The sequence below is a fragment of the Vitis riparia genome, chromosome 10 (assembly GCF_004353265.1).
Source record: "Vitis riparia cultivar Riparia Gloire de Montpellier isolate 1030 chromosome 10, EGFV_Vit.rip_1.0, whole genome shotgun sequence".
NCBI lineage: Eukaryota > Viridiplantae > Streptophyta > Magnoliopsida > Vitales > Vitaceae > Vitis > Vitis riparia.
In genome coordinates, this window is record NC_048440.1 from 14,824,791 (window position 1) to 14,885,738 (window position 60,948).

Sequence of the window (60,948 nt, forward strand, 5' to 3'; positions counted from 1 at the left end):
AGTTTCCAAAACCAAATTCACCACTTCAGAAGAAGAAACTTCTGGCTTGACTGAATCAACAACAGAAGCAGTCTCTACAACTGAATTATAAACCTCATCTACTGGTGCACTCTTGGTATCACAAGATACCCCTTCAGACAAAGTAAAATCTGGCTTAACCAAATCATCAACAGGGGCAGTTTCTGAAACCGAATTATATGTTTCCACCTTGAAGTTCCCTGACCCCACAGCTTCAGAACTCTTCTTAGTGACTTGAGACTCATCATCTGAACTACTGCTGCTAGAACTCCCACTGTCCCCAGAAGAGCCTCCATCACCTGACACCTTAGTAGATTCAACATACTCAATACTGACCTTTTGGCTCTCAGAAACCTCTTCAGATTTTAATTCTCTCACAATTTCAACAACACCCTCTCCTTCTGCTTCCTGGGTAGCCTTCCCATCATCAGGGGTTTGCTCGGCGGATTTGCTCTCATCATCGCATGATTGAACAGATTGAGCATCCCTCTTTTCCTCCTCCACCTCCTCCTCTCTGTCAACGAATGGATTTTGGTCCTGAGATGTCGGAGAACTAACTTCCGCCCCATCACTGTCCTTGTCATCTTGATTTTTCAAATCACCATTCCCTGACATAGTTCGATTCGATCACAAGATTTCAGCAAAACTAGAAACACTAATACATACCCATCAAGCAAATTTCACAAATATAATTAAACAGGGAAACTTCAAAAATATAAAATCTAAAAGCATAACAGAGTGACAGATGGGTAAGTGTGGATTGGCTATCATGAACCAAAATCAAGCAAAGCAACAGAAATCAACAAAAACCCATTAACCAAAACGGGCAAAGGAACCAAAACAACAACCGTTGGGCACAAATCAGTGGCAGATGGGTGTCGATAGATGATTGGCCTGACGGGTTCCCCCCCACAAAAAGAAAAGGAAAGTAAGGAGGACGCAAAGTACCTTGTGCGTTACTACCAGAGTTTTTATGGGTATCCTTTTCCCTCTTTTTCTTAGCAGCTTTTCTCTTCTTTGCACCTGATGGCATGATTGGCTGGTGTGGATGAGAAAGCGTGAGAAAATAGCAGATCGTGGGGATGTCCCCCTCTTGTCTGCCCCAAATCTTAACCCGGAGGCTCCCCCTCTCAAACTATCCGCGTTTGTAATTCAAAAAATTAGCACAGAGACCTGCCCTGGACCCTGGTAGGGAGATGAGGGTGTCGTTTTGTGACTGTCGACCTCTCCGCGTATGCAATATAATTTCCCTTCCATTTTTAATTCATTCAACCTAAATAATAGTAGACGTGGAGGTGGGGTTGGGGTCTATTTCAGAGGGGTCCCATGTTGTGAACGTGAGTGGATTTTCATGGGGAGGGGGCCAAATGGAGAGAGATGAGGGGCATGTGTGGAGATAGTAGCTGGTCCTGATGGGGCAGATGGGAATGGGGAGTGGGTGAGTGGTGCAGATTTTGCCAGCCCATCTTGCCATTGGATTAGTGTAGTTTGTGATCGGATTAATGCCCTCTTTTGGATTGATGGGGTTGGATTTTCTCATCCCACCTGTCTCACTTCTAGTATCAGTTGTTTCTGGTACAAGCTTCTATGGGATCCACCCATGTCGGCATTATCGGATTCCGTGGCCGTTGAGATAACCTTTCCAAAAGTTGATTTCAGGTTCTACTTAGGAAGGCAATTCTTTGATCCCATGCCGACTTCATTCTCATTACTCTAATAAAGAACATAGTTCCCATGCCGGCTTCATTCTCATTACTCTAATAAAGAACATAGTTCCTAATTGTATTTAATTTACTATTGGTTCGTGAAAAAGAATTGCATCTCTCAACGTGTCGATAAGTCTATTAAGGTACATAGTGATCTATGTATACTAAGTTAAGTATAAATACTAAAATACAAGTTTCAAGAAATAGCGATCGTCAGATAAATTTGTATATTTAATCATTCGAAATTAATGGACTATAACTTCACGGTATTTGACTCACAATTTTTCACATAAATCACATATCTCGTCGTGTGATTGTAATTCTTGATACACCTATTAATTGTTGAATTAATTTAAGAATTCATAATATAACAAAAATTTGGAATCTTTGAGCTAGTCGAACAAAAGACTAGGTATTCACCTCCATTTGATAGTTCCATATACAAAATCATAAACTTTTAAAACTGATTTCTCTCCTTATTTAAATTTATTCTCATTTAATCTCCAAAAGTAATTTACATTATTTAAACTTATTCTCATCTAGTCCCCAAAAATAATTTAAATGGGGCAGAATAGGATATATGACTTGTATGAGAATTTCCCACCCCACTCCAACTCTTTTTTACTTTTTTTTTTAAAAAAAAAAATCAATACATTAAAAATAAATATAATTTAAATAATTCAATTTAATTTGGATGAGCTTGATTTAAGGTCAAGCCCTTATGATGATACACCCATTGTCCATTTTTTGTTGAAGATTAAGTAGACTTTTTACTTGAAATTTAATGAAGTGGGGCACATTGGGGCCTTTTGATGTCGGCCATAGTCCTAATGCTTTGCCGTGGACCGTTGGTTAGATATGAAAGACTATAGGTTCTAACGACCCAAGTAGTGTACTCACATGGGATTCTGACACTATTTTTTTTATTTTTATTTAATGCTAACACTCTAAGACCAATAATTAACCTTTGCTGCAATAATTCATCATAATTTATAAATATATGTGACTTTGATAGATGAGAAACCATAATAATAAATGGCACAAGACAAGGGAGAAAAATAATGTTCTACGTGAAAATTACTTACAATTTTACAAGTAGAATTATTTGGGTAGGACTCAAGTGATCATAATTATGGTAAAAGTCTATCATTAGGAGGTATTTGTAATTTAGAATCTATCATTTAAAGGCTAGATTTTTCTTAAAATGTTATAAAGTTTGGTTTCAAAGATTATTACGATTTTTCTTTCAATCTAATATGTAAATACGCTACTTTGTAGATTATGGTAAAAGTGATTTTATTGTGTATTATTTTTTTATCGTATTATTTTTACTAATAATGTTTTTATAGAAAGTTAGTTGGTATTTAAATATAAATTAAAAAAAAAAAAACTTTTTAATACATTTCAATATGATATAAAAGAATTACCTTTGAAAAAAACAACTTTCTTTGTAATGGTAATGTATCCTTATATGGAATGAAAAATTTTCCAAATATTATTTTCAATTGTTCTTTAAAATACTTTTCAAAAACACATTTGAAAATATCTTGAATTTATTCTAAAAATAACATATTTCCAAAATAAATTCCTAAAAAATGATTTTCTATAAAAGAAATTGTAAAATATGTTTTTGAAATGAAAAAAAAAAACTATTATTAAGAACTTTTTCACATGAGAAAAGTTTTTATTGAATTTTTAGATCAACATAATCTAGAAAGTTTATTATATTACTTTAAAAGTTCTCGTTATAATACAAATTTCTACTTTTTTAGTACCTATCGAGAATGCATCATCATCAAGTGGTACTATGTATGTATTTTTAGGTGTTATTATTTGTACCTTAATTTTATTTATTTATTTTTTTGTGCATTAATCTCATTTATTTGTACCCTTATTCATTGGCTTCGATCTCATTATATATATTGAGTATTCTGAATTTTTTGTTGGCAGGTATTACTACTACAATACCTTAGTGTTATTTTACTTTAAATCAGTAACACTATGACATTTGTACTACTTATTTATTACCTTTAGGAGGTACTGGGTTTGAGTTGAAGAAGGAAAAATATATATATAAAAAAAATAAGTATATTTTTCTATTTAGATGCAATTGAAAAAGGTAAGAAAAAAATATTATGAAAGAAAAGGGAAAATGTTACAAATGATTTTGGTCCTTATTTCTTTTATTTTATTTTTTCTTTCTTATCTTATGCTTTTTGCTTATAAAAATAGTATTAAAGGAAAATAATTAAAATTTTAGATATTCTGGTCTCATGGTTTCTCCCTATTTCATTAGGAAAAAAGACAAAAATAAAAATAAAAAAATGAACATGTTCCTAACAAATTTTAGGCTCTGAACGCTTTTTTAAAACAATTGTAAAAAGAAAGAAAAAAAAATAATTTGAAAATATTTTTCAAAAATATTTTTATAATACTTTATAAAACAATATTCCATTTGAAAATGTGAAATGTTTTTAATTTATTTTTCATATTTTTAAAAATAAATTTTACATATAATCAATTGGTCTTCGTATTTGTCCCATTATTTTTCAAAATGGATCTTTGAAAACAACTAAAATATATTCTCAAAAAATATTTATTTTTAGTTTATGTAATGCTTCACATCCAATTGGAGAAATTTTTTTTGGACTATCTATATATGAATTTCTCTTAACCTCGTAGACTCATTTTTTAAGTTGTACCTATGCTTTACGTTCAAAGTGAAGAATAAGTCGTTTCAAATGGTATCAAAACTAATACAGATGGTATCAAAGCTAATATAAAACTTTGTGTAACCGTTTAGTCTCGTAAGAGGTGTCTTAAAACTTTTGTACCATGATATGAGTTATGACAACTCGTGGGTTGGTTTATTTATGGTAAATTGGTAATAGACCTAATAAGCAACCATCTAAATCTTCTTAATTTAATATTAAAAATCATGGAAAAAAAAATTATAACACAAAGATCAAAATTGCATATTAGGAAAAGAGAAGAAATTACTTGGTCTCACCCAAGCATAATCTCATAATAAATAGGGAGTGATCAATGAAGACCTCTCATGAAAGATGATAAAAAGAAGAGAATATTTGATTCAAATTATAAGATGAGCAATTAACACAATATATTTGAAGTAAAAAGATGAACAAAATTAATAATACAATTGAAATAAAAAGATAATGGGCTGATTGTGTATATATCAATTTGAAAAACATATAGCTTTATAGTATCAATGGTCTTAATATTTTTCTAAAAAAAGAAAAGCTAGGAAGATAATTGTGATGAAGAGTTATTTATGTATTTTATACATTTATATAATATTTTGATAAAAGATAAAATTTTGCAAATATTTTGTCCATTTAAAATAACAAATTTAATTTTTCATAATCATTAATTATCTTTTGAAACATTATCTATTCCAACCATGAAATTTTTAAAATTGGAATTTAACGAAGGGTTATCATACCATAATTATTAATTATTAACAATTAATAAGTAAAATTAATTTTTAAATATTTAATTATTTATGTATCTCTCCTATCCAAATCATTATTACTTATTGAAAATAAAAAAATATTTTTCAAATAGTAAATTGTTAATATTGTACATCTCTCAATTTACTTTAATAATTAAAAAATTTATTCAAATTAGTTAGCAGAAAACTAAAAGGTAACTTTAAAAATAAGATAGTAATAAGACCAATACAATTCAAAGTTAATTATAAAAACTATAAAATAATTAAAAAATTGTGAAGAATAATCTTATATTAATATTATAATGTATTTCAATATATTTGATATTGATGGATTAATACCGTAATCTTAGCTAAATTGTGGGTATATTATATTATTTTATATACTATTTTAATTAATTTAAAATTATTTAAAAGAAATAATTTATCATCAAACTATTTCTTAATAACAAATATATTTATAAAACGTATTTTCATTCTCTCACCATTATACTTATTATTATGTTGTGTTGACTTGTCTCTAAACGTAAGAGTATTTTACACTTTTTTCTTTCCTAAAATACCCATACTTGTGATCAATTTTTTTTTATATCTTATTCCACTGTTTTATTTATAACTTGTCATCAAATTATTCTAAATTGTCATTACATATATTATTAAAAAATTTGTAAGATTAAGTATCGTTACTCACTATTCTAAGTAGTGTATGTATAACATTTATATAAATATAAGTTCTAAGTAGTATTTAATTAGAACATATGTCATTAAAAAAATTCTTTATTTCTTTCCTATATATATCATTAAAAAAAATTTGTTCTACATGAATGATATAAGAATATATGTGTGGACCCCGCATTTTGGCTCATGCGCTTTCACTCGATGACGAGCTCGATTTTTATTTCGAAAAATGATTTTTATTGATTAAGAAAATGACTTGGAGTCGCCACTTATTTTTGTTTATTTTTAAAAGAGTAAATAAAATAAGAAAGAAAACCCTAAGTGCGACTCCTTATTTTGGAAAATGTGATATACGAAAAACCGGTTCGGACTTGGGGGTCAGGTTACTTATCGGGAAGGTACGGTAAAGACCATAGCACCCCTCTAAGTCCCTAAGGTCGGGTCTCTACTAATAAAATAAAGCTGACGTGGCAATTGATGAGTAGATCAATGAATATCCTGAATGATCATGCACATATAAGAATCGAGACATGCATAGACAACGATTAGAGGGAAAATGGGTATATACCTGGGTAACGAGCCACCATGCGCTATCAATAGAGGGGTTAGTGCACAATTTAGGAGTAATTTCTAGCATGCATGTCAGAGAGCAGGATAAATCAATCATATATCATAATCAAATTGATCTATCAGTCAATCAATCTATCAGTCACATATGTGGGGCCCCCACCAAAGCCCGTTTATTTTACATGAATTAATCCCATAAATTCCATTATTCGGAATTACGGAAAATTCGTTCATGCTTATTAAAATCAAGAGGAGCAGAAGATTGTTTGAAGACCAGAATGGAATTAAAGTTATTTGAGAGAAAATCGGATTTTTGAAATTCATTTGAAAAATTGGAGTCTGGAAGGTTATTTAAAGAAAATTGGGATTTTAGAGTTTATTTGAAGATCGGACTTTCAGGAATTAAATGCGAGAATGAGAATTTTTAGAAATTAAATTTGAACAAGGTTGGAAACTTGAAAATGATTTGAGAGTTCGGGATTTTAAATGAGAGGATAAGTGGATGAGTGAATAAATAAATGAATGAAATAACGATGGTGAAATAATAAAGTTTAGGTAAATAATTGCGAAAGATGGAATTTTAGAGATTTGAAGATGTGAATTTAGAGATTGAAAACTTAAGAATTTATTTAGAGATGAGATATTTGGTATATGAATAACTGAATAAGTAAGTGGATGGGATAACATTAATAACGAGAATAATAATTAAATGACGATATATGGATGGTGGAGTTTTTGAGATTGGAAATTAGATTTGGAAGTCGGATTCTGATGAATTAAACTTTAACGATTAGAATAAACAGATAATATGGAATAATAATGCTACTTAACGAAAACAATATTTTAAACGAATAGAAAAAGAGCAGTGGAATTTTAAAATTGAAAATTAAGTTAGGACGTTGAATTTTTGAAGAGTTGGACCTTAAATGAATAAAAAGATAGGGGATAAGAATTCTAGTTAATGAAAATAACATTTAGGCGAATAATATAATTTCTAAGGTTGAAAGTTAAATTGAAATTTTTGAAAGATTGGACTTTAAATAAATATGAGATAATGATTTTAATGGATGAAAATGAAATTTAAACGAATTGTAGAATTTTTTTAGGATTGAAAAATTAAATTAAAATATGGAATTTTTGAAGGATTAGACTTTAAATAACTAAATAGATACGGAATTATAATTCTAATTAATAAAAATAAGATTTAGATGAATTGTAGAATTTTTAGGATTGAAAAATTAAATTAAAACATGGAATTTTTGAAGGATTAGACTTTAAATAACTAAATAAATACGAGATTATAATTCTAAGTGATGAAAATAAGATTTAAATGAATTGTAAAATTTTTAGGACTGAAAATTTGAATTAAAATATGGAATGTTCGAAGGATTAGACTTTAAATAACTAGATAAATGTGGGATTACAATTAATAAAAATAAGATTGAGTTGAATTGTAGAGTTTTTAGGATTTGAAAGATTAAATTAAAATATGGAAGAAGGATTAAACTTTAAATAACTAGATAAATACGAGATTATAATTCTAATTGATGAAAATAAGATTTAAATGAATTACAAAATTTTTAGGATTGAAAAATTAAATTAAAACATGAAATTTTTGAAGGATTAAACTTTAAATAACTAGATAAATACGGGATTATAATTCTAATTAATGAAAATAAGATTTAGTTGAATTGTAGAGTTTTTAGGATTTGAAAGATTAAATTAAAACATGGAATTTTTGAAGGATTAAACTTTAAATAACTAGATAAATACGAGATTATAATTCTAATTGATGAAAATAAGATTTAAATGAATTGCATAATTTTTAGGATTGAAAAATTAAATTAAAACATGGAATTTTTGAAGGATCAAACTTTAAATAACTAGATAAATACAGGATTATAATTCTAATTAATGAAAATAAGATTGAGTTGAATTGTAGAGTTTTTAAGATTTGAAAGATTAAATTAAAACATGGAATTTTTGAAGGATTAAACTTTAAATAACTAGATAAATATGAGATTATAATTCTAATTGATGAAAATAAGGTTTAAATGAATTGTAGAATTTTTAGGATTGGAAAATTAGATTAAAACATGGAATTTTTGAAGGATTAGACTTTAAATAACTAGATAAATACGGGATTAAAATTCTAATTGATGAAAATAAGATTTAAATGAATATTTGAAGAATTAAATTAAGACATGAGACTTTTGAAAAATTACTTAAAGACCTAAGTTTTGAAAATGGGATTTAAAGTTTAGAATGTAGAAAATTCTTTGAGTCCAATATAAATTAATTTATACAAAAGTTTTTCATATATGGTGATTTAGAGATAATTTAAAGATGGGAAGGTGAAATATAAATTATCTTGTGTTTTGAAAGGATATCCAACCTTAATAATTTGTCCTTTAATCGTCTTCAAGTTGAGTTAAATAAATTGGTAGAAATAGAATAAGATAACAAATAAAAGTGAATGATTGAATTAATTAATTATGGATATTAGAGATTTTTAAGAGAATTACTTAGGATTTGGGCAACCTAATGGGCTAAATTGATGTGGGCATGGGCCAATGAGGGTGGCTAGCATAGGGGGCATGGGGCCCTTCATCAACATGCTTGGGTTGGGCTCCAACTCAAGCCCAAACCCGTCACCAAGAGTTTAGGTCTGGGCTCCAACTTAAGCCCAAGGCACCATCACCATCAAAGCTTGGGCCTAGGCTCCAATTTAAGCCCAAGTTCAAGGCCAATATGGGCAAGCCCAAAATGCATTTCTATCACAAACCTAGGCTTGGGCTCAAACCTCCACCTATGGGCAAGCCTAAAAGGCTCCAAACTTCCTCACAGCCCACCACTCCAACTGGGCATCATCAGCTCCACTAGTAGCCTCCTTGGCAGCAACCTTCAAGCCCATTTCTCTTCATTCTTCCACGGCGGCCGCTTCAAAGGGGACTCATGAGGGAGAAATCACCATGCTTCCGGGAGTCCATCTTCACCAAGAATGGTTTTGTGAGTTTGACAGGGACGAAAAGAAGGTGAGTGAGAGATGTCCGCGGGTATGGGAAAGTCGGGTATGCAATGGAGGTGGCGTGATGGAGGTGGCTACATGCATGATGATGAAAGCAAGGATCTTTAGTGGTGAGATAATTGCATGGGAAGAAATATAGGAATCATGGGTGATGAGGTGGGTGTTAGAAAATGGAAACGTGGTGTAGAGAGAGAAAATGTGGCAACATTCATGGATATTGTGAAAAGTGAGTAAGGAGAAAAAGATGGGCATAAAGATGATAGATAAATGGGTGAAGAATAGGTGGTGAGTGAATTAAGGAGAGGAAGTGAGTCTAATGGTGGTGGGATGAGTACATACATGCATGTGGTGTGCATGGAATGGGTTCAATGTGGTCGTGCATGGCCATGCCAAGATGGAAAGAGATGGGTATGAAAGGTGGCTATGCATGGTGAAAATGTGGGGGGTATGGTGGTGTTAAAAAGAAGTGATACGCATGGAGGCATGAAAGATGGATATGAGGGTGGGTGTAAAGATATGTGGGTTTGATAGAGGACGTAGAGAGAGAAAAAGTGGTGGCGGATTCATGGGGTTTGTTGGGTATAGGATGCGTGCATGGAATTAATGGAATGGGTAGTGGGCTGGTTTGATGGGTATTAAAGGTGGCAACATGCATGGCTATCATATAATTCATATGGGAACCAAAACAGGGACCAAGCAATACATGAAATGAGGAGCAAATTTAACGCGTTAAATAATCCGAAAACATCTAAATATTAGGAAGAAGTGAGATATGGCTGAAAATAGAACAAAATGAATTAAAAAAATGGAGAACCTAAGGTGCAAAAATGATCTAACCTGAGCGGTCTTCCTTCCCCTTCTCTTGCGTGTTTTCCTCTTCCTTCTCCAGGCTCCTTTTCACTTCCAGAAAACCCGCCCCCCCAAAAAAACCTCTACCCCCTTGCTATCATTTTCCCCCTAAAAAAAATATCTCATTCCAACCCACTCTCTTATTCCCTCATCAGCAAGTATGGGAGCTCCCAACCACCCTCATGGGTAGCCTTGCCTATGGCCAGTTGCATGTGCAGCTTCTCTCGTGCATGGAGGTCCCCCTTTCTTCTACAAATGTCATGAAAAGGAGAAAAAAGTTCTCCCCGGGCCCCCTTCACTTCAAAAGGGGTCTATAAATATGCCCTTCTTCGGTAGAGTTTACAAGTGTAAGGAGCAAGGAACACTAGAGTGAAAAGAAAGTGTGAATGATGAGTGGAACGGAGTAAACTCTACCGAAGAAAAAGAAGACCCCAAAGGAACACTAGAAAAACACGGACTTACTCAGGTCAATAGACGATCACAAAGGCTATAATCCTAAAAGAAAACGATGTCTCAAAATGACTCTGAAGTCACACTAAGGACTCAGACTCTCTCTAAGACGTCTCCAAAAGTGACTCGGAGGTGAACAAGACTCGACTCAATCCGACAAATAATGACCGATCGATATAGGTACGATCCCGACTCAAACTGAAACGACGAATGACCGATCGATATAGGTGCGGTCCCAACTCGAAAACTCAAACTCAAACTAACACGATGAATGAAAATGACCGATCGATATAGGTGCAGTCCTGACTCGAAACTGAACATAAACTGACAGAAAGATGGCCGATCGATATAGGTGCGGTCCCAACTCGAAAACTCAAACTAAACTCAAACTGACAAGATGATGACCGATCGATATAAGTGCGGTCTCGACTCAGACTCAAACTGATAGGAAGATGACCGATCGATATAGGTGCAGTCCCAACTCGAAAACTCAAACTGATAGGAAGATGGCCGATCGATATAGGTGCGGCCCTGAAAACTTAAACTAAACTCAAACTGACAAGATGATGACCGATCGATATAGGTGCGATCCCGACTCGGAAACTTAAACTAATAGGAAGATGGTTGATCGATATAGGCGCGGTCTCGAAAACTCAAACTGTACACAAAATGATAGGAAGATGGTCGATCGATATAGGTACGGCCCCAACTAAAATTGACAAGAAGAATGACCGATCGATATAGGTGTGGTCCCGACTCAGAAACTCAAACTGATAGGAAGATGACAGATCGATTTAGGTGCGGCCCCGAAAACTCAAACTAAACTCAAACTGACAAGATGATGACCGATCGATATAGGTGCGGTCCCGACTCAGACTCAAACTAATAGAAAGATGACTGATCGATATAGGTACGACCCCGAAACTCTAACTAAAGTGACAAGATGATGAATGACCTGATCGATATAGGTGCAGCCCCGAAACTGAACTGACATGGAAAATGACCGATCGATATAGGTGCGGCCTGGACTCAAACTGAAACGACGAATGGCCGATCGATATAGGTGCGATCCCAACTCGAAAACTCAAACTCAAACTGATAGGAAGATGGTCGATCGATATAGGTGCGGCCTCGACTCGAACTGAATTGAAACTGACAGAACGAATGATCGATCAATATAGGTGCGGTCCTAACTCGAAAACTCAAACTCAAACTGGTAGGAAGATGACCGATTGATATAGGTGCGACCCCAAACTCTAACTGAACTGACAAGATGATGAATGACCTGATCAAGTGACCCAAAGCCAAATGATAACTCGGATAATGGTGCAAGCAAACCCGGTTTGAGGGGATATGCCCCAGTATGACAACTCATGAGGATCAACAACTAGGTTGAAAGATAATGAAACCTGTGAAAGGTCTAATGATCCTAGGGAAGGAGGGTATGCCCCAGTATGCAACTCGTGGGGGTCAACAACTAGATCAGAAAGTGAATGAAAGTCTACTGAAAGGTCCGATGCTCTCGGAGAAGGGGGTATGCCCCAGTATGCAATGATGAACAGACAGAGATGCAAAATGCTTCAAAACTACTGTGCTCTGAAATATGCTCATCCATCATGTAATGAAAATGTCTAACCTCAAATAGGTAATGCCAAACAAGACCATGTATCGTGACACCATGCTGACAAAACAAAACTAACTGATGAATAAGAACAATGATGACCAGTGTTCGAAACTCAATGAGCAAGCAAATCAACACTCAACGTGATAACTATCAAAATGAAAACATCGTCACTAATAAGTCAACAATCTGTCAGGCCCTGCCATCATGGAAGATGTTGAACCTAAAGTCCGAAAGATGTATGAAAGCACAACCAAGGTGATTGAGGACTGATCTACATCTCCTCCTAATCGAGAAAGGGGTGAGGTCATGTGTCACAGTGGGACGTGTAGGATAAAAGAAGGTAATGATCAGACTCTGGTAAGATAGAAGGCATGAAAGTATCCATAGTAAAATGTCTGAGTACGAAATGAAACGTATGTAAGTATCCAAGATCATCCAAGTATGCCTGGAAGACTAGACCCAGGGTGCCAATAGCTCCATAACCCATTGAAAACAATAATCACCAACAGAAAGTTAAATCTCAATGTCGAAACATCCAACTAGGTGGCTATGCCCCAGTGTGCAATGAGAGCAACATGAAATAATCCAATAATCCATATCATCCAGTAGATGCTCCAATGTAAAAAACCAATCTGATCTCTCTCCAAAAGATGGATATGCCCTAGTGTACAGGATCTGATAGGGTGACTATGCTCCAATGAAAAATACTCTCCATCTCGTCTATAACCCAGTGTAAAGTAGTGCATCTGAATCGACAACTACTGTAATGGACCATGCGTAGTGCACATTAACAAATCAATCGATCCCTACTCTTGATGCCAAAAATGGAAACATCTCATCATAGTCCATATGAATCAAAATCCCCGAGCTATATGAATGTGAATGAAGTGGTTATGACCTAGTATAAACCACCTGAAGTGACTATGCTCCAATGAAAAATCCAAGTCCATCATCGATGAGAGGACTATGCCTCAAAATAAATCGTCATCTCAAAAATCAACCATCGATGAGTAGAGTGTGTCCCAATGCAGAGTATCGAGTAGAGTGACTATATCTCCAATAAAAGCGCTCTCTGAAATGGCTATGCCCTAATGTAGGGTCATCCAACAACTCCTAATCCATCATAATCCAAGTGAAGAAACGAACTGACTATGCCTCAGTGCAAAGCATCATCCTGAAAGAAAACGTCATCGATGAGCGAGGTATACCCTAACGTAGATCACATCACCTTTGAAAATCCATCACTGATAAGAGGGGTATGCCCTAGTGTAAATCATCATCTCAACTCCCCGTCCATCATGCTCCAAGAAATAATCTCCGACCAAGCTCGAGTATTGCCCATGTGTGAGCTGTCAAACACAATGTGAAGTAATGACCTCAAGGTGGTCTTCAGACACGGGACGTAACGTAGGCTAAGGTAATAAGGTGAAAGAAATGAAAGGAAACCAGACTCAAAGATCCCAATGATATAATCCCCATACCCCTCATGCATGAGATGCAATGCGTAGAAAACGTCATGAGTCCCGGACCTAAGGGTCCCCACACGAAAAGTGATGATAAATGAATGGTCACATCGAATGAACAAGTGTGGTGTGTGTGTACCAATCCCAAGTCAAACATAAAGCAGAATGAGAAAAGAATGAGATCCGATGAGGTAGGGTGAAACGGAGGAATAAAATAAAGATAGCAGAAGGCGAAGAGATAGAAAAATGAGTGATGGTCAGCCTGCATCAAAGCATGGAAAATAGTCACATCCGAAATAGATGGGATGATGGATAGAGCCAGGATCCAGAAATACTAAAGAAAGGTCGCTTGACTCTCTCACAAAAATCGAATGGGCGACTCATACTCTCACCCAAAATATACCAAGATAGAATCTCAGAAAGAAGCTCTCATATGAACTCTCTCTAACACATGAACTCAATGAAGCAAACTAGCACATTCATACATGTGCTCAATGGAAAACGGTATAATGAACAATACACTTTTTTTTTCTCTTTTTTTTTGTTATGTTTTTTTTTTCCGTGCATACTTTGATCAATAATGAATGAACTCCCATGAAAATACATACTCAAATGATCAAACCCTTTCCATATACGGATGTAAAACGAATCCTCACTAACAAGGCAACCTCTCAAACTGAAATCTCTGAACCACTGCTTATGGGGTGAACGGGGGGAAAGAATGTGACAATCCTCCATGCAGTGACGTGTGAAAAACCACCACTCAAGGTGAAAATGAGGATAATGTCGAGTAAGCAATGATAAAAGAAAAGACAGAGAACGAATATCACAAGTAGTGATATGTGATGTCAGAAAAAGTGATGAGATGATGTCCAAGTGGAAAATATCACAATGGAGAGTCAAGAATGAGGCTCGAATATGTATGTTAGGTCTGGAACTCATCACGTATCCAAACATAGCATGCAAGCACTATAGGGTCCCCAACCCGGTGTAATAGGCAAATGAGGTGATGAAAGAAAAGGCTATGATGCTCGTGCGAGACTCAAAGGGCTAACAACGGGTAACTCTATATGCAAGGGTGATAGGGTCAATGGGCTCATGAAATGATGACCACCCATCCTTTAACCACAACCTCGAACATCGTGCTTTCAAGATCTCACATGGTCAATACTAAAGACTGACATCCATCCAACATAGTCATGACGACTCCTCTGAAATCGTGCGAAAGCTCCCACTGATGCTCTATGATAACCATCAATGTCCTCTGAAAATCAACTTTTTCCTTTGATAGAATGTTGATGGTTGCTCTTGTAACACTCCTCACTTTAGAAATGAATGGCCCAATCTTTATCAACAAGGCATCCGATTTGTGATCTTGGAACGAGTAGACGGGTAGTGACCACAGAATCAACAGGATATTTTTCGACTTTCTCACTGCAGCGTGTTTAAGGAAGTTGGAGAAGGGGTTGCCATGAAGTTGAGGCCAATGTAAAATCCCAATGCTAATACTACTGTCACCATATCATAAGCAAGAAAATAACTGTAGCAACAACAGTTGAAATGGACCTAACAAATCCATAAACTTCTGCAGGCTTGGGACCATGCTCTCCAGCCACACCGAAACCAGAAAACTCGTCATCTGGATCTGGGAAGGACAGTGTTGCCCTTCTCTGTTTTGACAGACTGAGGATTCTTCTGGGACTATTGACAGAATGGAGATCTTCCATGCCTTTATCTTTTAAACTTCCAAGCCTCTAGCCCACGCAAATCTCATTTTGATTGAGAGTTGGAACATGCAATGGATGCAGTCAGAACTCCTTGCTGTAAGTAAAACAACGAACTGGTATAATCTGATTTCGCTTTTGGTAGCCCTAACTTGGGCGTCTCCTCTCATCCGTTGTGTTTATGGTCTTTAGGTTAGAATTGTGCCCTTATAGTGGGTATGATGACGAGTATGATAATGAGTGGCGCCAAGGGTTGAAGGCAATGGGTTTAACAAATAGAGAGATGAGCTTGTCATGCTGTTTCAAACGAGTGTGATTTGTCTTGAGATTCGGGTTTGATGGAATAGATTTTTGGTGGAAGAGTTTGCAAAGGATTGTGTGTCCATGCATGGCCATGCAAAAGTGGGGGAGTGAGTCTAGTGGTGGAGTGAATGGAAAGAGGTAAATGAGTAAAAAGAATAGTGAGATAGATGAGTTAGGAGGTGGCACGAGTGGAAGAAGTAGTGAGAGAAAATGGGTTTTCAGGGTATTTTTTTTTTAAAAATAGTGATATGTATGGGTATGGACGGTAGGATGGGCATGTAGTGGAAATATATGGGATAAACTGTCAGTGATGAGTATAAAAGATGGGTATGTGTGGTGACGTATTTGCATGGGAATTTAGGTTCATGAAGAGTGAAAGGAAGGGGACTGAAAGTGGGTTATGAAGGGTATGGTGGAATAGATGATGGAGTACCAAAGAGTGAGAACCCACTACCAAATGAAGCTGATGCAAACGTCTGTGGTGTTGCAGTCGATGCACCAGTTGTGAATGAGTTTGCAAGCAATCCAGCAACTTGGGTTGATGGCAGTGAAATAGCAAGCAAATGCAATGTTGGATGTACCCGCTTAAAGACAGCTCCTTGTTTGGCTATTTATGGCCGGTCAGCCTCAAGAAATGGACCATTCCCATCCCCTCGACGTTAGTGCCCATCTGAGAATGAAACCTAGTAGCTCCCTGCATCGTTGGTATTGTGGCATGATGGCAATTTTTCACCAAGGTTGACAGTTGTAGGTGAATGCAGTACCAGTTGTTGGCTTGCTGATTGAACAGAAAATGGCATGAGCCTTGATTATAGGAAATGATCGACAGAGACTGCATTTGGAAGAAATTCCGATGTAGTCAAGGATGATGACATGACTACAATTGTTTATCAGGTTGTTCTTGTTATAGTAAACTCGGCATAAAACTTGGCTTTTTAGGCTGCCAATGCGGAATGTTGTGGTATGCTGATCGTGACAATCCTGAAACCACTGAAGAATCCATAGGAACAACAAATAACTCCTTAAGGTGGCCAAAACAAATGGATAGCGAGTCTCAAGCCTTCCCATTGCTCTTACTACTCAAAATGGCAGCTCGTACAACAACACCATTCTGGGCATCTCATTTTCAGGTCAAAGCAATAATGATGTTAACATTGGAGAAACCCAGGCCTGCATAGTATTAAGTGAAGTTCCCATTGAAGAAATCTTGCATTAGCTGCTGTACCTTGGGAATTTTAGTGGATTTGACAACGACAACAACATCATGAACAATGCTCTTACCCATTTTAGCATTCCTCAATCCTTTCTCCACATGCTCCATACATTTTCTAAAGAAATTCACATTAAGTTCTTCAAATCTGGCAAGGGTTATAATCTGTAGCAGCTTTGCTCCAAACATGTAAATATCTCTCCCTGATGGAGACTTTGAAGAAGAAACTGGCTCCTCCTAGAGCAAGCTTTGATGTCCAAAATCTGTCAAATCAGGAACTAACCTCTCATCAAGCAAACATTCTTGTATCCATCTTACAGTTTCTCAAATCCACCATCTTCCTGCACCCAAAATGACCTGAATCCATCCCATGAGAGCCAGTTCCCCAATTCAAAGAAGCTCATACAAACAATCACAAATAGGTCCAGTAGGGTTGTACCCACATAAGCTTTACAAACCATAAGAACCAAACACACTGCACTGGTTGTCGACTGCCTGCCACCCTACTCACAAAGCCTTCTCTTGGTTTCTGGTGGGGATTCATGCATATGCCCTAAGGAGGTGTGCCAGAGAGCTTTGCAAACTCATCTCACCCATAACTCCATGCCCATAAACACTCAGAACCTCTTAACGCTTTATATTCATTGTGCTTAGCTCTCTATAGGTGGACATCAGAGACAGGGGAAAAGAAAAAAGCCAACAAGAGAGCAGAGCACGAGTGAAGAAAGCAAAATGAACCAACTATAGCCACACGTTTCATGTTTTAATCAACAGGCCAAGAATGGATGAATGAAACAGGGAGCAGAAACATGATTCCCATATGTCACCCAACAAAATTAAACCGTATTCAGGATATATATATAAAAAACAAAGGTGCATAGACGAATATGGCAAGATCTAATCTATCAACCGCTTAAAGGCAACAAGCAACACATGGACACATGATATTCGCACCCAAATCAACAAATAATATTCAAAATCAACAAACACAGAGGAAGAAAACGGTGAAATGTACATTGATCATACCTAGGTTTCTCAAAGCTTGGCCAACTTCTCACACTTTCTTATACTCCTAAACCGGTAAGACTCCAACTTTCTTCCTCTTCCCCGTGCTCTGCTTTAGTTCTCTTCTCTTCCTCTCACTTTCTTCGGTCTCACCTCTCAAAGTCTCTCAGATTGTTCCTTCTCTCAAGCATCTCTCCAAAGCTCACTCTTCTCTCCCCTGCTCATTCCTCTCAACTTTTTCTTCTCTCAGCTCAAGCTATTTTCTTCCCTAAGCTCTCATTCTTGCTCCAACAACCACCAAGCTCCTCTCACAAAGAAAACCCAGCTAATTCTCCCATGCTCCCCTAGCTATATTGTCTTCCAAGCTACCCTCATACCTCTATGTAACAACAAGAAAATCACCTCTCTCTAACAACCTCACTATCCCAATCTAATAGAATACGCTCCCCCGGAATATTCCCTCAACACCTGTCTCTTCCCCATTGCATCCTCTACCCACTAATATGATTCTCTCACAGCCTCTCTTGAGGCAACACATGGCTCCTTAAGAGCCTTCCCACCTGGCAAAATTAAAAACTGTAATAAAATATGATTTAAATAATTTATTTAAAATAGTGATTAGCACAAAATTAAAAAGCCTAGACCATAGTAAAAAAACAAATGCATGCATTATTTTAATTTTTATCCAACGATAATACATTTATTATTAAAATTCAAACATTAAATTATTGATATAACTCATATTAATTTGTATTTAAAAATTTACATCCTTAGATTAATAAGTATCAATATTATGTAATAAAAAAAAATTAAATTAGAGTTTATATTTTTAAACTATTAAAAAATGCATGGTTATGAATCTATTGTTAATTCATTAAGTATAAAAAATATATAAATATAATTTTATTATTAATTTTTTAATTATAAAAATACATGAATATGAATTTATTTATTGAACAATACATGAATATAAATTTATTACAATACAAAGAGTAATGTATTTACGGTAAATTTTTTTTATTTCATTTTTTATAAAATATTTAAAATAGAAATTTATTAATAATTTATTTATTTTGAAAGTATATTCAATTTATTAACATAAAAAGTAGTTTGTTTAATGTTTAATTTTGTTTAATTAGTAAAATATTTAAAAAAAATATATTTTATTAATATTTTTAAGGGATAATAGATTAAAAGGATGAAGAAAACTAATCCTTCATATTTTTCAACCTAAAAAATACCAATTTTTGACAAAAATGTTCTCATCTTTTTCTTATAAAAGTAACAATTTCTTTTAAAATACACGTGTAAATAATGAAAAGATTAAAGGGCATTTTTACTCTTCAAATTAAAAAATGAAGGAGGTTAATTTTACAAATTTGGGATATTTTCAAAATTTTAATCAATTAATCATATTTTTAACTAATTTATAAAAATATTGTGGAGAAAAGAAAAAAAAGAATACATGTGAAAAGTGCTTTTAGGAAAATTACTCCGGGGGCCGGAACAAATTTCAATATACTCGAGAGGATTCCTTAAAACATGATGCCCAGTTTTCAACCGTTGAATTGCGTCTAGGAAAAAAAAGTCAAGGGTCCATGGTTCTTGATGTTCGTTGTAAGACAATCAGAGAGCTCAAATTCTAAGGTTGATGTACACCTGACCACACACCACCAAGCTCCCGGATGCAATTTTAGCATAGGAGCGTGAGATCGCAGGAAGCTGTCAGATCTAACGTCTCTGTAACCCAGAAATATTCATTCCAATCCTTATTGTTTGAATCCGGTCTCATTCCCTCTGGTTTGGGGGCGAGCCCAAAAACACCAGAACAACAATGGATGCTTTGAGAAAACAAGCCAGCAAGTTTAGGGAGCAGGTTGCCAAACAGCAACAGGTACATTTCCCTTTTGCTCTTCTCTGATTTTCTTATTTGTTTGTTTTTACCATTCTGTTTGGTTGCTGGGAATGTGTGGGAAAAGGGAAGAAAATAAAAGAACCCAGAAACCCCAAAACCTCTACTCAAGTTTTGTTAAGGTGGGTTTCTTGTTCTCTTTTCTAGAAACAATAAAAAGGGAAGAAATTTGACTTTTCTCCGAGTTTGCAATTTTTTCTCGGTAACCAAACGGGGGGAGTGCCGTTTGTTTATTGCAGCACGGGTCAAGTTCAATTGAATCAAAATGTGCTGTATCTATCAGCATTTTGTGGGGGATTTTGGTTTAAATGGTTGGTTTGTTTAGACAATGGAAAAAAAATAAATTAAATGTTTGTTGTGAATGTCTATCACTTGTTTAGACTTATCAAAATTGAGATATAGTAAGAAGAGACAACCCTGGAGTTTTGAAAAGAGATAGATTTTAAATGAACCCAGAAGTTCAACCTAAGCTCTCTTTCTTAAGGCGGAAAGTAACACTTTTGAGGAGTACATTGGGTAGCCTACCAATGCATTTTGAGCTGCTTTTCTCCGTACCATCCTGCAGAGGTTGGAAAAAATTTGGTGTGCTTTCCTTAGTGAAGGGGTGGGGATGAGTTCGTGCTCTTCATTTTGGAATTTGACATTTAGTTTTTCTAATTAAACCTCAGATTAGTACATGGTTACTGAGATTTGGGTTGGAATTGGAGTGTTTCTGGTGCTAAGTTGTATGGATGCTGGAGAGGGGTTTGGGTTCCAAGGATGTAAAGGGGCTTTATGATGACATCTACAACACATCTCCCTTCTTTCACCTTCACTTTCCTAACTGCATGTGAACTTCTAGACTTTTGCAAATTTAGCAAAATGGAGGAGAGAGAGAGAGAGAGAGAGGGTTAGAGAGAGAGAGAGCGTGAGAGAGAGCGAGAGCGTCAGAGGAGTGTGAGACTTCCCGAGAGCGTCGGAGGAGTGTGAGTGATGTAGGACAACCCTAGGATGGTTGCCTACACTCAAGGGTAGGTGGGCTAGGGTTTATTTTTAGGGTGTAAGGAGAGGAACAAGGAATAAACTTTATGGTAGAGAAAATTATAAGATAAGAAATAGAGAGAAAGAAGAAACAATGAAGAAGAGATGGAAAACCTTAGAGTCTCACTAAGGCCTTCTAGGAGTCTCACCTAGAAGAAAATCAATGGAGTCTCACCATTGAGGATTGCAACCTTGCAATGAAAGAAAATATAATATTATTCATCAAAATTCATTCCTTTGATTTACATTGATTAGCCTATTTATAGGCTTCTCTAAGAAATCCAAAGTCTACTAGGACTCTAATAACCTATTCTACTAGGACTCTAATAACCTATCATGACTCAAATTCTAATTATATTATAACTCAACTAGCTAATCCTAATTAGACTCCAACAAATATTAGTCATAATTTAATTCCAAGTAATAATAATCCTACTTTAATTACAACTAATACAAATTCCCTTTCTTGATATATATCTTGAAGATTCATCCTCATCAATTCCCCCTGACTTGAAAAAAACTCGACCTCGAGTTTTAGTGATTTTCCACGATCAATTGAAATTCCGAGCAATGCCTTCCACCCTTTCTTTCCTCGTCGTCTCTTTCCCATGGTAAGACAAGATCTCAAGATCTCTTGAACTTTTTCAATTTCATGCAAGACAAATACTGGACTTCGAAAAACTTTTTGATGTTGTGCAACAAGTTGATAATTCTTGAAATAATAATGTGTCTTCAACAAACTTGTGGGAAGTTGTTTCCCACACTCTTCTTGTAAATTGTTTTGTGGAAGAATAAGATTCTTGAATTCCCTATATTCAAAAGAAATTTCAGCAGATTCTTCATGTTTGCCACCACTCACGATAATGTTTGGCCTTGGGAAGTCAAACATCGATTCTTCTGAAACTTCTTCAACTTCTTTGAGCTCTTCTATTGGTTGATCTAAGATTAGTTTCATCACCTCTTGCTTTCTAGATTCATCATTGATGATTTCTTCCTCCTTTCTAGTAACTTCGACTTGCTTTTTAATAAGAATATTTGATGGCTCTTCTAGTTTCAAGGGTGCTACTTTTTCCTCTGGTTGCTTATGTGGTGGAATTTCCTTCATTGGACGAAGGATCTTCTTTCGCCCATTGCGCACAAGTGTGTAAGTGTTTTCATAGCCATCGTGTTGGACCCTTTCATCAAAAAGCCATGGTCTTCCAAGCATAATATGGGCAACTTTCATCGGCAAAACATCACACCATGCTGATAACTCAAAATTATTACTGAAATTAAACGTCACTAGACAACGAGAACTCACCAAAATAGATGCGTCATTTACCCATGCTATTTGATAGGGATTTGGATGATCTTCTGTCTTTAGATTAAGCTTCTCAACAAGCTCCTCTGAAGCTAGATTCGAACAACTACCTCCATCAATAATCAAAGTACATAGTCTCCCTTGACAAGCAACACGAGTTTGGAAGATGCTAGTACGTCGCCAATCCTCCTCTTCATTTAGCCTTGGTATGTTCACCAATGGTTGCATAAAAAAGTTGTAGCCTTCAACCATGTTTGCATATGTTGCTCCACTCCTCAATTACATATGCCTTCATGCCAAGAATTTTGGCTCTGATACCAAAATTGATGTAGGACAACCCTAGGATGGTTGCCTACACTCAAGGGTAGGTGGGCTAGGGTTTATTTTTAGGGTGTAAGGAGAGGAACAAGGAATAAACTTTATGGTAGAGAAAATTATAAGATAAGAAATAGAGAGAAAGAAGAAACAATGAAGAAGAGATGGAAAACCTTAGAGTCTCACTAAGGCCTTCTAGGAGTCTCACCTAGAAGAAAATCAATGGAGTCTCACCATTGAGGATTGCAACCTTGCAATGAAAGAAAATATAATATTATTCATCAAAATTCATTCCTTTGATTTACATTGATTAGCCTATTTATAGGCTTCTCTAAGAAATCCAAAGTCTACTAGGACTCTAATAACCTATTCTACTAGGACTCTAATAACCTATCATGACTCAAATTCTAATTATATTATAACTCAACTAGCTAATCCTAATTAGACTCCAACAAATATTAGTCATAATTTAATTCCAAGTAATAATAATCCTACTTTAATTACAACTAATACAAATTCCCTTTCTTGATATATATCTTGAAGATTCATCCTCATCAGTGAGACTACCCGAGAGCGACCGAGAATGTAGAGGACGAGGTCCTTGCAAGGCCTGGGAAAAGCTTTAGGAAGGGTGGCTTCGGAGTGGAGTCGAAATTGTTTGAGGTTGAGGTGGAGGAGAAGAGAGGCAGACTGCAAGCTACGATTGTGGAGAGGAAAAGAGGGATTTCCTCGTGGATTAGGCTGGGACCGACGAGTCTTGGGCTATTCCTCGATTGTCTGGTTCTGTGCATTGAGGATGTGAGAACGGCAAAATGGGTAAGAAAGTGGCAGGAAAACGGGAGGGCTTATTCTCTGGTGCGCGATCATAACAAAGGGGGGTGCTTCCTCCGGTTAGATGTTGTGGATTTGGAGAACAAGAGATTTAGCATATTCATCCCTAAAGGAAGAGGAGCAAAGGGTGGTTGGGTTTCAATGGTGGAGACGTTATGGCGCTTGGGCTGTGCAAACGGAGGAATGATAAGCCAAAAAGAAGAAGAGCCACGTTTGAAGCCAAGCATGGCAAAAACCTTTGCGGAAGTGATCAAAATGCCAAAGGGTAAAGATAGAGCAACAATCAGGGTGGAGGTCACAAAGAAGAAGCTATGCCGGAACTTAAACAAATTGGCTTACTGTGTGGTTGGGATATGGAACCCTAGCGCAGCAAAGGGGGACAACCTACGAAGTTGGGGGACTCAGTTGGTGAAAATCTGGAGTTTGAAGGGCAACCTAGGGTTAGCAAAACTGGAGAGGGGCAAGGTAGTGATGGAATTTGAGCTCTTGATAGAAGCAGAGCAAGCCATTAAACTTGGAAGCATCTTGGTTGGGGGGATCTTTCTTCGCTTGGAGAAATGGAGGCCTGAGACAGGATGTCTGAGGGAGGGGGAGAACAAGAGTGAAGCTTGGGTGCGGGTTGTAGGCTTACCCGTCTCCTTATGGGAGTGGGACATTCTAAGAAGGATAGGGGAGGAGTGCGGGGGTTTTCTTGCAGTTGACTCCCAAACGGAGAAGATGGAGGAATTACAGTGGGCCCGGTTATTGGTGAAGCGCAACGACGAGGAACTCCCCAATGTGGTGGAGGTTTCGGTTGAAGAGCTGTGCTACTCGCTAACTCTCTGGTGGGAGGTTAGGCTAGTAATGAGAGCGGCGACGGCAAGAAAGAGAGGGAAGTTTGTCGCAACGGGAGAGGAGGTTGGGGGTGAAGCTTGTACATGTGCGGACGAGCGCGTGCTGGAGGCGAAGGACGGTTCGAGGCTCAAGGCCTTGCTACTGCATGCCGATGGGACGCGGGGTCAGTCAAGCGGGTCGGGGCAAGTTACGGACCCTATTCGGAGTTTCGATGGGCCGCCAGGTGGGCAATAAGGATCGGGCGGGCTTACCTTGCTGGGGCTAGCAAAGCCCTCTTGGTGCTCTAAGGAATCATAACCCACTGGGCTTGTTTCCTTCTGGGACCCCCCTTGCGTAAATGGGCCGCCTATTTCTGGGCTGTCGTCTTGGAAGATTTCTGAGCGGGCCAAGACTCTGGTGCATCCTGTGATGTCTGGGCTGGACAACCGAGGCCCGTCTATGCCCTTAGCTGTGGTTAGAGCCCAGGTGGGGGAGGCCCGTCCTTCTTTGGTAAGTAGCCAAAGCCCAATGGGGGGTCTAGACGCTGGTATTTCTCCTTTCTGGGTTAAGGATGGCTTGCGGAGGCTTTCTGAGGAGGAGATTTAGTCCGAGGGGAAATCTAAGACCAATTGTGCCTTGTTGGAGGAAGATGCAAGGTATGAAAACGTCCCTAGGGGAAATCTATTGGATTGGTGGTCTCTGATTCTCCTTTTTCTCTCTCTCCTATTTATGGTCAGACCAATTGGGGGAGTATTACGACCTTTTTGGGGCTGACTTGGACTTAACCTAGGGGGTTACACCTCGATTGTGTAACGTTTCTGGGTCTACAGAGCAGGAAACAGTTAAGTGTTGGGAGTTGATAGAGGTCAATAATGACAGTATTGAAGAGAACATAGAGGAATTGTGCCTTGCTCGGTCTATGCCACAAGAAGGTAGAGGATGGGAGGAAGTAAGTTGGGAGGAAAGTGATCTGGCTAGGTTCAACAAGTTTTTGGGATTTTCGACAGAGGGATTGGAGAAAGATATTTTGGAGTTTTTGCTCAAAATTAGAAAGAGGAGGGAAATAGTTCATAGTAAAACTCTTTTGGAGAAATCGAGATTTGAAAGGGAGTTGAAAAGGCTTGAATGTTCCATCAATTATGAGGGGGGGAAGAAGAAGAAGTGTGCTGTGCAAGGAAGAGGGTGTCAGATTATGGAAGTCCAATGAAGATAAGGCTGTTGAGCTGGAATGTGCGTAGAGCTAACGATAGCTCTAAAAGAAAGGTGATTAAAGCCATGATCAGAAGCCAGAAGGTGGACTTGTTTTGTATTCAGGAAACGAAATTCAGTCAATGACAGAGGGTTTGGTGAGGAGTTTGGGCTCTGGGAGTTTTCTTGATTGGGGTGCCATGGGTGCTCAGGGAGCTGCGAGAGGGATTTTGATATGTTGGGATAAAAGAACCCTGGAGGTTCTTGAGATGGAGATGGGGCAGTTCTCAATTTCTTGTAGGCTTAGGAATGTAGAAGATGGGAATGCTTGGATCTTCACAGGAGTGTACGGGCTGTTTTCTAAAGAAGATAGGGAGATTCTGTGGGAAGAGCTTGGGGCTATAAGGGGCATCTGGGATGACCCCTGGTGTTTAGGGGGCGACTTCAATGTTACCCTCTCCCAAAGGGAAATGAGCAATCAGAGAAGACTGACTGGCGCAATGAGAAGATTTGCTCAGGTTGTTGACGAACTAGAGCTCCTGGATCTTTGTGATGCAAGGGGGAGTGTTTTCATGGAGTGGGGGTAGGAACAATCAATCTTGGGCTAGATTGGATCGATTCCTAGTGACCCAGAACTTGCTTGATCACTTTAGTGGGGTTGTCTAGAGTAGGTTACCCAAACCCACTTCTGATCATTTTCCCATCTTGCTGAAGGGTGGTGGGTTTAGACGGGCCCCTTCCCCGTTTAGGTTTGAAAACATGTGGCTCAAAGTTGATGGGTTTAAGGATCTTCTTCGGGGTTGGTGGCAGGGGTCGGGGGGGAGAGGGAGGGCCAGTTTTAGATTGGCTACTAAGATGAAGGTCTTGAAGGAAAAAATCAAAGGATGGAATAGGGATGTGTTTGGAAGGCTAGAAGTTAATAAAAACTCAGCCCTTCAACAAGTCGAATTCTGGGATGGGGTGGAGAGTGAAAGGAGTCTGACAGAAGGTGAGACGGAGTTGAAAAGAGAAGCTAAGGAAACCTTTAAAAAGTGGGTGTTTTTGGAAGAAACTCACTGGAGACAAGTGTCAAGGGAGTTGTGGCTTAAGGAAGGGGACAAGAACACAAGGTTCTTTCACCGGATGACCAATGCCCATTGAAGAAACAACTCCTTGGAAAAAATTAAGATCAATGGGGGGTGGTTGGAAGAGGAGCAAGAGGTGAGAGAGGGGATTGTGAATGCTTTTCAGCAGTTGCTGTCAGAGGAGCCAGGCTGGAAAGCTGATATTGAGGGGCTGCACCTTCAAAGTCTAAACCATAATGAAGCTGAAGTCTTGGAGCAGCCCTTCACCGAGGAAGAAATCCATTCTGCTCTGATGGAAATGAATGGAGATAAGGTTCCAGGCCTGGATGGGTTCACAGTGGCCTTTTGACAATCTTGCTGGGACTTCGTGAAGGAGGAGATTGTGGACCTATTTAAGGAGTTTTTTGATAAGAAATCTTTTGCTAAGAGTCTCAATACTACCTTCCTAGTCCTCATCCCAAAGAAAGGTGGGGCTGACGACCTTGGGGACTTCAGGCCCATCAGCCTTCTAGGGGGATTGTATAAGCTTTTGGCCAAAGTGCTGACCAATAGGCTGAAGAAGGTTTTAGATAAGGTGGTCTCTGTGGACCAAAATGCTTTTGTGAGGGGAAGATAGATTTTGGATGCCTCGCTCATAACTAATGAGGTGATTGATTTCTGGCATAAACGTAAAGAGAAAGGGTTGATTTGTAAACTGGATATTGAAAAAGCCTATGATAGCATTAATTGGAATTTCCTCATGAAGGTCTTGCACAAGATGGGTTTTGGAGCTCGTTGGATGGAGTGGATTTGGTGGTGCATTTCAACTGCAAAATTTTCTGTTCTGGTTAATGGGGTGCCAACAATTTCTCCAATTCCAGGGGGCTGCGCCAAGGAGATCCCCTCTCTCCTTACCTTTTTGTGTTGGGTATGGAAGTGCTAAGTGTACTTTTAAGAAGGGCTATTGATGGGGGATTCATTTCAGGCTGTAGTCTTCGAGGGAGGGAGAGAATGGAGATGAATGTGTCTCATTTGCTCTTTGTTGATGACACAATTATTTTCTGCGAAGCAAGGCAAGACCACCTAACCTCTCTAAGTTGGATTTTGGCGTGGTTTGAGGCAGCCTCTGGTCTTAAAATAAACCTAGCTAAAAGCGAAGTAATTACGGTTGGGGAGGTTGAAGACATTGACGAATTGGCAGTGGAGTTAGGGTGTAGGGTGGGGTCTCTTCCTACTGTTTATTTGGGCCTGTCCCTTGGAGCCAATCACAAGGCTTCGTCTATGTGGGATGGGGTGGAAAAAAGAATGAGAAGAAGGTTAGCCCTTTGGAAAAGACAATATTTGTCAAAGGGTGGGAGAATTGCCCTCATTAAAAGTACTTTGGCCAGCATACCTATTTACCAATTGTCTCTCTTTCGAATACCCAAGCTAGTAGCAAAAAGGCTCGAAAAATTACAAAGGGACTTTCTTTGGGGAGGGGGAAGCTTGGAAAGGAAAATACATTTAATCAATTGAGAGGTGGTGTGCACTCAAAAGGAGAAGGGGGGTCTAGGCATTTGGAAGATTGATCTCTTGAACAAGGCCTTGTTGGGCAAATGGATTTGGAGATTTGCCCTTGAAAAAGAAATCCTTTGGAAGAAGGTGATCGGGGTGAAGTATGGCCTTGAGGGTTTTGGTTGGAGAACTAATGAGGCTCGCGGAACGTTTGGAGTGGGGGTTTGGAAGGAGATTTTGAAGGAGACGAATTGGTGTTGGGATAACATAGGGTAAAGGTGGGAGAGGGGACCAAGATCAATTTCTGGATTGATCAGTGGTGTGGTAATGAGGCGCTGTCCCAAACTTTTCCCCAACTATTTGCCTTGGCGGTCCAAAGGAACGTTACGGTCAATGAAATGTGGGATTCTAGCCTTGGTCAAGGAGGTTGGAATATTAGATTCTCCAGAGATTCTAATGATTGGGAGCTGGATGCTATAGGAGAGCTGTTTCATATGCTGAGGGACTTGAGGATTTATTCAGAAGAGGACTCAGTGATATGGAAAGCAGGGGGTCACAATTCTTTTCGGATTAGGGATGCTTATAAGCTGCTGGCATCCCCTAGTGCCATCACTTTCCCGAAAAAGATCATTTGGGTGGATAAGGTTCCAACCAAAGTTGTTTTTTTTGCTTGGGAGGCCACGTGGGAGAAGATCCTAACTTTGGATAGGCTCCAAAGACGGGGCTGGTACCTTCCTAATCATTGCTTTTTGTGTAGTTGTGAAGAGGAAAATGTAATTCATATTCTTTTACACTATATAGTGGTCAGGGTCCTCTGGGAGATCGTCCTTGCCTTGTTTGGGGCTCATTGGGTGTTCTCAGAGACGGTCAAAGAGGTGTTATTTAGTTGGAGGGGCCCCTTTGTGGGGAAAAAGAGGAAAAAGATTTGGAATTCCATCCCGTTGTGTATTTTTTGGACGGTATGGAAGGAAAGAAATAGATTAGCCTTTAGGGGGGGCTCTTTAGTTATACAGAAGTTGAAAAATTCTTTTGTATGTAATTTTTCTGGAGTTGGGTTAGGGTGTATATGGGAGAGGAGTCCTCTTCGCTTTTAGGTTTTTTGGAATGGCTTGCCGTTCCTTAAGGGGTGGTGAGGTTTTTGTTCATGTGTTTTTGTTTCTAGGCTGCTGTGTATACTACTTGTATGCTTTGTGGCTTTCTGCCCTTTAATATACTTGTGCTTATTTATCAAAAAGAAAAAAAAAAAAAAAAAGGATGTAAAGGGGCTTTATCCGGTGGGTGGGTGGATGGAGTGAGATTATGAATGGGTATTTGGATTTCCAACGTGGCATTTCTTTTATTGTACTAAGAGGGTTCCAAAGTAGCTTTTTTTTTTTTTTTTTTCCTGATGTAATGAGAATCCTCTTAAGTATGAAATTCTGGACAACTATGGTGGCGGATGTGATGCATAGGGAAGGCCACATGCTTCAGAAGGCTTCTGTTTTTGTTGGGTTGTTACATGATTGGGGTGGAGTTGATAGATTATTTTCATGAAAGATTTCTGTTGCTAAAGTGAACAAGAATTGAAGGCAGTCGTTCATTTCCTTTTATGCTGCCCTGTGGCAGTGCTTTCTAGGAAGGCAACAAAGCTACTTTGGAACTTTGGTCCATCTGTTTCTTTCCTTCCTTTAGTGTCTTTGATGTTTACAAGTTTGGTTTTGGATTAATCAGGTTATCTGAAAGGTTGAGGGGGTAACCATGGGAGTGTTTTCGAAAGTGAGGAAGGAGCAAAATTTTCTCAGTTTAACAAGTTAATCTTATATGACCTTAGACCTGCCCTTTTTGCAATATGTGATAATGGAGAACAATACTATTTAAGTTTAGATAAAAATGGAAAATGTGTTCAATTTGGTGAGATTGAACTTATCATATAATCCAATCCACTTGTTCCTGGTGAGAAAAATCACCTAGTATGTTTCTAAGTTTCTCTTATTTTAGAGTGTTTGATTTTGGACTTCTTTGATGTACTTCATTTGAACTTAGGGAGTGATGTAAATTTTCAAACTAGTTGATGGTTTGAAACACTAAACTATTTATGGTCCCTCAAAAACTCCATGAACTGGAGGATCTCTGTGTTCTTTGTTCCGTATAGAAGCATCTTGTTTGGTTAGAAAAATCAGTCGTAGGAGGTATCAACAAGCTATTGACCTTGTAATTATCAAATGCCACCTCAGGTTCTTTCTTCTCCAAAGAATTCAACTACTTGTCTAATATGATGCTAAACTGTGTTTCAAATCAAAGTGGGAATTGGGACTATGAGAAATTGAAAGAAGGGTCAATGAGTTAGCAGAATTTGAAATCAACTTCGTCTGAGAAAACATTTCTTGGAAATCACTGATACTTTGATATCAAATGCTGATTGCATAGAGTTCTCTTAGAACTTTTGTCCAATCGAAGAGGGCAATTTTTGGGTGGAGTACAGGGATTTAAAATGTCTTTATTATGTTTCACCAAATTTGGAATTTTTAGACTAACCAATAAAGGAGCCTATTGTTGATGTTTTTAGTTCCTTCTTTGGTTAAATAATATTGGTTGTTTGGTTATACTGTTGTGAAGTGAAATTTCCTTTCATATGAGTCTGAATTTATTATATCCAACAAAGAGAATACGGTATAGATAAGTTATTGCAATCAACTGGAGGTAAGATGTTAAAACAATAACATAATTTAGAGAAATAAATTAAATATGCATGAACTATTGCAATAATGGGAATTACTAGTTAGTCAATGAAATAAAGTATATGCTTGTAGCTCCATTCAAAATTGTGGGCTGATGCATCCTCAATCTGAGCAAGTATTGCATTCATGTAAACAAATTAGATCTATGAAATTTTCCAATGGTGATTAACTTGCTTAGATCTCCACGCATCCTTGTATGCTGGGTTGTGATTTTGTATGTCTTCCTAGTTAGTTTAGTGTTATTTTATTTTAATGTTTTATTTGGAGAAAATATGGCAAGAAATTATTTCAACAAAGAATGAAGTGAGTAGATTTTTAGTTTCCACTGACACAATGTAGTCATAAATCATGATGACCTTTTGCTCTTAGTGTACTTATCAACCCTTGAGGCTTGACCTATTGTCTTCTTATTACTAAATTCACCTTGTGCATTCTCAATATGCCACTGAACCTCACAAATGTAAGTTGTATTTCATTATTTTCAGTTTCAGCAAATCTACAATACTGTGCTGCTCTGTATGAAAATTATTGTCTTCTATTGACTGATTTATTTGAATTTCAGGCTGTTATAAAACAGTTCGGTGGGACTGGTTATGAAAGTTCAGATGTAATGGTTATAGATGAGGTCGAGATGCAGAGACATCAACAATTAGAGAAACTGTACAGGTCTACACGTGCAGGAAAGGTAGAGATGGTTTAGCTGTTTATTGCTATGTCCTCTATTTTTAATTTCTGAGTGTTTATTTTTAAGATAGGCAAATTGTTTGTGTGTGTGAGACTTATAAAAAAAAAAGAAAAAAAATTGTTTGTGTTTTTTTTTTGGTTTTTGGATACATTAAAACCCTTTGCTCAAGCTATCAATGAAGTCTAATATATGTGTGTGGCATGCATGCATGCATGGGGGTGTATAGCACAAGGTAGGCATACCCAAGTGCAGAGGAAGGATATAAAGTGCATCACAAAGGAAAAGAACAGAATAATTACAATTCCAACATGACCCAGCCCTTGCCCAAGCTATCTATGAACTCTAAGGTGTCTTTATCTAATAAAAAGAGGGTCTACTTGAGTACATAGGAAGTAAATAAAGGGCCACATAAACAAAGGTGAAAAAAAAAATAAAAAAAATAAAAAAAATAAAATCTGCCCAACACAGTCTGCCCTTGCTCAAGCTATCAATGAAGTCTAAGATTGTGTGTAACAACATGGGCATATTGAGTACACAAGAAGTATAAGAAAGTGTGCAAAAAATTGAGGAAAAAAAATAAAAAACAGGGAAAGAGAAGAATGATTAAAACCAGTCTAAAATGGCCTGCCCTTGCCCAAGCTATCAATGAAGTTTAAGATGCATGTGTATGTGTAAAGAAAAGATGGTATACATGAGTAGATAGGATGTATGAAAAGTGTGAAAGAAACAAAGAAAGAACACTTAGTAATTACAACCTGTCCTTCCTGGCCTATCCTCTGCACAAACTATCAATGACTTTTTAAGATGTGTATGACAAAAGAGGTGCATATCTGAGTATACAAAGTGGACACAATATGTGTAACCTGCCTAGCACAGCCTTGGCCAAGCTTTCAATAAAATTGACAACCACTCATCCCTAGCCTATCATGGGCCTTCTCCTTGAGAATGAAAACTAGAATTGACATTCTTGTCTCTCTTTGAGAAAGAGTAACTAATAATGTATATATATATATATATAAGAGTGTTCATAATTGTGTAACCTACCTATATTTTTTTTCTTCCTTTTTCTCTTTGTATATTTGTAGTCGTTGGGACGACAATTGTTTGGCGAAGTTCACTAAGTTTTTGGGATTTTCAACTGAAAGATTTAAAGGGGAAATCCTGAATTTGCTTTTGAGGATGAAAAATAGAAGTGAACAACGCAAAAAGGGGGGATATTCAATGTCTACTAGGTTTAAAAGTGAACTAAAAAAGTTAGAGTGTTTGATCAATTATAATGGAGTGAGTACAGAGAGTGGGTTGGATGGAGGAGGAGGGGCTAGAGTCTCGAGCCTTAAATGAAGTAAAATTTTTATCTTGGAATATAAGAAAGGCTAACGATAGTAACAAGAGTAAGATAATCAAGGCCTTAATTAGGTCTCAAAGGGTGGACTTGGTTTGTCCCTTAGAGTGGTGTGAAATCTAGGAGTGAGGAAATTTTTAGCGTGGGGAGTAGTGAATGCAAGGGGTGATAGTTTTTTGGGATAATAGAGTGTTGGAGTTGGTGGGGATGGAGGTGGGCCAATTTTCGATTCCATGTCATTTTAAAAGTTGCGAGGATGGTTTCTTGTGGATTTTTATGGGAGTTTATGGTCCTATCATGAAGAGAAGCTGAGAATTTTTTTGGGAGGAGTTAGGGGCCATTCGTGAATTGTGGAATGATTTGTGGTGCATTGAAGGGGGTTTTAACGTGACCAGATTCCCTAGAGAGCATAGTAGGGAAGGGAGGGTGTCTTCAGCTATGAGAAGGTTCTTGGAGGTGATTGATGATCTAGATTTGAGAGACCTTCCCTTGTAGGGGGGTTTGTTTACTTGGAGTGGTGGGTTAAACAGTCTATCCATGTCAAGAGTGGATCATTTTTTGGTCTTTGAGGGTTAGGAGTGCCATTTTAGTGGGGTGGTGTAGTGCACTCTTCCTAGGCTGATGTTTAATCATTTTCCCATTTTGTTAGATGGGGAAGGGGTGAGGCAAGGTCTGGTTCGTTTTTGCTTAAAAAATGTGTGGTTGAAGGAGGAGGGGTTTAAGGAGTTGTTGAAAAGTTGGTGGCAAGGGTTCAATTTCAACGGTTCCTGTAGCCTTATTTTGGCAGCAAAGTTGAAGGCTCTAAAGACCAATTTGAAAATTTGGAACAATGATGTTTTTGGGAAGGTTGGGGTTAACAAGAGTTTGGCTCTGGACAAAGTGTCTTTCTAGGATGAACAAGAGAAATCGAGAGCTTTAACAATGGAGGAGTTGGAGGCTAGAAGGAGGCAAGGGAGGATTTCAAAATTAACTCATGGAGTAAATTTCTTGGAGACAAAAATCAAGAGAAATGTAGCGGAGGAAAGGTGATAGGAACATTGATTTCTTCCATAGGATAGCTAACTCCCATAGAAGGAGGAATTGTTTTACTAAGATCAAAATTAATGGAACTTGGTTATCAGAAGAGCATGAGATTCATGGGGTGTGGTTAGTGCTTTCCAGAATCTTTTGATAGAAAGTGGTAATTGGTGTCCTAGTTTGATTGGGTTGGATTTTGAAAGAATCGGAGATGAGGATGCTACTAGGCTGGAGGAGGCATTTTCTATGGAAGAGGTTTTCTCTGCCTTTTTAGAGTTGAACGAGGACAAAGCACCTGGCCTGGATGGTTTCTCAGTGGCGTTCTGGCAGTTTAGTCGGGAGTTCGTGAAAGATGAGGTTATGGGTTTCTTTAAAGAATTCCATGAGTAGGGAAGATTTATAAGGAGTTTGAATACTACGTTCTTGGTTTTAGTCCCAAAAAACAAGAGGGGTTGACAACCTTAGAGACTTCAAACCTATAAGTTTGGTGGGAGGCTTGTATGAGTTGCTAGCAAAAGTGTTAGCTAATAAGGCTAAAGAAGGTGATGGGTCTTCGTCCCAACATGCTTTTGTTGAGGGAAGACAAATTTTGGGATGCTGCGTTAATTACTAATGAGGCCATGGATTCTTTGTTGCAACACAGAGAAGACATATGATCACATAAATTGGAATTTTTTGTTGTTTGTGATGCAAAAAAGGGGTTTTGGGGAGAAGTGGACAGGTTGGATAAGGTGATGCATTTCTACTAAGACGTTCTCTGTTTTGGTGAATAACACACCCATAGTTGTGAAAGACGTGCCTAGGCATAAGGCGGCGCAACGCAAACTGTCGGTGCCTCACCTTACTCCAGGTGATGCTTGTTGAAGGAGGCGCAGCTTAGGCGCGCAAGGCGCTTGCCTTCGGCCTGGCGCAAAGCCCCAAAAAGGTACGCTTTTTCCTCTTCCCTTTCCCTTCTTCTTCTTCCTCCATAAACCTTGAACGAGTTGCAGAGGTGGAGTAGAAAGCCCTAATCTAGGCATTTTTTTTAATTGGGTCAAAACACAGCTTTTTGAGCTGTAGCATATTAAAATGGAGCCAAAATGATGTCGTTTTGGACCCTTTCTCTTTAAAACATTTGCAGTCCAAAATACTGCATTTTGGCCCAACAAAAAAAAGAAAAAAAGAAAAAAAGAAAGGACCCAACCTAGAATGGGGTTTTGACCCAACAATTTTTTTTAAAGGGTCCAACCTAGATTAGGGCTTAAGAAAAAAAGGCCCAACCAATTTTGACCCAACAAAAATTTGAAAAAAAAAAAGGCTTGGCCCATATTGACTCCCTGTCTCATGCGTGCAAAAGAAAAAGAAGAAGAAGAAGGGGAAGAAACCATTGAGTAGAGGAAGAAGAGAAGAAAAAGAAGAAGAAGAAGCAACAGTGTACCTTTCCAGACGTATTATATAAAATTATATATGTAAACTAGGGTGTGTCTCATTTCACTAGAGCCCGCGCCTTATGCTCCAAGAGGACTTTGCGCCTTGGTGCGCCTTGAGTCTTTTAAAACTATGGACGCACCATCAAGTTTCTTCCATAACATTAGGGGATTGAGGCAAGGGGATCCTCTCTCACCCTATTTATTTGTAATTGGGATGGAGGCTTTAAGTAGTCTTATCAATAGAATAGTGAGTGGGGGGTTTTTATTAGGCTGTAGGGTGGAGATGAACCTTAAATCACTCACTTGCTGTTTGCTGATGATACACTTGTTTTTTGTGAGGCTTCCTAGGATCAGTTGGCTTAATTGAGCTGGTTGTTAGTGTGGTTTGAAGCTATCTTAGGGTTAAGAATCAATTTGGATAAGAGTGAACGGTGGGAAGGGTAGAGAATTTAGAGATTTTGGCCCTTGAGCTTGGTTGCAAGGTGGGGCTGTTTCCCTCTTACTAGGGGCTTCCCTTGGGTGCTTCGCATAAATTTGTGGCGGTTTGGGATGGGGTGGAGAAAAGTTCTCGGAAGAGGCTAGTCATGTGGAAAAGACAAATTATTTCTAAAGGAGGGAAAATCACTCTATTTTTGGAGTATTTTGTTTAGCATGCCCATTTGCTTCATGTCTTTGATGTTTATGCCAAGAGTGGTTAGATTGAGATAAGAGCAGATCCAAAGGGACTTTCTTTGGGACTGGGGGGCTTTGGAAAGGAAGCCTCATCTTGTAAAGTGGGCAATTGCCTGTTCAAATGAAAGAAAGGATGGCTTGCTTATTAGATACCCCTCTACACTCAATAGAGCCCTTTTGTGTAAATGGAGTTGGCACTTTGTGATGGAAAAGGAAACTCTTTAGAAGCAAGTTATTAGTAAGAAGTTTGGGATAGAAGAAGGGGGGTGGTGTACTTGAGAAGTGAAGGAGGGGTATGATGTGTGGTTATAGAGGGAAATTGGGAAGGAAGGGTCTTTATTGCATAACAAAATTGTGTTCTCTATGGGGGATGATAGCAGAATGAGATTTTGGAAGAATGAGTATGTGGGAACGATGCTTTGCGATTCTTTCCCCTCTTTATATGCCTTGGCAGCTTCAAAAGAGTCATGGGTGGTGAAAGTTTGGGACTTTATGGGTGAGGAGGGGGGTTGGAATCCTTGGTTCTCTAGGCCTCAATGATTGTGAGGTGGAGAGGTTTCTCTTGACAATACATGAGAAGAGGGTGATTACCGGTTTGGAGGATAGGGTGTTATGGAAAGAGACTAAGGATGAGAAATTTTTTGTTAAGTCCCTTTATAGTGTTCTTGAGCTTGGAAATGTAGTCCTGTTTTCGAGGAGCATCATTTGAAGCTTTTGTGTTCCTACTAAGGTGGATTTTTTTGCTTGGGAAGCTTCGTGGGGTAAGGCTTAACCTTGGATCAACTAAAGAGGAGGGAGTGGTCCATAGCCAATTGATGTTTCCTTTGTTGTGCTGAAGAAGAGTCTATTGATCATATTCTAATCCATTGCACCAAGTTTAGGGTTTTGTGGGAGTTATTATTTGCTCTTTTTGGTGTGACGTTGGGTCCTCTCTTTGTCGGTTAGAAAGACCTTTCTTGGTTAGCATAGTTTTTTGTGGGTAAGAAGCATAGAAAGGTTTGGATGGTAGCTCCCTTATGTCTCTTTTGGTTGGTTTGGAAGTAAAGAAACAAGATTGCTTTTGATAATGAGGCGCTTTCGATTCAAAGGATGAAAAATTCTTTTGTGTGTAATTGTTAGTCTTGGACTAAGTTGTTTATAAATGGACCTTTACCTTTAATCAACTTTTTTGATTGGTTGGGTTCTAGATGAGGGCGGTGAGAATTTTTATATCCCCATTTCTTTTTTGTTTTTGCCTTTAGACACCTCTTATATACTCCTTGTATGCTTTGGGTTGGTTTTGGGCTCCCTTTTCTCAAATTTTTTTGTTCGTTTACCTATCAAAAAGAAAAAAATATTGGCATGTCATGCATGGGTATTACTAATGGCATGTGGAAGGACTAGCATATAAAAACAGATGTGGGGTGTGAGATTTGGTGAACATGCAAAAGGAATTTACATCATTCTTTTGAGTTGGGGTTGCTAATTTAGGGAAATTAAGGTTCTTATATTCTCTTCCTAAAGTTCTAATTATGCTTGGCTCCTTTGTTTTTGGTGCGACTAGTTTCAGCCAAAAATTAATTTTTAATGATTCTAGCCTAAATTTCTGAATACTTGAGTCATTCATAAAACCTAGATTTTCCTACACCATGCAATTGTATGGAGAAGATCTTTGTGGGGAGAGAGCAAATGTGAAAGAGGGAAGGAAAGTAATTTTTTTTTGTTATCAAGCAGTGTTATTAAAGGCAATTGCTTAGGTTGCCTAAGCCACTAGGCCAGGTGGGGCAAAGAAAAGTCGCGTCTTGAAGACCGAGGTAAGATAGGTTCAAAGATGACGTCTAGGCAGTGCTGCCTTGGGATAAGGTGCAAGGCATAAAGACCACCTTTGACCATGGGTTAAGAGTAATCATACTAAGATTGTAATTTAATTGAAGCTAACATTAGATTAAACAAAATATAAGATGAAATATTATATTATCAATCATAGCGATGATGAGGGAGGGCTATCAATCTAGTCTTAAGGGAAGTGATGGCAATTTTAATTTCAATGATGACTATGATGATGATGCCCAAAGCTTTTCTAAGATGTTCATTCTCTCATTTTGTTTTTTATTCTGATTTTTAGATGTTTGAAAAATTAGAATATGCATTTGGACTAGATGAATTTCTCTAAAACAAGATGATGTTTCTTATGATGAGGGTATAATATTAACGCTTTGAATAATTTTTACTATTTTGTTAATTTTATAAGACGCCATGAGAAATGAAAAATTATTAGTGTTGATTGTTGAAGATGACACTTATATTGGTTAAGTATTAAGTAGGTAAATATATTTATTTTTTTTATCACCTTATTATAGTCAGGCTATTGCCTTGTTTTTCGCCTTTTGCCTTAGGTTAAAAGGAGTCCTATCGCCTTGACATCACCTTTTGCTTTTGACAACACTATTATCAAGCATATATGTTTTCAAAAAGTCATTCTTTTAGAAAGGGGAAAAGTCAAGCACATAGGTGTTCATGCTTGTGTAATTCATCTGGTGAATTTGCCCTTTTTTCTTATACAATACTAGTTATTCATGAAAAAGTATTGATTCAATTTTTTTGTGATCTCACCGTGTCCTGGGTCAGTAATTTCAGGACTTGATTTCTTTTCTTGGCTTCTCAAGATGTAGAGTGTGCTTAAACTAGTTCTTTTTTTTTTTTTGGTGCAGACTTTTTTGTTTTTGAATCTATTTTGTTAATGTGTCATACTCCTTTCTTCAGGATTTTCAGAAAGATATTGTTAGAGCAGGGGAAGCATTCACAGCCATAGGATATAAACAAATCGAAACAGGTGAAAAAGTAATTCATACTTTCTCCAAATATGTATTTCATGGCAACATACTTCTCATAATTTGGAGGACTGTGCAATTAGCTCTTAAAAATCTGTTCCAAATAAATGATCTAGTTTACAATAGTAACTTACCATTTGCGTTTATTCTTTACAATCTGTATGGTTATCAGGAACAAAGTTGTCTGAGGATTGCTGCAGATATGGTGCTGAAAACATCAATGATAACATTCTAGCTAGGGCTGCATCTATATATGGTGATGGTCTTAAACATATAGCAAAAGAGCAAGAAGACTTGACCAAACTGTTATCTTCACAGGTTGGATTTTCTGTATGTTGATACAATTATTAGTTTTCTAACAAGCACAGAATTATACAAAAAATTGCCAAAGGGGGTGAATCCTAGTAGAAAAGAAGTGGACTTGGAATGCCAAAAAGCCAAAAATGAAAAAAATAAGCAAAACTAAATAAATAAATAAAGAAGAAAAGGAAAACCCAAAAAGACCCCATACTAAGGATGCTAAAATAAGTCATGCCAAATTCAGTTTACTATTGAAACCCAAGAGGGCCAAATTCACCACCCTTGGAAAACCTCGACGATGAACATTTGTACTTGAGAAATATCAAATATGTCTCAATGTGAACCCTGACAGCTCCACCTTCAAATATCCTCCTGTTGCATTCCTTTCAAATGCACCAGAACAAAGTTAAAAGGAAAGACAAACTTTCCTTCTACTCTTTCCCATAAACTACCTTACTGGCTAGTCAGAGACTCCTTGACAGAAAAAGGTACCATCAAAGGACACCAATAAAGAAGTTTAGAGGGTTCAATCCTGATATAATCATTACAGTATCATGTTGAATGAGTGCTTTCTGGTTGTTTATCATTTCTATCACATTTGTGAGCATCAGCTTATTCTGGAAAATGTAAAAGAAAAAAAATAGAAGAAAGAAATCACCAACTCTTCTTGGACAAGTTATAATCCTTGAATTTGGTCTGGCATCCCTTTGTGGTCTTTCAAACCATAGTATTACATTTTTTAATGGGAAAAACTTCAACCCTGTAGCTTGACGTTATATGCCCCCTAAAGCCCTAAGCTGATTTACCAATCCTCTCAGATCCACTAGAAGGGTTGATTTTACTGAAATAGGACAAAACTATTGTTAGAAGTATATGTTTAGAGAGCTTAAGATGAAAAACAAGCTGTTAAAAGTTGTGATATGTTCTGACAAAATCTCACCAAAACCATGTGATTTTAATTACAAAGGGTTTTATTTTGTGTCTGATCTATACCAATGTGTGTTGGCTATAGAAGTCAGCTTCAGATTCCAATAAAAGAATAATGTTATGGGTCTTGGTTTTCTTTTCTGATAGCACGTATTGTTCCATGAAATCCTGCTTTCTCATTTTAGGACAAAAAAAGTTCTGTTAAAAGTACAAAATGATCTACATGTTGAAAATTTAGTTACAAATTTTAAACTGGTAGAAATGGACTGGTTTTCTTTTCTGGCATGTAAGATAAATACACCCAACAAATTCAATCTTTGACATTCTCATGCTTTTGAAACTAAAATTTATCATTTTTTGACAAATTTAGATGGACTACATATCAAAAGAAAAAGGTTATTTGCCTTGACCATACTTGGGATGAAATCACATATGTAGAGCTCATTGCTGGTTCAGTTTCTAAAGGAACCTTTTTCTGTTTTCCAATTTTTGTTAACTAATTAAGATAGAAGCATTGATTCCTCAAACATTCTTTTTTTGTTTTTATATATTTCCAGATTTTAGATCCTTTGAGAGCAATGGTCACTGGTGCTCCTTTGGAAGATGCCCGTCATCTAGCTCAACGTTATAGCCGAATGAGACATGAAGCTGAGACACAGGTATATCAGATAGCTGGACATCCTGTGCATCAGAATTATGCCATATTATTCGATCATTGTCTTTGAACCCTTCTGTTTTATGTTTCTACTTGTGATATTAGCTTTGCTTTCTCGTAATTTAAATTGACCATAAAAAGCAAATAGGCAGCTGAGGTTTCTAGAAGACAAGCTCGACTAAGGGAAGCTCCAAATCCAGAAAATGCTGCAAGGCTAAATATAGCAGAAGCTAAAATGAAGGAATTGAAAGCAAATATGGCAGTTTTGGGTAAAGAAGCAGCAGCTGCATTGGCTGCTGTTGAAGCACAACAGCAAAGGCTTAGTTTCCAGAGGCTTGTTGCAATGGTATCTTCACTCTGAGCTCAAGATTGTAAGATTTATTTTGGAGCATATTATCAGTTGAGGTTTTTGTATTTTTGACAAATTTGTGCTTTTGAAGGTTGAGGGAGAAAGGACTTATCATCAGAGAATAGCTACCGTTCTTGGTGAAGTTGAATCTGAGGTTAGTTCTTGTTCTTGTTTTCATGAGAGATTTATTTTCATCAAAGAAAATTTAAGTTCATGTTTTGACTTGTAACTTGTTTCAGATGGTCTCGGAAAAACAAAGGAAAGAATCTGCTCCTCCTGCCATTCCATCAGAGAGCCACTCAGAGAAGACGATGTACTTCTTGGCTGAAGTAGGTTATAAATGTCTCCAATCTCAGAAATCAAAACTTTGTGCTTGCAAATCGCTTCAAGGAAGAATGACTTGTATTGTACTTCATAATTAAATCTTATTATGAACTTCACATAAGTTTCTACACGACATCCTGAGTAAATACTGATGAGAGGGCTTAGGGTCAGCTCCACTAGAGTTTTAGAAAAACAATCTGGGACCTGTCTAGCAGTTTTATGGAAAGTTTAAGATCCCTACATGGGCATTCCTCCAGAGGAGGAAGATGCCATGACTGAGGGAGTAATATGTTGCCGCTCTGGAAGACTTCAATTCTCATGTGCTCAACAACATGAGAATTTGAGACTGATTTTTCCTCCAGTAAAATTCTAGTGAGAGAACCTGTAGCCCAGTTTGGTGGACTAATGGCATACTTAGGCATGTTTTAGTGGATTTGATTTAATTTCAACGCTGAGGAAAATTTTAGGTGCATGTGTCGTAGTGTTTAGAGAAGTGATACTTTTGTTTACCATGACAATAAGAAACTTGGGGTTGCTTTGGTCAAGAGATGGTTTAGAAGGCCACAATAAGATGCTTCTGTTTGTTGAAAGCTGCTGGCCCTTCTCTGTCTTCTGCAATGGAATAAAGGAACCAAAACATGTACTTCAGGTTACATCCTACACCACCAACCCCCACAAGGTTCCACTCTGCCAATTTCACCACTTGATAATGTCCTGCCAAAGCTGCGGAACATAAGAGATCTCTGTCCCAATGATTGATGGAATCAAGTTTTGGCAAAAAATGAATTTTTATTTTCTTTTTCTTTTCTAGAGACTCCCTTTCCTGAGAAAATATTGTTAATATCATTGCCAAGCTTTTTATTGGAAGGGATAACTGTGTGATTTCCCAAACCACTTTCCTCTTTGGGGTAGAAACAAGGGCTAGTTCACAATATGGTACTTAAAGCCTTTTATAGCTTTTACACCTTGCATGTCCATATGATTTCAGCCTTTTCTGTCTGTCTGTCTGTCTGTCTCTCTCTCTGTATTTTTTTTTTTAAACTTTTTTTTTTTTTGTGAATATGGTTCTTGATGACATTCTCAAACGTTATGTACTGTGGAAATAAATACTAAAGTAATCAATTGCATTTTAGGAGACATGAAGAGGCAGATTTAATGGTTGAAGGAGGGATTCTCTTGAAATTACTTGAATCTTCTTCACTTTTGGTCTTTATCTTGAAGCTGGCCATTAGAGGTTAATCTAGTGGCTGCTGTGAGCCGTTCTTCCTTGAACTGGCTCCCCAACCCATCATAAATCAGGTAATTTTTAGAGCATGAACACAAAGTTGATTGATTACCTCTTGCAGGCAATGCATGCTTTCAGTGCGGCATCAGAGAAGGAACTGAGCCTGAATGTGGGAGACTATGTCGTTGTCCGGAAGGTTATTTCACCTCCTTAAATCATATATTTCACTTGCATTTGTTAAATGAATAAGTACATCCAGAAAATGATTTCTGAGTCTCAATACTGTTTTGTTTGGAGCGTAAGGAAAATATATTGATATTTCATGGAGAACAAAAAGTGGCGGATGATGAAAACAACTACTTATCCATTTGCTGCCATGGAAACATTTACTGACTGATCAGAAAGTTTAGCTTGCTGCACAATCACCCTTAGATGTTTCATCATTTTAATATGTACATGTGCACAGTAAAATTTTGAACTTTGTTGTAGCTTAAAATACTGGAGGTTAACAAATATCATGCTTTCCATCCATGATTTATGTGAATGAATTGCAAGGTTTCAAAATTTTCTTCTATGTTCCCTTTTCAAAGCAACCAAATGGTTAGTCCTGTGATGAACAGTCCCATTAAATCTTGTAGTATGCATCACTTAAATGATAATAGGTTACAGAATACGCAAGCAACAGGCATTTTTGGGAATACCTTTTTTAGATTATCTTGTCCATAGTACAGAACACAGCTTTCATGTGAAAATGAATGTTTGCTATTTGTGATATGAAAGGTACAGTTTAATTGTTCATTGCTCTTTAAACTTCATATCTATTGCTTAGGTGAGCCATACAGGATGGTCAGAAGGAGAATGCAAAGGTAAAGCAGGCTGGTTTCCATCAGAGTACGTGGAGAAACGTCAAAGGCTTCCCACCAGTAATGTGGCTGCTGAAGTTTACTAAGCTGTACTCCATGCTCAGCTGGTCAGCACCCCAAGACTGAATGCACTGTATAATGTTGGGGGTAAACTGTTGGATTTTTTCTACATTGTGTCTATTTTTGTTATGCTCTCTAGGCACTGATTATTGCAAAGACATACCTTTTCAGATTTGTTTTTCAATTCTTTTATATTAACTTTCAAGACAGTAGTCATGGTTGCTGAAACAATCTGTTTTATAAAATAATGAAGCAGTGTGTATTGATCTTTGTTGATGAAATTATAATGATATGCTGTTATGGTAAATGCACTCAGTAGCATTGGATGAACTAGGACTGTGTATGAAGCATATGAAAAAGGGTCATTCACATCTAACCCTCAATCCATAATTGTTACATTTTCTCATTTCTTGATATGTATTTATGAGTATTACGAAATACAGAAATTAACATTTAAAGTTCAACTATGTTAGTGGGTTTTTCTCTCATCAGACTGACTTCCCTTTGTTTCCTTCAGATCTTCAACATTATCTTATAGTTTCTCTATCTGTTTTGTTAAAGCCTTTGACATTGTTTGAATTTCATTATTAGAACACACTAGCGTCAAAGTTGGTTCTGGGAGACATGAAGCTTTGATTAATGTGTTGAACTTATCATGTTTTGATGAGGATTTGGAGAAAATTCTGTGTTATTAGTTTCTTCTCCTGACAGCATTGGATAGAAAATCTGGTTGTGTTTCTGCATTTTTTGGGCCTTCTCTTGGCAGCCATTGCATGTTCTAATTCAAGGACGAACTATTTGAACCGAATGCTCAGGTAAGCAATCAGAAAGTCGACAACTAGCATAGAGCAGCTATTACATTTTAAGGTACAAGCATCACTCACAGAAGAAGGCAAACTAAGAGTGCGTTTGAGAGTGATTCTATAAAGAGTTTCTAATCTTTCTAACACTCAAATGATAAGAATTTTCAAGTATTATAAATATTAAAACTATTTACTAGAATCACTATCAGATTCTAAATATCACAACTTTGCATATGTGAGGCCCTATATAAAACCTTGCTGGTTTACTTGTTGCCGACGTCACTTTAGCACTCCATTGGTGGTGGAGAAAACTGAGTTGAAATGCAGTATTGGAGTTAGGGTCATTCTATGGTACTGAAAAGTGCTTAAAAACTTTTCGGTATGGTACCGAAGGAGGTACCCTAGAATTTTCCTTGGAGTTAATCATTTACTCTTGCTCTTCCCCTTTGGATGAACTCATGTGAAGTGCTACCATTGATGCATAAGCCCCATCAGCTATCTTCATCAGTTTATCATGTCTTCCCATCTCGGCAATCACACCATTCTTCACCACTGCGATCATATCAACTCCCCTGATGGTGGTAAGGCAGTGAGCCACGACAACAGTTGTTCTATGCACCATCACTCTATCTAATGCTTCTTGTACTACACGCTCTGACTCTGCATCTAGTGCACTGGTTGCCTCATCAAGCAAAAGGATCTTCGGGTCCTTTATGATTGCCCTTGCAATGGCTATCCTCTGCTTCTGCCCTCCTGACAACTGCATCCCTCGTTCCCCAACTGTGGTTTCATAGCCCTGGGGTAATGCAGATATGAAGTCATGGGCATTTGTGGCTCTTGTGGCTGCAATGATCTCGGCTTCAGAAGCATTTCCCTGTTTACCATAAGCTATGTTGGCTCGAATTGTCTCATTGAAAAGTATAGGCTCTTGACCTACCAACCCCATCTGTTGTCTCAGCCAGCTTAGTTTGAACTTGTGGATTTCCATTCCATCCAACAATATAGCCCCTGAATCAGGATTATAGAACCTCTCTATTAGGCTGATCACTGTTGACTTCCCACTTCCACTCTCTCCAACTAGAGCAACAGCCTGCAAAAGATTTTCAAGTCAAGCAAATGAAAGTTAAAAGACAAGCAGCAGTGGAAGTGATTACCTTCCCGGAGGGGATGCTGAAGCACAAGTCTCTGAAAATTTGAACATCTGGCCTTGTTGGATATTTGAAGCTGACATGCTGCAACTCAATGTCACCCTTCACAGTTGATAGGGTTGTGCCCTCCTTGATGCTTGAATCAATCTTGGGCTTGCTGTCAAGAAGTTGAAATATGGAAGCAGCTGAATCCTTAGCTTTGGTGGTTTCAGGAGCCATGGCACTAGCGTGGGAAAGTCCAACTGCTGAAATTGTCAAAGCAAAGAAAACCTACAAACAGTCTCCAAGTCACAACTCAAAACTAGAACTATAGCAGTTCCTAGATAGAAATTCAAAGAAAGAAACCGACTTGACTCGAAAGCTACCTTGAAAAGTTGTGGGAAAGTCGCCTTCCCATGTTCTACAAGAATAGCTCCAATATAGAAAACAAGCGCATTTGTGCAGTGGAGAGCAAGCGCAGATAACCCAAACCCTATACCACTCACAAGTCCTATCCTAATTCCCTGCTTCACGGTGGCCTCACATTTTTGTTCATACATTTCCATCACCTTCTCTTCTGCACAAAATGATGCAACAGTTCTGATGCTGCCAACAGCCTCATTGACAATATGACTTGCTTCTTCATACATCACCTACAAAAGTTTCCAACATTCACAATTCATTAAACACACGTCACTTTGTTCAGTCCAAAGCTAGGGCTGTTGGGGTGTCTCCCACCTTGGCTTCTGCACTGAATCCCTTTAGAAATTTCCCCTGAACGAATCCTTCAAAACCTAGCAATGGCATCACACCTAGAATTATTAGTGCCAAGATCCAGTTTGCTGTGAATGATATGATGAGTCCTACTATGATTGTTGTTAAGTTCTGGACAAGTAGGGCCAATGCATCACCCACGAGACCTCGCACTGTTGAAGCATCGGTGGATAGCCTCGCACCAACTGCACCACTGTAATCAGCAGGAAGTTCTCAGTTAGAGAGTCAAGAAATTTGTGTACTTGCTTATGAGTTTTTGTTTAACACACCTTGAATTTCCTGGGTGATCAAACCAAGTGATTTCTTGATGTACAACCTTTTCGAATGACAAAGAACGAATTCGTTCTATCAACTTACCGCCTGCAACTCCAAAGAGAAAATTTTGCAGTGGACCAACTATCAGAGCCAGCACACCCAGACCCACAAAAAAGAGTGCCCAAAACTTGGAATCTTTTTGTAGCTGGTGGGGTGGTTCATAGAAAATTTTAATAGCTGTTGAAAGTAGGAATGCAAACATGGGGAAGACTAGACCATGTACGGCAGCTGCAATGGTTCCAAGCAGCAGAACTGGGACTTCAGGCTTGTTCAGATAGGCCAATCGTCTCAGTGAAACTTTAGGGCTTTTCTCATTTTCTGCCTCACCTTGTTGAGTAGTCTCCTCCCTGCCCACTTCGATCTCATCCATACCAATTGGAACAGGGAGGCCAAAGCTAAGTGAATAGGAGTGGTGGCTACTTGATGAATCCATGCTCACGGATTTATAGGACAAACTACGTGTTCTGGACCTCTTTTGGGTATTCTCTCTTTCACAAATTTTATCCACCTTTTGAGCATCTGCAGCTTGATTGGTTCCTTCTTGGAGGCGAACCAGCTGGGAGTAAGCCCCATTGGGATCTCTGATCAACTCCACATGAGTTCCTAAGATCCAGCTTCTGAAAATTCAGTTTAGTAAACAAAATGGGGAGTTTTAAAATGAAAAATCAGGTTTAGTGTTGTTACCTTGCTCCACAATTTTCCCCTGATGCACCACTGCTATGACATCTGCATTCCTGATAGTTGTTAAACGATGAGCTACGACTACAGTTGTCCGGTCGGCCATGATGTTTAATAGGGCATCTTGGACAATTCTTTCTGACTGAGCATCCAGTGCGCTTGTTGCTTCATCGAGGAGAAGGATTCTTGGATTCTTCAAAATGGCTCTTGCAATTGCAATTCTTTGCTTCTGTCCTCCAGATAACTGCGTTCCATGTTCACCCACCATTGTGTCCAGCCCCTGTAAACACACCACCGTGATTCAAAATACTGATGAAAAGAAGAGAAGACTTTGTTTGGTTACATGACTCTTATTATTACAAAGGTCTGTGAGGTTGAAATGCAGTGGTTCATGCACCGACTCATTCTAACAGACATGTATATTTGAACCCTCTTTCAACTGTGACCTGAATATGAATGAATCATAGGCTCACCCTTTGCATCTTGTTGATGAATCTTGCAGAATTAGAAAGCTCAATTGCTGCTCTGATCTCTTCATTGGTTGCATCTTTCTTACCATATAATATGTTCTCCTTTATGGTACCTGCAAACAAGATAGGTTCCTGACTGACTAGCCCAATTTTCTCCCTTATACATCTGATATTTAGTTTCTTTAGATTAACACCATCTATCAGTACTTCACCGGCTTCTGGATCATAGAATCTTTCCAACAGGCTGATTACTGTTGACTTCCCACTTCCACTCTGCCCAACTAGAGCTGCAGTTGTTCTACTTGGAATGTGCAATGAGAAACCACCAAATATCTGCACGTCTGGCCTTGATGGGTATTTGAAGTACACATCTTTGAGTTCAATTTCTCCCCTGATTTCTTCCAATACAATCCCACTTGTATCATAGGCATCAATTTTTGGTTTTCGTTTGATTGTCTCAAACATCTTATATGCTGCTGCCTGCCCTGCTGCAAAAGCACTTAGACATGGGGATGCCTGGCCCAATGACCTATACCGGAGACCATCTCAAGTATTAATACATTGATATGAGTAATACTCAATTTGATAGTAAGCTGTTCATGGTGACAAAATAACTGTGATTCATCAAATCATTTTGATACTATACTTACGATCCTCCAACCATGAGAGAGAGCAAGACGTTGACGACAGTTCCACCATTGTATCCCTTCTCTATGATCAGTTTTGATCCATACCATATGGCAAGCCCATAACTGCTAAAGACAATTACCACAACCGCTCCAACTGCAAAGCCTGAGGCCAGCCCTTGTTGAACAGTAGAGGTGTAGGCCACTCTGAGCTTCTTGTTATAATTTTCTATGGCATGCTTCTCCCCAGTGAAGGATGCCACCTTTTATGCATAGAAAATAGAAGAATTAATTTGAAAGAAATCTATAAATTTGTTCAAACCAAAGCGGAGTGTTTTGTGCCTTACTGTTCTGATGGCTCCTACCGTTTCTTCTACTACAGCTCCGGCTTGTGCATATGCAACTTGTCCATGACTCGACATTTTTGACATCATCATTGTCATTGTTGCTCCAGCAATGACAACAAGAGGAATTGTTGGAAGCAAAACTAGGACGAGTCGCCACCCTTTTAAGAAGGCAATCGTAAAACCAGCAACAAAAGTTGACATATTTTGTAAGAACTTTCCAACCTGTTGGATAATGAGTATATGAGAGATGCATTTGTAGCTTTGGATTTGAGATAAATATGTGTATTAGATAAGCCACTAATACAAAATAGATCATAACATCAATTCAAAGTGAAAGGAGTTTACCTTTTCCCCCATGGCATCCTCAATGAGAATAGTGTCTCCAGACAACCTCCCTATGACCTCTCCAGCGGTAGTTTCAGTGTCAAAGAATTCAATGTCCTGTCTTAATATTGTTTTCAAGTAGAGACTTCGGATGCTATTTGCCTGTCTAGCTCCAGTCACCCTCCAACTCGAAGACTCTGTGACCAAAATACACACTGCAACCATTAAGTATTGATTGACCCACAAGCTTTCTAGGGTAGTCATGCTAAGCTCAATGCCATTCTCATATGCCAATGAGCTAGAAATTAAGTATCGGACATAATGTATAGTCATACAAGAGAGAGAAGGATATCATCAAAACTTACGTATGAATGCTGCGAAGCCCGAACCAGCAGCCAAGTACAAGAACATCAGGCTCACCTAAAAATCACACAGGTACATTATGATCATGATAAGTGAACAGCTGATCTCTTTGAATAGTGTAAGGAAAAGGAAAAAGAAGCTAACTAGTGAAAGCTTGAGTCTTAATTAAGCAATTAGCTGCAAACAACCATGCATCCAAATCCGTGTGCTTTGTAAATCGCTCGACTTATTTGTATTTTCTTTTATTTTCTCGGCAACCAAATGGAGCATAATCTTAACTAGTCATCCATTAACTTGATCCAAAATTCACTGAAAGTAACATGCACATGCAGTTCTATTAATGGAAGTATATATATTTATACCTTTGATACTTGATGAACAACATGAGAAGGATCCGAGGTTGCAAAGGAGTGGATGGCACGGCCCATCATTAGCGTCATGAGCGGCTGCGTAAACCCATCTGCGATTGCACCCAAGGTGCCAACACTCATCAACACTATGTCCAAACCATCTGCAAATGAGAAGAGTCTGTAGAATGCAACCTTCTGCTGACTGATCTCATCTCTTTTGCTGGTTTCTCCTCCCTCTCCATTCATTGTGAAATACTACCCTTTTTCTCTAGTTCCTCTACTGAGATCAAAGCTATATCTCTTTCAACTCACAGATTAATAACCAAGTGTTATATGTATGTATGCATATATGTATATATATATACATACATATACTGTCTATGAGGGATGATGTGTGTTTGTCTACGTGTTTATGCAGTGGGTGTCTGGGCATGTGAAAGAGACAATGAGAGAGATGAGGATGAGGGCGAGGGATAGGAAGATCTCAAGAAATCTTACCAAATCTAGGATTAATTGTGAAAAAATTTAGTGGATTTTCTACGTTTCTGGCATTTTCTTGATTAAAAAATTTGAGCCAGATTGTAATCTATTTTGGGTTCCAAAATGATTTGTTTCTTAATTTAAATTCAGCTTTATTATTATTATTATTATTATTTATTTGTGGCACATTTACAAGTTAATTTTAATTATGTAATAATTATCATCGAATCTAAAATTTGTAGATTTTGAATTCATCATAATGCTTTAATTTTGGTCTCTCCATACAACATTTTCGATTAAAAATCTCATAATATATATTATTAGTGAACAAAAATACTTGAATATTTTCTTTAATTTTACATTTAATTGATGCTTAAATATTTTTAATTTTATAAAAAATTATAATTCATAAGATTAAGGTGGTGTTTATTTGTTTTTTTTTTTTGTTTATTTAATTTTAAATAGAACTTTAATGATTAATAGTATTAAGAAATAGACTGTTTGTTTTTATAATATTTTATTTATATTAAACATTAAAAGGTAAAAAAAAATCAACATATTATTTTTTCTATTTAGAAGTTTGAAGGAGCATTATTGATAGGACCAAGACCAAATTATGGTAAGTAATAAAGCCTAATCATGAAATTTTATGATAGTTTTGTTATTGTTTGCTGAAAATCTGTTTGTCCTATAAAGCCAATATATAGGGGGTGGGTGAATGTGTGTTTTCAAAGATTACAATATAAATGATGAATAAATCAACCTGTGAGATATTAGGAATAATAATCAAAACAATAAAAAGAATGAAAAATAAAGTAAGGGACTTACGTGGAAAACCCTATACTAACTATAAAGATAAAAAACTTCATAGTCTAAGATCTCTAATTTATAATCCACTATTTGAGATCAACGTACAAATATTTAATTGGTTGTTTTACCTTAAAGACTTATTCTCCAACATCTATACATTGATTCACATTCTCGACACAACAACTCTAATACTCTAATAGGTTCCTCTTAACCTTTGAGGGGGTGAAATGTCATTTCAACAACTCAGAATTCAATCTTATGAATTCTTTCTTAAGAAATTGGGAATGATAAGGCAAGTTGATTGATTTGCTCAAAGTGTCCAACCCTAAATGGATTAAGAGATGGTTTATATAGGCTTATAGGCCTAAGAGATTAGTATATAGAATTTACCAAAAAGAATACACGTGAATTTTCAAAAACGAATTCTATCATATTCTGGTAGATTCTAGATGATTGCTCGAACATACTTATGAGGTGCTTGAGCGTTGGATAAGCACTTGAATGGTTCCAATGCTTGAGTGCTAGTTCCATCGTTCGAGCGTCTCCTATTTTTCCAAAACATCAATTTAAACATTTTAGATCATATAAGAAAAATATCGATTCACTTTAACTCTTCAACCACTTGACATACCATTAAACAAACTTTGTTATACTTGTGATTTTCCAGTTGAGCCAACAACAACCTTGAATCTTCAGCACTAGAGAGTAAGTCATTATTTCAAAAGTTTCTTAAGTCAAGATAAATAATAACAAAATTGCCAACAAACATAAATAAAACTGTCCTAACATTTGCATATTTGATTTATATAGATGTAAATATATGTTATAATAAGGTTTCAATATAGTAGATAAAGTTGTATTTCTTAGTTGTATACCAAAACTTTATCGATATTAAATTGAAATTGAAGTAGATTAAGTTTATATAGAATTATTTTATAGTAATACTATATTATCGTTAATTTTTTTTTTTTTACACACAACTGGAGTTGAATCATTTTCAAATCACTCTTGACGTTAAATGACTTACAAAGTTACAAATATTTTATCAAATAAATATTGTTTTTGTTAAAAATAGTTTAGGGCTACAATATTTGAAATTGTTTAATAGCTAGAAATATTGTATTTTTATAGCATTGTTGGTAGTATTTGTGATAATAAAGATGGTTAACAATCTTCTTTATTTTTTATTTTCTAAAAAAAAAATATTTCTATTGAAATAATATGAATTTAACAATGAATAATTTTTTTTAATCGAAAAATACCTACTTATTCATGGTAATGCTTTATTATAGCACATACCAATAGTTGGGATTACTTTGTTGTTTTAGTAATAATAATACTTCTATATATACACATATATATATATATATATATGTAGGAACCTGGGTATGAAATGAAAATACTTTCTATTTTGAAGTAAGTAAAGGTAAAGATATTTAGGTCTCAAAGACTATAATCATATAAAAATTATTAGGGATTGTGTTAGATCCAATAGAGTGTTTTCTCTCAGTGAAGTATGTATTCACTGTCAACATACCAACAAGTCCTATACAACCAATTGATGATGAGGATGTGAAAATTTTTATTCATTTAAATTGTACAAATGGTAAGCTGCCCATTTTATTGTGTATCACAATTGAAAATAGAACTAAGAATCATGGTTAGAAATTGATTTGCAATTCTTATTCTGAATATCATTTATCATCCGAGATTGAGAAAGAATCGGATGGGAACCCCATGTTTATATATAAAAGAAGAAGAATCAATAGAAACTCTAAGTGTTGATGGTGAAAATGGAATAAGATTTCACAATGAGGCACTTAAAGGGTATAATGGTCATGATCAGAACAAATGAAACTGTTGTTAATGAGAGCATTATAGGATGGATATCAACTCTTCTAGTGATGGACAAGTGACCTAAATTGACTCCTTCAGGACTGATTCAACTTAGAGTGCACAAATTGTGACCATCATCTATCTCATATTTAAGATTGTTTGAAATTTACTTTATCATTTATAATTCAATAAATAATTTTTCTTTTTATTTTTTTGCAAATAATATTTCTAATTAAAATATTTAAAAATTATAAATAAAAATATTGCACTATTATCTTGTTAAGTATATATATATACTAAATAACACTAACACTAGTATTATATATTTAAATTATTATATATTCACATTTTCAAACTCTTTTCTTTTCTAACTTAAAATATACATTTTTAATCAAAAAAATTTCCCCAAAATAGGTAATATAAAAAATTGAGAAAAAAATTTAAAAAAATTGATGAGAGGAATAAATTTACCATCTATGAAATATTTATATCTTATATCTTAATTTGAAATTATTATATTTTATATAGAAGGGATATAAAAAGAAAAAAAGACTAGATAAGTTATCCCATTACTTATATATCTTATGCCCGGTTAAACATGAGATAAGATAATGTAAGACATTCCTTAGTGTTATTTCTTCCACTACTCTATCTTATGACCAAACATAGTCGTAGGCTATACGCTATTTTAGGTTAGTTGGATAGTGTAAGATATGATAGATATTATATCCCTCTCAAATCTCATTTTTAATAATATAATATTATATTTTGGATTCATATTTAAAGAAAAAGATATCCTAAGATATTTTTTTATCATATGTGATGTCATAATTATGTTTGGTTTGTAAAAAGAATTAAAAACAAAATAATAGAAGATACATTGTATTATTATATTCAATATTTATTTAGAATAAAAATTATTATATATCCAAATATTTGTTATTAAAAAAGTGTGAATTTCTCTCATGTTAAGTATTATATTATTATTTGAAAATTATTCTACAATTTATAATATAATAAGTAAGTTTTTATTTCTTTGTTCATAATATTCATGATTAAAATACTTAAAATTTATAAATTAAAAGGATATTATATAATATTATTCGATATATAAAAATAATTTGTTTTGTTGTATATAATGTTATTTTATTTTTATTTCCTTTTTTTAATAATTTCTTTAAATGATTAATATAAACATTGAAAAAATAAATAAAGAAAATAGATGAGAAAAATAAATTTATGATTCATAGGACATATATGCTTTGACCATGTTATGTTGATTGAATATAGTATAAGATAAAATAAAAGATGAGATGATATATTATATCTTATGTTTGGTTGGCCATAGAGATGCATTTTAAAATATTTAAATCATAAATATTATTAATAAAGGAATAAAAAATTACTTACTAAATTATAAATTATAAAACCATTTTCAAATAATACTTAATATGTAAGAGATTTTATACCTTTTTAATAGCAAATATAGGGATGTATTATAATTTTTATTTTAAACAAATATCGAACATTGAATATGTTTTCTAGACAAGTTTTTATTTTTTCAATAAATTAAATATAAGCATGAGATAACATATTCTATTAAATATGATATCTTGGGATATAATTGTATCCTATTAAAAATGATATTTTAAGAGATATATATATATATATATATATATATAAATCATATTCAAACAACTATGCATAATCTATATCTTATATTTCAGCTTAAGATTATGTTATTCTATGTAGATGAGATATAAAAAAGAAATTGAATAATATATTTCATCATTTGTCCTATAACATATTTGGTCAATCACATCTTTTATCCTTTTTTTTTTATACTATATCCCATCAATCTTACATGACTTTATATTAAAATTTATAAAATTAGCTCTATTTTCCCGAGAAAATGATATAAAGAAGAATTTAAAAAAAAAATTGAAATACAATTTAAACACTATTAATTCATTCTAATTAAGAAACATGGCAATGGCCAAGCTTCTATTCACTCTGAATTTTGATATCACTGTAAAATACCAATTTACCTTAAAAGTTTAAGCCATTAAGTAATATACCAACGATGTTTATCAGCAAGTCCCAAATTATATTTATATATAGATTTCTTGTTATATTTGTTTTACATCATGAAAACCCACGCTAGTGCATGTACATTTTTCTTAGAATGAACTTCAGATTCCTAGGAGACATCAACTCTTCAAGGGAATTGAAGCATTTTTTTGAGTGCACAATTCTTCGATTTCTCAAGTTGAGGAAGCCATGTGAAGTGCTACCAGAGACGCATAGGCCCCATGCCTTATGTCCATCAGTACGTCATGTGTTCCCTTTTCTGCAATCTCACCATTCTTCACTACTGCAATTACATCAGCTCCTTTAATGGTGGTAAGGCGGTGAGCCACAACCACAGTTGTTCTGTCAACCATGACTCTATCCAAGGCATCTTGTACCACACGCTCCGACTCCGCATCAAGGGCACTGGTTGCCTCATCTAGAAGAAGGATCCTTGGGTCCTTCAGTATTGCCCTTGCAATGGCTATTCGCTGCTTCTGCCCGCCTGATAATTGCAGTCCCCGTTCCCCAACTGAGGTGTCATAGCCTTGGGGTAATGCAGATATGAAGTTGTGGGCATTGGCTGCTCTTGTGGCTGCAACGATCTCCTCCTCAGCAGCTTCTCCCTGTTTTCCATATGCTATGTTTGTGCGGATTGTTTCATTGAAGAGTGCAGGCTCTTGATTTACCAACCCCATTTGCTGTCTCAGCCAGCTTAGTTTGAACTTTTGGATTTCCATTCCATCCAGTAATATATGACCGGAATCAGGATTGTAGAATCTCTCTAGTAGGCTGATTACTGTCGACTTTCCACTACCACTCTCTCCAACTAGAGCAACAGTCTGCAGGCAAATAACCGATAAATGAGACAAAAAATGATATATACATACACCTATTGAAGTTGGGTCGAACAGTAGTGAGTACCTTTCCAGAGGGGATGCTCAAGCACAAGTCCCTGAAAATTTGAACGTCTGGCCTTGTTGAATATCTAAAGCTGACATTTTGTAACTCAATGTCGCCCTTCACAATCGACAAGGTCGTGCCCTCATTGCTGCTTGAATCAATTTTGGGCTTGCTGTCGAGAAGTTCAAAGATAGAAGCAGTTGAATCCTTGGCTTTGTTGGTGTCTGGAGCCATGGCAGTAGCTTCAGAAATCGCTAATGCCAAAAATGTCAAAGCAAAGTATACCTACAAACAACTCCCACTTAATAACTAGCTAGAAGTAGAGCTATATATAAATAGTAAATCGTAAATTCAGGACACAGAAAACATAGAGTGATAGAGAGGCTGCCCTCTTATGTTTTTTACCTTGAAGACTTCTGAGAAAGTTGCTTTCCCATGTTGCACAAGAACAGCTCCGATATAGAAACAGAAGGCATTTGTGCAGTAGGTTGAAAAGAAAGAAAAGCCTAAACCTACGCCACTTACAAGTCCCAATCGAACTCCATGCTTCATTGGGCCTTCACATTTTTGTTGGTACATCTCCATCACCTTCTTCTCAGCACAAAATGATGCAACCGTTCTGATGCTGCTAACTGCATCATTTGCAACTTGACTTGCTTCTTCATACATCACCTACAAAAAATTTATAATATCTTCAATGAATCAACACGTCATTTCATAATGCAGAACATATACTCACAGGGAATGCTACTGACCTTTGCGTCTGCACTGAAACCCTTTAGGAACCTTGTTTGTAGGTATCCTTGAAAACCCATTAAGGGTAACACAGCTAATATTATTAGTGCTAATATCCAGTTAGCTGTGAATGATATGACAAGTCCTGCTGCGACTGTCACCAGGTTCTGGACAACCAGGGCTAATGTATCACCCACTAGACTGCGGACTGTTGAAGCATCTGTTGATAACCTTGCACCCACAGAACCACTGAAATAAACAAGTACAGAACTATCAATTAGTCTATAAGTTGGAGTACCTTGAGTATTTATTAGTACCGTTTACTTAACAAACCTTGAATTTGCTGGGTCATCAAACCAACTGATTTCCTGATGCACAACCTTCTCAAAAGATAAGGAACAAATCCGTTGTATCAATTTTCCACCTGCAATTCCGAATAAGTAATTCTGCAAAGGTAGAGCTATAAAAGCCAGGACACCTAGACCGATAAACATGAATGCCCAAGCCCTGGAATCCTTTTTTAGCTCATTCGGAGGCTCATAGAAGATCTTAATGGCTGTTGAGATCAGGAGGCCAAATACTGGGTAGATTATACCATGGAAACCTGCAGCAATGGAGCCAAGTAGCAAAACTGGCGTTTCAGGCTTGTTGAGGTAGGCCAGTCGTATGAGTGAAACTTTGCGTCTCTTCTTGTTTTCTGCTTCACCTTGTGTAGTACTGCTCTCCTTCCCACCAAATTCAATTTCAATGATACCAGTTGGATCAGGAATGCCAGAGCTAAGTGAATAAGAATGGTGGACACTTGGTGAATCTCTACTAATTATGGATATCTGAGAAGACAAACTACGGCTTCTTGAACTGCGTCTGGCATTGTCTCTTGCAGAGCTCTTACTTACCCTTGATTGGGCATCTTCAACCTGATTGTGTCCTTCTTGGAGGCGAACTAGCTGGGAGTAAGCCCCATCAGGATCTCTGATCAACTCCATGTGAGTTCCTAATATTCAATTCCTGCAAAATTTTAATTTCGTGGACAAGTTGGAAGTTCCAATGCGAAAAAACATCAGTTTCAGAGCTACCTTGCTCCACAATTTTCCCCTGATGCACCACTGCTATATTGTCAGCATTCCTAATCGTTGTCAACCGATGAGCCACGATTACAGTGGTTCGATTCACCATGATGTTCTGTAGTGCATCTTGGACAATGCGTTCAGACTCAGCATCCAGTGCACTTGTTGCTTCATCAAGAAGAAGGATTCTTGGGTTCTTCAAAATGGCTCTTGCAATTGCAATTCTTTGCTTCTGTCCCCCAGATAGCTGAGTTCCATGCTCACCCACCATTGTGTCAAGTCCCTGTAATTAAATCACACCACAACCATTCCAGATGTATAGACCATTAAAAGGAAAAGAAGAATTTATTAGGCTACACGGTAATTATGCTTTGAATGCTGCAGAGATCTGTGACCTGAATATGACCTTGAATTCACTTAAGAAAGAATGGCTCACCGTGGGCATCTTGTCAATGAATTTTGCAGCATTCGCAAGCTTAATTGCTGTTCTAATCTCCTCGTCAGTTGCTTTTTCCTTTCCATAGGATATGTTTTCCTTTATAGTAGCTGCAAACAAGATAGGTTCCTGACTGACAAGCCCAATCTTCCCCCTGATCCATCTGAGATTTATTTTCTTTAGATTGACACCATCTATGAGTACTTCACCAGCTTCGGGATCATAGAATCTTTCCAACAGACTGATCACTGTCGACTTTCCACTTCCACTCTGCCCGACTAAAGCCGCAGTTGTCCCACTTGGAATGTTCAATGAGAAACCAGAAAATATCTGCACTTCTGGCCTCGCAGGGTATTTAAAGTACACATCTTTGAGTTCAATTTCTCCCATGATTTCTTCCAATACAACCCCACTAGTATCATAGGCGTTGATTTTTGGTTTTCGTTTGATCGTCTCAAACATCTTGTATGCTGCAGACTGCCCTGCTCCAAAAGCACTCAGACATGGGGATGCCTGGCCCAATGCCCTAAACCAGGAGACCATTTCAAGAAGGTGAGAAGTGAATCATACTCAGATATCCATACATTTGATCATATGGCTTGGTCATACTCAATTTGAATGACCCAAGTTAGTGATATAAGCTGCTCATGGTAACAAATGATTATGGGGAAATCATCACAATGCTATATAACTTACATTCCTCCACCAATGACACAGAACAGGACATTCACGATTTTTCCACCATCGTATCCTTTGTCAATGATCAATTTGGACCCATACCATATGGCAAGTGCATAGCTGAAGAAGACAATTAGTAGAGCCACTCCAACTCCAAAGCCTGAGGCTAGCCCTTGCTTAACAGTAGCAGCGTAAGCAACTTTGAGCCTCCTATTATATTTTTCCATGGCATGCTTCTCTCCGGTGAAGGCGGCCACCTTGTATATATGTATAGCCAAACAAAGAAGTCTAGAAGTCAGAACACAATTTAAAAGCAATCTGTAAATTTGTTCAAATTATATTGAATTGTTTGTCCTTACAGTTCTGATCGCTCCTATTGTTTGTTCCACTACATTTCCAGCTTCCGCATAAGCAACTTGTCCATAACTTGACATTTTTGATATCACGGCGGCCATGGCTGCTCCGGCAATGATAATAAGAGGAACAGTTGGAAGCAAGACTAGGGTGAGACGCCATCCTATTATGAAGGCAAATACGAAGGCACCGATAAAATTTGACACGAGTTGTATGAACTTCCCAACCTGTTGAATCAAAGTTCTCAAAGGGAATATCATGAGCTTGTCATCACAATAGTGTGGATTAATGTTTAAAAGTGAGAGGACTCTTACCTTTTCACCCATTGCATCTTGAATGAGAATAGTATCCCCAGACATCCTCCCAATGACCTCTCCGGTTGTTGTTTCAGTGTCAAAGAATCCAATGTCCTGTCTTAGTATCGTATCCAAGTATAAACTTCGGATGCGGTTGGCCTGTCTTGCTCCAGTCACCATCCAACTTGAAGTTTCTGTGAAGTATTCAGACGTATTAATAAGTGTTGAGTATCGATTACAGCCTAGAAATATTGAGCAAAAAATATGGTCATAGAAGAGAGAAAGAGATACAATATATCCTTAGTACTCACGTAGAAACCCCGCTATGCCCGAAGCAACCGCAAGGTACAAAAGCACTAAACATATCTGAAAATTGGGGAAAGGGATAATTCACTGATCAGTACTTGTTATTCTTTGGTATCAAACCAAATTTTAATCATTTAAGCATGGGAAACCAAGAAGGAAGACTCCCAATTCAACATGCACAACTTGCTTAATACGGTTACTTACAAGCCAAGATTCACACTCGTTATATATATGTATATGGAAATTGAAATACACACATATATATATATATACCTTTGATAGTTCATGGACAATATGGGATTGATCGGTGGATCCAAATTTATTGATGGTTTTGCCCAACATGACTGTCATGAGCGGCCTGGAGCACCCATTTGCCATGCCACTTATGGTCCCAACAGTCATCAACACCACATCACTTTGGTCTGCAAATGAGAAGAGTTTATAGAGTGTAACCTTCTGTTGATCGAGTCTTTTGGCAGTAGTTTCTCCTCCATCGTTATTCATTGTTGTATGGAGTGAAGTTCTAAGCTCTTTCTCTTGTTCTTCTTCACAGAGCAACGATATATTTTTAGCCACAAACTACTGTTAAGAGTCTACTGAGAATTATGCAAACTTGCAGAAATCCAAGTAACGCATGTCACAGTCGAGGAATGGTTAGTGGTTTGCAATTTGAGGTGGTGCCCATGGGCATGCATCTTATGTAGGGGAGATCGAGAGAGATCCAAGGAGGAGCCAAAGGGATATCTCGAGATATCTAAGCGATTTGAGAAAAAAATGGAAAGAAATATTTTGGTATATTCTTGAATCAAAACAATCCTCTTGATTGTGGATTTAAATATGATTTTTTTCTCCAAATGCATAACCAAATGGATTCCCTTTCAACTCTATTGCTCATTTAGATTTTGGACGATCAAACTGTTGGAAATACTTTTAGGAATATCACTTAAAATCATTTATAGGTGGATGAGAAATTGAGTTTAAAGTGATATTATACCTACTTTAATTTCAAAAAATATATATTCTTTTTTAAAAGATATGTATAGTTTTTAAGACACAACCTTTGCAACAAATATCGTGTGTTTAGTATCTCAATGATAATAATTATTACACTATTAATTACTTACAACTACAAATAGAAGACCTCTCCTCGATATTTCATATATAATTTTCAATCAAATGTAGTATTCCATTTCAACCGAGTGTGGTAATCCATTCCAACCAAGGTAGATATTCTATTTTAGTCATTCCTAAACATGGAATTCCATTCCAAGTCAAATGTGAGCTACATGTGTGTAGTTTTATAATATCTAAATTTTTGTAGAGAATATAAAATATTATTTGATTTATTATTTCTTGTCATTTGAGATGTTACAATTACAAGAAAGAGATCATTTTATCTTAGGAGACAATTGCTACTAAATTGTAAACACGTGAG

The 60,948-nt window shown here is 37.0% G+C and overlaps 4 protein-coding genes across 6 annotated transcripts in view; 1 reads left to right on the forward strand and 3 right to left on the reverse strand.

The window, feature by feature from the left end:
- Positions 1 to 1,234, reverse strand: part of LOC117923531 (enolase-phosphatase E1-like) — a 4,613-nt gene extending 3,379 nt beyond the window's left edge. For 2 of the 3 annotated variants that reach the window (XR_004652636.1, XM_034841868.1), the window contains exons 1-2: positions 967 to 1,234; positions 1 to 626 (exon numbers count right to left, since the gene is read on the reverse strand). The exon at positions 1 to 626 is cut by the window's left edge and continues 492 nt beyond it. Coding sequence is in view for 2 of the 3 variants with exons in the window: in XM_034841868.1 (XP_034697759.1) it covers positions 1 to 626; positions 967 to 1,051 (711 nt within the window). In the remaining variant the exon portion in view is untranslated. The remainder of the gene's footprint in view (positions 627 to 966) is intronic. The other variant, XM_034841867.1, reaches the window with a different exon arrangement.
- An 18,451-nt stretch (positions 1,235 to 19,685) lies between these two features.
- On the forward strand, positions 19,686 to 43,672 carry LOC117923706 (SH3 domain-containing protein 3). Its single transcript, XM_034842127.1, has 10 exons — positions 19,686 to 19,988; positions 31,290 to 31,412; positions 38,595 to 38,664; positions 38,835 to 38,980; positions 40,447 to 40,548; positions 40,693 to 40,890; positions 40,985 to 41,047; positions 41,133 to 41,222; positions 42,564 to 42,638; positions 43,272 to 43,672. Exons 1-10 carry the CDS (start codon positions 19,929 to 19,931, stop codon positions 43,389 to 43,391), a joined length of 1,047 nt encoding a protein of 348 aa, XP_034698018.1. The 5' UTR covers positions 19,686 to 19,928; the 3' UTR covers positions 43,392 to 43,672.
- Positions 43,673 to 44,595: 923 nt separating this feature from the next.
- On the reverse strand, positions 44,596 to 49,788 carry LOC117923123 (ABC transporter B family member 9-like). Its single transcript, XM_034841365.1, has 12 exons — positions 49,555 to 49,788; positions 49,195 to 49,249; positions 48,851 to 49,026; positions 48,506 to 48,727; positions 48,183 to 48,421; positions 47,536 to 48,061; positions 47,069 to 47,342; positions 46,339 to 46,987; positions 46,034 to 46,262; positions 45,682 to 45,948; positions 45,323 to 45,586; positions 44,596 to 45,258 (listed from the first exon to the last, which is right to left on the reverse strand). The coding sequence occupies exons 1-12, from the start codon at positions 49,786 to 49,788 to the stop codon at positions 44,596 to 44,598; spliced, it is 3,798 nt and encodes a 1,265-aa protein (XP_034697256.1).
- A 5,144-nt stretch (positions 49,789 to 54,932) lies between these two features.
- On the reverse strand, positions 54,933 to 60,017 carry LOC117923124 (ABC transporter B family member 9-like). The gene is made up of 12 exons (XM_034841366.1): positions 59,787 to 60,017; positions 59,519 to 59,573; positions 59,226 to 59,449; positions 58,917 to 59,138; positions 58,576 to 58,814; positions 57,880 to 58,405; positions 57,453 to 57,726; positions 56,710 to 57,370; positions 56,397 to 56,625; positions 56,047 to 56,313; positions 55,663 to 55,926; positions 54,933 to 55,580 (listed from the first exon to the last, which is right to left on the reverse strand). Exons 1-12 carry the CDS (start codon positions 60,015 to 60,017, stop codon positions 54,933 to 54,935), a joined length of 3,840 nt encoding a protein of 1,279 aa, XP_034697257.1.
- Positions 60,018 to 60,948: the final 931 nt, after the last annotated feature.

Excerpts from the sequence above, each read along its gene's own strand:
- LOC117923706 (XM_034842127.1), top strand. The coding sequence starts at position 19,929 with ATGGATGCTTTGAGAAAACAAGCCAGCAAGTTTAGGGAGCAGGTTGCC. Across the intron at positions 38,981-40,446 it reads CCAAACTGTTATCTTCACAG|ATTTTAGATCCTTTGAGAGC; the intron begins GTTGGATTTTCT and ends ATATATTTCCAG. Across the intron at positions 42,639-43,271 it reads ACTATGTCGTTGTCCGGAAG|GTGAGCCATACAGGATGGTC; the intron begins GTTATTTCACCT and ends TCTATTGCTTAG.
- LOC117923123 (XM_034841365.1), bottom strand. The coding sequence starts at position 49,788 with ATGAATGGAGAGGGAGGAGAAACCAGCAAAAGAGATGAGATCAGTCAG. Across the intron at positions 46,988-47,068 it reads GGGGAAAATTGTGGAGCAAG|GAACTCATGTGGAGTTGATC; the intron begins GTAACAACACTA and ends GCTGGATCTTAG. Across the intron at positions 45,587-45,681 it reads CTTTCCCACAACTTTTCAAG|GTTTTCTTTGCTTTGACAAT; the intron begins GTAGCTTTCGAG and ends GACTGTTTGTAG.
- LOC117923124 (XM_034841366.1), bottom strand. The coding sequence starts at position 60,017 with ATGAATAACGATGGAGGAGAAACTACTGCCAAAAGACTCGATCAACAG. Across the intron at positions 56,626-56,709 it reads GATGACCCAGCAAATTCAAG|TGGTTCTGTGGGTGCAAGGT; the intron begins GTTTGTTAAGTA and ends TGTTTATTTCAG. Across the intron at positions 55,581-55,662 it reads TGAGCATCCCCTCTGGAAAG|ACTGTTGCTCTAGTTGGAGA; the intron begins GTACTCACTACT and ends ATTTGCCTGCAG.